Source organism: Boleophthalmus pectinirostris, unplaced genomic scaffold, assembly GCF_026225935.1.
Source record: "Boleophthalmus pectinirostris isolate CB_2022bp ecotype Guang Dong unplaced genomic scaffold, ASM2622593v1 HiC_scaffold_11, whole genome shotgun sequence".
NCBI classification, from domain to species: domain Eukaryota; kingdom Metazoa; phylum Chordata; class Actinopteri; order Gobiiformes; family Gobiidae; genus Boleophthalmus; species Boleophthalmus pectinirostris.
The window spans coordinates 15,280,645-15,352,733 of NW_026570994.1; the positions used below are offsets into that span (position 1 = coordinate 15,280,645).

Sequence of the window (72,089 nt, forward strand, 5' to 3'; positions counted from 1 at the left end):
TGTATGTATGCGACGTAAACGCGTACACGACATGAGCAGATCTGACCAGAGTTTTGCGTCTTGGGCAGTGTGGACGGTAACACTACGTTGGAGCGTATTCAACTTTTTCAACCACTCTGGAGGGTGGTTTCAGATTTTTGCATTTTTAAGCCCCAAAAACGCCGTCATCGTCTAAACAAAAGGCACTTCCGATAAAATATTTTGTCGTTTTTATCTGCAAGTGTTCTCATGCAAACAGGCCCTAAAATGACTTGAATTCAGACGTTTTATCTATTAGATTTATTTGCTTATGTACAGTTGCACGATATAACTTTTCTGATGGTAGGTCCGCTAACAGCTTGTCTCTGAGATGTTTTTGGTTTTCCTGAATGTTCCACAGTGCGGCATTAAACATACAGTATCAACCTTCCATTTCATTAATTAGACATTTAAAAACATAACATTTTAACCGTGAGCAAGTTCGTATCTACACAGAGCTTACCTGCTATCTCCACGGACAAATATAAAATCAATGCCATACTGTGAGCTTTTCTCTCAAACAGAAAACATCCTGTTCCACCTTGAGATGTCATGTGGTAATACTGGGAATGCTCCACTGTGTTTTTAAACTTCGTACACCTTCACTAGAATCATTTGGATCGTTTCAGCCCTGGAACTGGCAATCTCTACTGAACTAAAAAGGGTAAAAAGGGGATAGTAACTTGAAAACTACCACTCAATAACATGTGTGAATGAAACAAAACACAACTCCAGGTCTGTTTTTGAGGAGGTAACAACATTATAACATGGCTTAAAGCTCACAGGAATCCATTCTGTGTAATACTGGACCTTTAAAATAGAAATAAACAAATAAAGTACTACATCCCAACTAGTCAAAACCTCTTAAATTACGATTAATATCCAGAAATCAAGAAACTTTGACTCATTTGTGGGTGACAGTAGCTCAGTTGGTAGAGCGTTTGTCCACGTCCGCGTTTGTTGGCGTTTCGAATCCCGCTCTTGACGTAAAAAAACATCATTGGTTGAGAGGTCAAATCCGCTGACTCACAGGTTGAAGGTGCGATTCCAGCTCCCACAGATGAATGCTGTCATTGTGTCCTTGGGAAAGACATTTAACCCTCCTCGCCCCCAGTGTTTGGTGTATGAATAGGCGAGTGGTTCTTTGTTGTAAAGCGCTTTGAGTCCCTTGAAGATGGAAAAGCGCTATATATAAAAATGTGACGATTTACCATCTGGAAGTTCATATTTTGCAGTGTAGCTCCTTTCCTACCTCCTTTCCTAGCTCCTTTCCTTGCTGCCTGTGCACTCCTCCTCGCCCGGGCCCGGCTCTTAATTCTTCATAAATCACCTCCCATAGGAAAGAGAACTCATCAACACTAAGAGGGTCTCGGCGTAATCATAATTGGGAATGCAGTAAGTATAAAAAATAGAAAGTTGCATTCAGGGAGCGGGGGAAAAGTATGTATGCTCTTGTTGTGTCCTTTGGCAAGACACCAAACACCTTCAACGTACGAATATAGTGGTAATACAGATGTAACTTTGCTTATTTGCCAAACTAAACCTGAAACTAAACCAGGACTAAACCAGGACTAAACCCAAAATAGAAAGTTGGATCCAGGGAGCGGGGAGAAAAGCATGTTTTTTTTGTTTAATTTTTGTTAGTCACGAAATCTTTTGATGCTTTAGAAAAAGAAGGTCGTATCTGATTTTGTGAATACATGTGAATTAGTCATCTTCTTTGAAACTTGCAGTTGTTTTATTTTGCAGGGTGTCAAAAATGTAATGAATTTATGTTGGAGCTTTAGTTATAAGAAACAGAGAAACATAATAATACATTCTGATATACATCCAGCCCATAATAGCCCATAAAACTCAATTTTCTTTTGTGTTATAATGTTGTTTCCTGCTCACAAACAGACCTGGAGTTGTGTTTTGTTTTATTCATACATGTTTAACACACAAATTCTGCATATTTATATTGTTGTATTGAGTATTGAGTGTCATATTGAGTTCTTCTGATGAGGTATTCTAACACGTTTACACTGAAATGAATCACCGTAACGATTTGCATCCAGACACGTCGTATCTGTGTCCGCAAGCCGTCCCTATCCACACAGCTTTGAGCATGTTTGTTTACGTTTTACAGGAAAGAAGACACTTAAAACCACATGGCTAATTTGCATGAACTAAGCACTCAAAAAACAGTTTGCTCCTTGTGCCCTGATGCGGTTCAGCTTCTGTCAGACTAAAGGACACGATTCAGTGGATTATATGTGTTCTTTCTGTGACAGAGGGGTGTCCTGCTCATGGTGAGTCTGTTCTGTGCTTCTATCCCGTTGGAGATGGTTCATGTTAAACTTTTCAGAGATTATACGTCTGCAGGTCGTACGCATAGACCTATAGAAATATACTTCACCTTTTAACTTGAAACCACCTGAAATGCTAGTAAGTTGCAGCAGCTGAATTAGAGCCGAGGAAGATGGCAAGCGTGAAAACAGTCTTTTTGTGGACCGTGTACTAGAAAGCAGTTCTAGCTCCGCTGTTTCCCGTTTGTCTCCGGTTTATTTAACTTGTTTTCCGCAATAGCGCCACATGATTGATGTCACAAACCCAGCGAATTAGGAAGGCACAAGTCACAGTAACGTGGTCCAATAAGGACACAACTAGAGCTCCTTCGTCAGTGTATCAGCGTTTTCAGGTGTCCACACAGTGCCGGATCAGATCTGTACTCAGATGAATTCGTGGGAGTTGGCGGCACCAGATCATTCCATCTCTGGCGTCGTTTTTCATCAGATTAGTGTGAACAAACACTGCATCCACAATGAAAACGACTCAAATGCGTACTAGTGTGGATGGGGCCTTAAAGAGTCAATTTTGTGCGATATAGAACCTTTAACATAGCGATGCTTGTAAATTAATGCTACACAGGAAATGGCCTGTCTACAAAAAGCCATTGGATCACATTGTATTTGTTCAAATCCAATCAGATGAATATTGTAAAGAGCAGAGTAGAACTGCAGCTGCAACCCTGCATCATTTAGAAAGATGGAGACAGGAGGCTGGAGAGCTGGTGCATGAATGAGCTGTTGCTATAGCAGAAAAATATCATAATACTCTTTTTGTAAATGATATTGTATTTTAAACCTGTATTTGACCAAAGTTACTTATAGACCTTTTTCACAGCAGTCGAAGGTTTATGGAACTTCCGGTTAATGGTTTTCTAAATGCCTGTGGAAATGTCTCACAATTTATCTACAACTATGAAGTTATGAAAGACGAAAACTTAAAGGCGAACAAAGACTAGCATTAGTGAACTACGGAACAAAACTAAAGTTATGGTATCCTAGAGATGTCTCGCATTCAAACTGCACAAATCTATCTCTCTGTACTAATATCGACATCATGAAACAAATTTTTTATTTTAATTCTAGAATCAGAGTTACTTATGTTTTATTCATGACCATAACATCAAGAGTTCGCTAATGTTAGTTGTTGTTTGCCTTTAAGTTTTCGTCTTTTTCAAGCTGGGCGTACACTGTGTGATTTTTGACAGTTTTTCAGACGATTTTCACTTGTGCGACTGTTTTGAGACCAGGGCGACTTTGGTTTAATCGTGTGTCGTGCTTCTTGTAGTCAACATGGGGTAACAAGGACCAATTAATACCTCACAACCAGCTCTCTATCAGCAATCATAGATCGCAAGAATATCAAACCTGTTTGAAATCCATTCACCTCTCAGTTTGGGGAAGTAGTTCCACGAGCTGTGAACTTTTAAACCCTGCAATTCGGTCATACAGTTTAAGCTGGGGCTGAGTGAAATGATCGAAAATATAATGACAGTTGTGGATAAATTGTTTGAATGTTTATCCTTTGTTGACTTTGTTGGACGAAAATTTGGTGACAGGTTTATGAAGCTGGGGGAGAATACGCGAGATATTTACGCAGATATTTTGCCACAGAAAACTATTAACCGGAAGTTCTGCAAACCTACAGTGGACCACTTCCAGCCGTTGTGACAAAGGTTTATTTAACTCTACTATTTAAGCAAGACACTTTACCCATTAACAAAGAAAGTAGAGAAACTGGGCAAGTGTTGGTGGTTCAGACCAAGCACTATGTCCTTTGGCAAGAGACTTCAACCTAGAGATTTCACCCACCGCTGATGTATGAATGTAATAATAATATGGATGTAACTTTGTACCGATACATCGCCAAAATTAGAACCAAACTGGGACTAAACCTGAAACTAAACCTAGACTAGATCAGTACTAAACCAGGACTAAACCAAAATCTGCATCAGAACTAAACTGGACTCACACCAGGACCAAATCACCCTTAGACAATACTGACAGTATGAGCAATAATCTACTAATTGTATTAATACTTTTACTTTTACTTTGAATACTTCTCTCCCTTCAAAACAATAACATTTTTTATTTATGGTCCAAATACTGAGCGCATCGATCCTCAAATACTTACAGTAACTTTTTATTTAAGTGTTTGTTTTTAAGGAAAACTGTAACTCCGGTTTCTGCTCCTCAGTCTCCGCCCGGCCGACCAAACCCTGCCCGACTACCATCCACCATCCGTCCTTCATCCAGCCTCGGTCACCATGACAACAGAAAGGCTAATCTCCAGCGGACCAACGAGAGAGAAACAGAGAGAGGGAGGGATGGAGAGAGGGAGAGAAGAAAGAGAAAGAAAGAGAGAGAGACAGGGGGAAGGAGAGAGGAGGGAGAGAAAGAGAAGAAAGAGAAAGAGATGGGGAGAGGGAGGGAGAGAGGAAGCGAGAGAGGGAGAGAAAGAGAAGAAAGAGAAAGCAAGGGAGGGAGAGAAAAAGAAGAAACAGAGAGAGAAAAAGAGAGAGAACAAGGGGGGAAGGAGAGAGGGAGAAGAAAGAGAGAGGGGGAGAGAGGGAGGGAGAGATGGAGAGAAAAAGAAGAAAGAGGGAGAGAGAGAGAGAAAGAAAGAAAGAAAAAAGAGAGGAAGCAAAAGAGAGGGGGAGAGAGAAAGACAGAAAGAAAGACAGAAAGAAAGAAAGATACAGTAAGAGAGAGGGAGGGAGAGGGAGAGCGGGGGGAGGAGAGTGTGAGAGAAAGAGAGAAGGGAGGGAGAAAGAGAAGGGGAGAGGAAGGGAGAAAGATAGAGGGAGAGAGAAGCAAGAGGGGGAGAAAGAGAGAGCAAGAGAGAAAGAGAAAAGGGAAGGAGAGAAAGAGAGAAAAAGAGAGAGTGAGAAAGAATGAGAGAGAGAGAAAGAGAGAGAGAGAGAAGAAAAAGAGAGAGAGAAAAAAAAGTGCAAGCGCTGGCATCAGGAAAACGTGATCGGAGCCGAGCGCACGTGTGAAGGAGGAAAGACGCATAGACCCTTCCACATACGAGGAGAAAAAAAAAAAAAAACGGGGAGAGTTGACGGGGTTCACGAGACCAACACAGGAACATCTCTCCATGTGCAGTACATCATTAAATCTTTGCTTTCCCACTGTCTACTGTTTAAAAATACAACATCATCCTTTCTTTCTCGCGTGGCGTTTCCTCTTCTGTATCTTTTGATCTGCCTCCTCAGTCTCGTTGGCTCGTCATTTGATTGAGCTTAATAATGCAACTGGATGCTAATGTAATGATGTTTTGAAGCAGTGGTTGGAGCAGTCATATCATAATGAATAAATGAACGTACTGCGGTCTATTTTGGAACTTGGAAAAACACAAAACAGAACGAGATCTTATTTAAATGTTCTATATTACACAAAACTGACTCTTGTGAGCTTTAAATCGTGTTATAATGCCGTTACCTCATCAAAAACAGACCCGGAATTGTGTTTTTTTGTCATTCACACATGTTTAAGTAATCATTTATTATTATTATTATCACTCAAAATGCTCTGTTCCACCTTATGATGTCATGAAGTGGTAGTTTTTGCGTTGATAGCTGCCTTTTATTCATTTAGTTCAGTAGAGATCGGCAATTCCAGAGCTGTGAGTCGTCCAAATGATTCAAGTGAAGGTGTACGGAGTTTAAAAACACAGTGGAGCACCTCCTGTGTTACTGCATGACATCACAAAGTGCAACAGGGAAGATTTGTGTGTTAAATGTGAGTGAAATAAAACGTAACTCTGGGTATTTTGATGAAGGAAATAGTGTAATACGAGCTCTTAAATCCCAAATTTACAAATAAAAACATTTCAAAGTTTGGGTTTATAAGAAGAAAAGCTGGTTTTTAGAGTGCGGTTATCTGGAATTTACATCAGATGCCCTCCCGTATGGTTTACGGTTTCATGTACGACTTAACTACCTCACCGCATCTTCTTTTCGTCCATCTTTGACACTTTCTCCTCCTAATGCGCTTCGCTCCACCCGTCCTGTCACTCTATCCTTCACTCCTCTATCAATCCATACAGCTGCTCCCTCTCTCTCTCTCTCTTTCTCGCGCTCCCTCTTTCTCTCTCTATCAATCAATCCATACAGCTTTCTCTCTTTCTCTCCTTCTCTGTATCACCTCCCCACCCCACCTCTCTCTCCTTCTCTTGCTCTCTCTCTCTTCTCTCTCTCCTCTTTCTTTCTCTCCCTCTCTGTCTCACTCACTCCCCCTCTCCTTTTCTCTCACTCTATCAATCTTTCTCTCTCTATCAATCCATACAGCTCTCTCTCTCTCTTCTCTCTCTCCATCTCTTTCTCTCTGTATCTCTCTCTCTCTCCTTCTCTGTCTCACCTCCCTCACTCTCCTTCTCTTGCTCTCCATCTCTCTCCCTCTATCAGTCCATACAGCTTTCACTCCTCTCTCTCCTCTTTCTCTCTCTCTCCCTCTCCTTCTTTCTCGCTCCCTCTCTCTACCAATCCATACAGTCCTCTCCTCTCTCCTCTCACTCTCTCTCCATCTATCTTCCACTCACACTCTGTAGCTTTCTCTTCTTTCTCTCTCTCTCTATTTCTCTCTCCATCTCTCTCTTTCTCTTCTTCTGTCTTCCTCTCTCTCTGTATCTCTCTCCTTTCTCTCTCTCTCTCTTTCTCCCTCTCTGCCCCCCCCCGCTCCCTCTCTCTAACAATCCATACAGCCCTCTCTCTCCCTCTTTCCATCTCTCTCTCTCTCTCTCTCTCTCCCTCTCTCTCTCTGTGTATCTCTCTCTCTCTTTCTCTTTCCCTCGCCCTGCCTCTCTCCCGTTCATCCGGTGCCTAATTCCCAAATCCAGCCGTGGTGTCTCCTCGTGCCCGCAGTTCTTCTTTGTGTAGCGCGTGTACAGAGTGAAACCCCCGCGTGTGTTCGTGCGTCTCTCGGTGGGGATCGCACATATGTTGCAGATGATTAGCCTGGCACAGCACACGGCGGCCGGTCACGAGGAGTAAGAGGAGGAGGAGGAGGAGGAGGAGGAGGAGGAGGGAGGGGGTATACGAGATGAAGACTTATAGCACAGAACGTGATTGATTCAGCAATACAAAGAAGTTAGGCTATAGCTTGAAGGAATAAGTGAGTTTTTACGCCGGTCACATGTGTGAAACCCGTGTCCTCGTGCTTAATTACGTTTACAATATTGTCTTCAGCGCTCAAAATGAATAATTTTCACTCTTCTCACTGACAGTGTGGCTGCAGAGTGATCCATTCTAGCAGATCTCATTTGTGTTCACTGCTGTGCGCGTCCGTGCGCGGGCACGTGGCAGATGTGTTTTGGGGGTGCTCTCCGGCAGAGGGCGGAGTGACGGTGAGAGTCGTGTGAGCGGAGAGGGGAAAGGAGCTGCAGAGGGAGAGGGTGAAGCTGCGGAGAGGAGCTCCGGAGCGGACATGGGGAGTAGTTGAAGCCGGGCACCTGCAGCCTGAGAGCGGGTAGAAGCGGAGGGAAGAGCCGGAGTTCGCGCCGGAGAGAGTTTGGTTGGCAGCTGTTTCAGAGGACTCCGGTGCAGCACATTCACTCACGCCTCGAGGACCACGGGAGATGCATTACGTCATAGCCTGGAGTCGCCCGAGGTGACCGCGCGGCACGGGACGATGCAGGGCCATTCCGCTGCTGCCGCTGGCCGCGGGCGCCCGGTGGCGGGAACCGGACCGGTAAAAGCAGCGGTGCCGCCAGCGCGCGGTCACCGGCTCTGATGGCCGCTCGCGCCCGGGGCGAGAGCGAGATACAGCCGCGGCTTTTCAGGACCAGGGACAGCGGGGCTCGGGGCCCCGCCACACACCAGCACCGTGCGCGTGCCGTGTTTATCCGAGGGCAGGAGCGGGAAGGGGGACATGCCCTCGCAGTCGGACGGGGGGAAGGCGGCGGTGGGCTTCGCGCAGCTGTACGATGTGGACGCTGAAGAGCCGCTGGACTCCGCCGCCATCCACATCTGCCAGTGCTGCCGCACCTCGGCCTGCTACTGGGGCTGCCGCTCCGCGTGCCTCGGTAAGTTGCTGGGCGGGGTCCAGCCTGGCCCCGGAGTGGGCATCCGGGAGACCCACTGCCCCCCGCGGGAGCAGCTGTGGATCGACTGCCTCTGGATCATCCTGGCCCTGCTCGTGTTCTTCTGGGACGTGGGCACAGACCTGTGTCTGGCCGTGGACTACTACCGGCGCCAGGACTACCTGTGGTTCGGACTCACGCTCTTCTTTGTGCTCGTGCCCTCGGTGTTGGTCCAGATCTTGAGCTTCCGCTGGTTCGTGCAGGACTACACCGGGGGAGGGCTGGGGGAGGTGGAGGGGCTCACTAAGAGAGGCGCCGTGTCTCTGGGCTGCCTGTACCCCGGGAAGGACCGTATGCAGCTGGCGTCCATCTGGCTGTGGCAGGCCACCATCCACATCCTGCAGCTGGGGCAGGTCTGGAGGTAAGACCCACTGACCCGTATGTTTACATAACTCACCTTCAAGTTTAGAGTGGACTTAAACAGCACGCGCCTCACTACACCAGCCCCCTGGCTCCACTCCTGTGAGTGATAGAGGTCCACATGAGTAACTGTACTTCCTGTTGTGGTCAGGGTGTGGCTGCGGTCATGTAGTTTCAGAGAATTCGCAGACAACACGACACAAAAGTGTGTGTAATTTTATTATGGACCTCCTATCATGTGTTAGTGGGATATCCCATTTGAGAATAGTGGTAGAAAGTTAAAATTGTGCTACAAGAATAGACGTCTGCCTCTTATTATTAAGTCTCCATCAGTGCTGGAGTACATGTCTGTATTTTGACAGGACAGTCCCTCATTTCCCAGACAGTAGTCCCTGTTTAATAGCTGGAATGGCATGTCTAGACAATGTAACAGGAAGAGAAGAGAGCTTGGATGGTGATGACAGGTTTAAGAGAAGGGGAGGGAGGAGAACACAGAAATAAACTGGGTGACCTCGCAACATTTCAGCTCGTATTTAAGATCTCGCACCTGATATCGAGGTAGACAACTGGGCTTGAAAAGTAGAAAAAAAGTCGGTTCACACTAGCAGAATAACAACATCAAAACAGAGACTGAACTTTACACTTACACTTTACACTTTACACTTCAGTTATTTATGTTAACTTAACTTCCAAATAATTGTGTATTAAAGTAACAAGTTTTATGTAAGAAGAGATATACAGTAGGTAAACTACACCGAGTCCATTTCAGCACCACGGCCAGCTCCTCCTCCAGGAAGCTTTGTTCAGAACTAAATACAAAACAGAGCTGAAAAAATAGACAGGATGTTTTGACAGGAAATCAAATCAGGAAGCGAAAGCGCCTTACACACCTACCACTGCTTTTTCTGTGTCCAGTAAATCAATATTTAGGAGCAAAAGAGCCATTTAAATGTTATAATGGTCAAACTACAACTCTGAGTCATGACTCACAGTAAAATTTCTGACAACATAATGCTTATTACGGCTATCACTACTCAAACTAAAAACAGAAAGTCCTAAGAAAGTACAGCCACAAAAGAAGCTATAGCATTACTACTATTATTACTACTACTACTACTACTACTACTACTACTACTAATACTGCTACTGCTGCTTCTGGAGAACTAACCATCTTGCCATTACTACTCCCCACACATTTATGTAAAGCTAATATTTTCAGTATACATTGTACGCACATTACTTGAAGAAAAGTACTTAGGTAAAACCAAATTATTATAGTTTAGAGCTGTACTGTGTAATGCAGTACTTCTATTACTACTACTACTGCTACCACTAACACTCCTGCTACTATTGCTTCTACTGCTTCTGCAACTACTACTACTACTACTACTACTACTACTACTGCTACTATTGCTGCTACTACTACTGCTACTTCTCCTACTACTGTTACTGCGAATATTCCTTCTACTACTAGTATGACTGCTGCTACTATGAGTAGTAGTACTACTAGTATTTCACCCTCTTTATGCTGTCAGTCCCACTTCAGTCCTGACTTCTGCACCCATGACTCCAAATACTATTACTATTACCACTACTGCCACTACTATCAGTACTATTACTATAACTGTACTGACATAAGCATAGCACTGGTACTACTACTTGTACTACGACTACTATTATTATTACTACTATATGTTTAATTATATTTAACAATTTATATGATATTATTCATTCAGGCAATTCTGAATATGAAATCACTACTACTACTACTACTACTACTACTGCAACTGCCACTGCCACTGCTACTACTACTACTGCTACTGCTACTACTACTCCTACTACTACTACTACTACTACTACTACTACTACTGCCACTACTATCACTACTGCTGTTACAATAACTGTACTGACATAAGCATAGCACTGGTACTACTACTTGTACTACGACTACTATTATTATTACTACTATATATTTAATTATATTTTTTAATATAACTCACAATTTCTATATTATTCATTTAGGCAATCCTGAATATGAAATCACTACTACTACTACTGCTGCTACTTCTACTATTATTACTACTATTACTACTACTACAACCTAATCCTTATAGAGTTACTTCTTGTACCGCTATTGCAACCATGCCTACAACTACTACTACTACTACTACTATTACCACTACTACTACTAATCTATCTGTTTAATTATATTATTCACTCAAGCAATCCTGAATTTGAGATCACTACTACTACTACTGCTACTGCTACTGCTTCCCACTGTCAGTAGTACCCTGTGTTGTGACAGACTGCTTCTTCTTCTTCTCCCTCGGCTCCTCTTCATCCCCCGCGGACATTATCATTTCTTAAACATCGGCAGTCTTAGCGTGAGAATCGTATGCGCTGGATCTTTGCATGTGTGACGAAGCGTGTTACAGTGTGAGACCAGTGGAAAAATGGTGTTGTAACCTCTCTCCCTCTGAGGATGAGATCACTACTGGTACTATGAATACTACTGCTGGTACTGCTACTGCTACTACTGGTACTACTAATACTACTACTGGTACTGCTACTACTAATATTACTACTACTACTAATCTTACTGCTGTTGTAAGGTCTCTCCCTCTGAATATGAGGTCACTGCTGGTACTAGTATTACAACTACTGGTACTACTACTACTACTACCACCACTACTGCTACTGCTACTACTACTACTACTACTACTATTATTGGTACTGGTACTGCTACTACTGGTACGGCTACTGCTACTGCTGCTATTACTACTGCTGCTACTACTTCTGCTACTACTATTACTCGCACTGCTGCTACTACTTCTTACAGGTACTGCTACTGGTAGAGCTGCTACTACTACTGGTACTGGTACTGGTACTGCTATTGTTTCTACTACTAATATTACTGCTGCTACTACTACTACTACTACTACTACTACAACTACTACTCTTACTGCTGTTGTAACCTTTTTCCCTTAGAATATGAGATCACTACTGGTACTTGTACTACTACTACAACTGGTACTACTGCTGCTACTACTGCTACTGCTACTGGTACTGTTGCTACTACTACTGGTACTGCTACTGCTACTACTGGTAGTGCTACTTCTACTACTACTGGTACTTGTAGTGGTACTGGTACTGCTGCTTCTTATACGACTGCTACTACTACTACTACTACTACTACTACTACTACTACTACTCTTAGTGCTGTTGTAACCGCTCTCCCTCCACTACCAGGGCTACTACTACTACTTGAACATGTACTACTACTACTTCTACTTCTACTCAAACTAGACTCATCTGAGCAAGTATCAGTATCATAGTCTGTGTATATAAATGGCCATAGCGAGGCATTTTTCTTCGGATTAAGCACATAACAATTACTTTCCAACAATAAAACTTAAGCCTATTTGAATTCCCTCCAGTCGTTTAAAGCTTGCACAACAAATATTATTTAGAAATTACCATCTGATAAGACAAAACGCCAAGTCCAATACTTTCCAAAATATGAACATTTGTGAGCATTATGTTACAAATGAACTGAGATGAACTGAGGAAAAAATACTTGTTTTCTTAACGGTAATTAGTTTCTTTAAAATGCTCTATCAAGATTAAATGTCCTATAAGTTAGTACACAACATTTACTCTTACCTGGAGTTTGTTTTGTTTCTTTCACTCATGTTTAAGTAACCCTTTATTATTTTATTATTAATCTTACATTTTTTGGCAGCAAATAAAAAAATGTTTGGGATATTTCATATGTAGTAGTAGTAGTAGTAGTAGTAGTAGTAGTAGTAACAGCTCAAAATGCTCTGTTCTACCTTGTGATGTCATGAAGCAGTAGTTTAAGACTTAAGTTTACACTGAAATGAATCCACGTATCACCGTATCTGAAACGATCTGCGTTCAGACACGTCGTTTCTGCGTCTGCAAGCCTTCCCTATCCACACAGCTTTGAGCATATTTGTTTATGTTTTACAGGAACGAAACTTAAAACCACATGGCTAATTTGCATGAACTAAGCGCTCAAAAAACAGCTTGCTCCTTCTTGTGCGGTGATACGGTTCAGTTTCTGGCGGACTAAAGGACAGAATTCAGTGGATTATATGTGTTCTTTCTGTGACAGGGGTGTTCTGCTGATGGTGAGTCTGTTCTGTGCTTCTGTCGCGTTGGAGATGGTTCATGTTAAACTTTTCAGAGATTATACGTCTGCAGGTCGTATGCACAGACCGTATATATGAATGGACATATATTCTAGCCTCTTAGTGTTTTGGCGGTGAATTACTTCGAGGGGCATAAACCTACATCAGCCTATCAGCGTATCACAACGAAAACGACTCGAATACATACTAATGTGGATGGGGCCTAAGTTAACAGATTTAATTCAGTAAAAACTGGCAGTTCCAGGGTAGAAATTATCCAAATGATTCTAGTGAATGTGTATGGAGTTTAAAAACACAGTGGAGCACTTCCTGTATCACGACATGACAGGTGGAACAGAGTGTTTTCCATTTGAGAGAAAAACACAGCTTAAATATGCAGGGTTTGTGTGTTAATTAAACACGTGTGAATGAAACAAAACACAACTCCAGGTCTGTTTGTGATGAGGAAACAACATTATAACATCAGAAAATAGTGTAAAATAGGACCTTTAATGTGTTTTAATCAATCAAATCAATCTTTATTGTCATTTTGCTGTACATAAAATCGTAGTGCAGGCAAGATTACATTGCGTTTCTCTAGGTATCAGTTAAAAGAACATCATTTAAAACACACTCACGACCCCCCGCTTCCTATACAACATTTTGAGGACTTTTCTTTTATAATATGACATTTTTTTCTATAAATTGTTAATCACTATGGCAACAATCTTAATCTCTCATAATTCTGAAACATACTGGATAGTATACTATAGTGTTGGGGAGTAACGGATTACATGTACCGGAGTTTAGGTCAGGTCTAAACCAGGACTAAGACCAGGTCTAAACCAGATCTAACCCAGGTCTAAACCAGGACTAAGACCAGGTCTAAACCAGATCTAAACCAGGTCTAAACCAGGTCTAAACCAGATCTAAACCAGGTCTAAACCAGGTCTAAACCAGGTCTAAACCAGGTCTAAAGTAGGTTTTAACCAAGATTAACAAGGACTAAACCAGGTCCAACCAGGTCTAAACCAGGTCTAAACCAAGACTAAACCAGGACTAAAACCAGGTTTAAACCAGGACTAAACCAGGACTAAAACAGGATTTAACAGGACTAAATCATGCTGTGTGGACCATGTCTCCTCTTCTTCTATCAATAATATTTTTAATACGGTTAAGTAAAGTCTGGGCTTTTTATTTTCTTTTATCAGACAAAACATCTTATGTTACGATTTCCTCATCTTTGCTTCTCTACAGCAAACCAAGTAATCCAAAGTATTCAGATTACGTTACTCACTTTAAGTAACTTAATGGATTCTGTTACAAACTACATTTTGGGGTATGTAATCTGTAATCTGTAGGGGAATACATTTTAAAAGTAACCTTCCCAACACTGAGTATACTGTAATTTAACTATAGTTTTTGAGATTAGGACTCAACCTGAACTCGGACGTGACACACAGGCTGAGACTTGAGCAACGATGATTCATTCAGAAATTTTGTTGGGTTTTTTGTTTTGTTTTTATGAATCACAAAAGCGTTACTGTCATTCAGTCTCCATGGAAACAAGCAGGTGACACCACAGAGCCAAATATGTGCGCTGCTCATCACAAACATACCTGGGGTTGCGTTTTGTTTCCTTCACACAAACACCTGCGTATTTGTTTCGAGGCTAAGGAGTTCTTCCCTCAAACTGGAAACGCTCTGCTCCACCTTGTGATGTCACGCGGCAATACGGGAAGAGCTCCACTGTGTTTTTAAACTCCACACGCGTTCCCTAGAATCATTTGGATAATTTCAACCCTGGCGACTGAACTAAAAGTAAAATGCAAACATACCTCTTCCTGATATCACAAGGTGGAACATTTTGAGCTTTGGAAATGTAGATAAACTAATAATAAAGGAAACAAAACACAACTCCAGGTCTGTTTTTGATTGCTTTTGAACATTATAACATGACTTAAAGCTTAAAGAGTCAATTTTGCATGATATAAGACCTTTAAACTAACTGACTTCTTATACACTCTTGCCATCCACTCTCTCTCTCTTTATTGCATCTATACAAATTTCATTTTCACTCCTGCGTTCAGCGTATAGGGCTTTTTAATGGTCTGTACAGTTGCCCGGGGCCCTCCTCTCCTTCTGTGTTTACAATCTCCACCTCCCTGGTTATAACCCACCCCCCACCCGCCAACCACCGTAAAGCGAAGCGGCGTATACAGCAACATCCGACCGCCTAAACCAAACCACCCCCGCGAGAGGCCAAAGTGGACTCTCCCACCTGAAGACAAGGGGAGGGAAAGAGGGGGGGGTGTACGCGTTTGGATCTTTACGCTTTGGAAAAATGGTACGTTCTGATTGAGACAGATCGCTATAACATGAGGAGAGAGGGAGAATTGGGGGAGGGGATGGCTAGTGAAGGTGGCTGCTGGAAGAAAACAAGCAAAATATTGAGTTGTTTCGCTGTTAATGTATGGCAGTTACACGTGTTATATCTGTTTTAAGATTACAATACAGTAATTATAGTTTTAAATCTATAACTAAAAGGAAAATTCAATGCTTAGATGAAAAAGTATTTTGATGAGATGAGTGAATCCGTGTATCGTTTGTTCATTTGTTTTTCAATGTAAAACCAAAATTAAGAAAATGAAAAAAAAAAATGTATATATATTTTCTTTATTATTTGTCTCCAAAACCAAAATGAAAAAACAGATAATGATTTGTTTTTTCAATTTTCGATTTTATGTTTGAATGAACAATGGAAAAAATGGATAACCGCTGTTTCCCGTTTCTGTGACTTAAACTGTGATGCTGGACTGAACCAGGAATAAACCAGGTGTAAACCAGGTGTAAACCAGGTGTAAACCAGGACTAAACCAGGACTGACCCAGGACTGAATCAGGACTAAAACAAGACTAAACCAGGACTAAACCAGGTCTAAACCAGGAATAAACCAGAACTCAGAGCTTTTCAGTCCTGGTCTGGTCCCAGTCTCAGGCCTGGTCTCAGTCCTGGTCTGGTCCTGGTCTGGTCTTGGTCTCAGTCCTGGTCTGGTCCTGGTCTGGTCCCAGTCTGGTCCTGGTCTGGTCCCAATCTCAGTCAGGGTCTGGTCCTGGTCTCAGTTCCGGTCTGGTCCTGGTTTGGTCCCAGTCTCAGTCCCGGTCTGGTCCCAGTCTCAGTCTCGGTCTCAGTTCTGGTCCTGTTCCTGGTCTCAGTTTTGGTCTGGTCCCGGTCTCAGTCCCAGTCTGGTCCTGGTCTCAGTCCCGGTCTCAGTCCCGGTCTCAGTCCCGGTCTGGTCCCAGTCTCAGCCCCGGTCATGTTCCTCATTTCAGTCCTGGTCTCAGTTCTGGTCTGGTCCCAGTCTCAGTCCTGGTCTGGTCTTGGTCTGGTTCTGGTCTGGTCCCAGACCTGGTTTAGTCCTAGTTTAGACCTGGTTCAGTCCGTATGTGGCATAAAAGTCCAGCATCACAGTTTAAGTCATGGAAACGGGAAATGGCCGTTATATGTTTTTTCCATTATTGATTTCAACACAAAATCGAAAACTGCAAAACCGAATCATTATCTATTTTTTCATTTTGGTTTTGGAGACAAATAATGAAGAAAATTGTTGTTTTTCATTTTCTTATTTTTGGTTTTATTTTGAAAAACAAATGAACAAATGATACATGGATTTGAGTGTAGTCTCCATTTTTGTTTTCATTATGTATAATTTCAAAACTCCCCCCCAAAAACCTGAATGGTCCAATTAGTAAATCCGAAAGCACCATAATTTCCTCTACAAACAACAAAACCTCTTATTCAGCTCTGCACAAACACGTCCTGAAATCTGATTCTTGCATTACTTCGCCTTTCTTCTTTTACAATGTCAAATTTGAACAGAATCTTATCATAAAAACCATGAATCGCAATTAAACATTCCTCCCAAATCCTTGATCCCTCCTTCTTCTATAATTCATGGTATATATTTTCTCCATGTATGTTCAAAACCAGCTGCTCTGTAATAGCTCGAAACAATGAATAATGCAGAAGAGCCCACTAGCATGCTATGGACTGGAGAGAGGAGTGTATACAAGCCCATAGGAAACTCATTAGACTACATTAGCACATATGTTAGTGTACACCCCCAACACAACTGGCTCCAACCGGCATTTTAATTGCAAGCAGCTCACGGCCCACCTACATATACGCCGCATCTGGAGCTTTTGAGGCTTAATTTATTACTACAATGAATGGGGAAGAGGGCAGAGGGTTGACGTGAAGGTGAAGGCTGCTGCGTAGTTAAATTTTAATATGGGGTAACACTGAATTAATATTATGGTTAGTGAGAGAACAAAGACGCTAATTGTCAAAGCAAATCCGCGGCTGTCTGATGCAGAGGTTTGTAGGGATGGGCCAAGATCTCGCGAGACGAAATTGCTACAAGATTCCCATGAATTTAACTCTATCTTAGACCAGACATGTCAAACTCAGGCTCGTGGGCAAAATTTGGCCTGTGATATAATTATATTTGGCCTGTGAGATCAAATCAAATATGTATTAGAGCTGGCCAGCCCACTACAGATAGACTATAGAGACATTATTTATTTAATATGTTGTTATTATTTTATATTATGATTGTTCTGGATTCATTGTTTAAGCAAAACTATTATTAAACATTAAACATCTTATTTTAGAAAGAAAGAAAAGATTTAATATTACATATCTCGAAAAAAGACAAAACATTTAAATATTTAGTTTGGCCAACGACTTAGTCCCAGTTTTTAATTTTGGCCCTCTGTGAATTTGAGTTTGAGACACCCCTGCCTTAGACAAATAAGAGTTAAGAGCTGGCTTAGTTATATAATTTGAGAAGCTGCATTTTGAAAAAGCATATATATATGTTTGTTTGTTTGTTTGTTTGTTTGTTTGTTTTTTATTTAGATCCCCATTAGCTACTGAAAAACAGCAACTATTCTTCCTGGGGTCAGTGACAGTCAATAAATTAATTTTTTCGTACAGGAAAACAGGATGTACATGCACCACATTAGCACAAACAATGACAGATAACAAAAGATAACAAAAATATACAAATAATCATAATAATCGATGCATATAGATGTATATACATACATACACACATACACACACTTGTGCATATACATACATATATATATCCCCATACATGCATACACATACACATATACACACACTATATAAATATACAAATATATATATATATATACACATACATACATATACATGAACAGCTAAATAAACATAGTACAATAATAATAATAATAATGATAATAATAATAGCTCTACTTTTCAGATCAGAGACAACACAATTCCATATACATATACATATACATATATATATACATATACATATATATATATATATATACATATACATATATGTAGCCAGTGGCGGAGTTAGCAATTTGTGGGCCTTCATTATAATGCACCTTTTTTTTTTTTTTTTTTTTTTTTGGTTTAGTTTTTTAATATATTTGTTCTTGAAGTACACACATCTCTTTATTTGAATTATGCTGGATTGGAAACTTGTCTTCTTAGTTTGGTCGCCTACTAGTTAACAAGAACTGAAAGTAGTTTTATTTTTTGCTAGTACAATACATGCATCATGAATTCTGTACTTCCAGCCATTGCGCCGTGCAAACTGGGAAAGATCCTTTGAAAAAGTGAGCATCAAACCGCCATGTTTGATTTCCCAGTGAGTCTATTGTCAAAGCCGATCTTTTCAAGTCTTTTAAACCATATCGCTTTTGTTTCTGCTTCTGATATTGTCATATTTTAGTTGTGGGATTCAGACATCACAACTGTGTGGTTGTTTTTATTTGTGCTTTTTCAAAATTTTAACAAACGCACATAAAAAGAGCAAACAATCTGTGGGGTTCTATGAAAAAAAATTAAAAATAAAATACCTCATACATCGGAGTGAGGTTTGTAACTAGACCAGTTTGACCATCGCTTCTCAGATTGACCAGCTTTCAGTCTCAAATAATAAGTTATTTTCTCCAGCACATAAATTTCCTCCATTATGTCTATCCATTGTTGTAATTTCAAAGAGTCATCCTTCAGCCAATTCCTTGTTATTACTTTCTTACTAGCCAAGAGAGTGAGATGTACATTTATTGTTGTTAATTAACTTGTGATCTCTTATTGTTTTCTTTGTCTTTTAGAAGTTGTATTGTGGCTTTGACTGCGATTGTCCTTGTCTATTCTGTGTTTGTGTAGAGCATTTTGGCCAGCTGTAAAGTTTTTAAAGTGCTTTGTAAATCAAGTTGGTATGGTGTGGTAAATGAGTCCAGAAGAACTGACAAAAAGACTTAAATATAAACGCACAAACTAATACAAGAATCACATTTCAGAACATGTTTGTACCTTAACTACAGCCCGGATATTTTCTCATTTGCGATGGAAATTACTTTACTTTATGATAAGTTTCAAAACCAAGATTCTAACTCCCTCTCTCTTTCTCTCTCTCTGTGTGTTTTTTTTTTTTTTACAGGTACATCCGCACGCTGTACCTGGGCATCATGTCTCGGAGGCAGAAGGAGCACCAGAGGAGGTGGTACTGGGCCATGATGTTCGAGTACGCGGACGTGAACATGCTCCGGCTGCTGGAGACCTTCCTGGAGTCTGCCCCCCAGCTCGTGCTCCAGCTCTGCATCATGATCCAGGAGAACAGGGCAGAGACGCTACAATGTGAGTACAGACTGAAATATGGAGAAAACTAAATTATACATGCACTTTTTTTGTCTTATTACTGGTTCCATATTTCACAGAACTGACTGTTGTGAGGTTCGAATGTTGTTACCTTCTCAAAAACATACCCGGAGTTATGTTTTGTTTCATTTAGACATGCTTTTTAGCCTATTTAGCCTATTTATTATTTGTCTGTCTACATCTCCAAAGCTCAAAATGCTCTGTTCAACCATGTGATGTCATGTAGTGGTAATTTTCAAGTTAACTTTTACCTTTAGTTCAGTAGAGATGAGCAATTCCAGGTCTGAAATAATCCAAATGATTCTTTTGAAGGTGTACGGCAGGGGTGTCCAAATTTTTTTCATCAAGATCCACATATCTAAACACAGACGAAGCAGAGGGCCGTAGACTGGTGCTCAGCACAGTGAAAAATTGAAATATGTGCATGTTTAACGTGTTAGAATGAGCTGTCAGTCTTTATTCATGCTAAGATCCTTAAAACCACACACTAAATATTAGATATATCAGCTTTATCAATGTAGATTTTCAGAAAAGTTAATTTTTAATTGTTGCGAGGTAATTTGGGTCAATTCACCTGGAAATCTGGGGGCCAAGAAAAATAGTTTGGACATCCCTGGTGTGTGGAGTTTAAAAACACAGTGGAGCACTTCCTGTATTACCACATGACATCACAAGTTGGAACATAGTTTTGTTTAGTTTTTTTTTTTTGGTTACTAAATGTTTACTGGTTTTTAATATAACAAATAAACAATACACAAACCAACATACCAGGTCCAGGACAAAATTAAATAAATGAAAGATTAGTGCTATACAGTTATTTGTTTATTATTATTTTTCTTTTTTTATCTATGTATTTATTTGGGGCAAGTAGAGATTTACATTCTTATACAATGGAACATAAGTAAAAATCTGAATAGAAATGAAATCATAATAAGAATGAAAATTATCACAACAGAACATTTATCCAAAAGGAGTGAGAAGAAGAAATATTTTAGTTTTTTTGTTTGTCAGCTTAAATATGCAGGTGTGTTTGTGTGTTAAACATGTGTGAATGAAACAAAACACAACTCCAGGTCTGTTTGTGACGAGAAAACAACATTATAACATATATCCAAAAATTTTTAAATACTAAAAAACAGTTCTTACCATCAGTTCTGGTCCTGGTTTCGTCCTGGTCTAGACTGGTCCAGGTTTAGTCTCAGGTTTGGTCCCAGTTTAGTCCCTGTTTCAGTGCGGCGGTAGCACTGCCTACGAGAGAACACAAGATAACGAACTGGTGCATAAACAACAATTAGCAATTAGCACAGAGTCGACGCTGTAATTAACAAATGGTGGCTGGGATTTTGAATACATTTCCACTGGAAGCTGGAGAAATTACAAAACAAAAAATAATTCTGATTCAGTCGGGTTAAAACTACGACTGTTACTGCCTCTATAGAAATCAAAAAGTGTTATACTGTATTTGCCTAAGTATAGCCCATAGACTGTGTATATAAATGGACATAGTTAACTCGCAAGGAAGTGAGCATGGGCCTGCTTCAGGCTCCATCAACTCTGGCTCCAATTGACTTTACATTGAGCCATTTTTCCTTTTTCTGTGAAGTTTAATACCATATTGTTGAACTTTCCAGGCAAACAATAGCATGTCCAAGCAGAGACAAGCAGTAACTCTGATATTACACCAAATTACTGATGGATATATGGAGAAAACTAAATTAAACATTTTACATTTCTTAATTATATATTTCAATTCGATTTTTTCCCATATTGCACAAAATTGACTCTTGTGAGCTTTAAGCCATGTTTGAATGCTGTTATCTCCTCAAAAACAGACCTGGAGTTGTGTTTTTGTTTTCATTCACACATGTTTGAATAATCCTGGGTTATTACTCTGTACAAAAGCTCAAAATGCCCCTGTTCCACCTTGTGATGTCATGAAGCGGTAGTTCTCAAGTTCACAGCTACATTTTACTTTTAGTCAGAGGCGGCGCTACCATTAGGCAAAAGTAGGCGGCTGCTTAGGGCCCCCAAACCCGGAGGGGCCCCCAAACAATTTGCCCTCAGTGCCACTAATGGGCGAGGCCTTAGAGCAATTTGATTTTCTCTCAATATTCTCGATATTAAATGAGAGCAGTTTTACTTTTAAACAAAAAAACAACATCAAAATAGTATCTGATTGTCAAATTTATTTTAACTGTCAAAGCATCCCGCCTTTCACATAAAATGGACTTGTCGGCTTGACCCTGATTTGAACATAATCATAGCATAATTTTATGTAATGAATGTAAACAAAAATTTAATTGTACTAGCAAAAAAATAAACCTACTTTCCATTCTGATTATCTAATAGGTTACCGAAATAATAAGTCAAGTTTCCAATCCACCCTAATCCAAATAGAGATGTGTATGATGTGTAAGAATGGGGAGAAACAGACAGTAAATATATATTAAAAAAATATAAAAACACCCCAAACAAACAACAAAACAGTGCATTATAGTGAGGGCCCCAATGTCAAGTTCGCCTAGGGCCCCCAAAATTGTTAACTCCGCCACTGCTTTTCACTTTTCTTTCAGTAGAGAATGGCAACTCCAGGGCTGAAATTATCCAAATGATTTTAATAAAGGTGTATGGAGTTTAAAAACACAGTGGAGCACATTCTTTATTGCATGACATCACAAAAACCAAATCAATCAATCCAATCAATCAATCACAAGAGAAAAGAGTCTAAATATTCAGGGTTTGTGTGTTAAACATGTGTGACTGAAACAAAACACTATTCCGGTATGTTTTTTTTTTTTTAATGAGGAATCAACATTATAACATACAGTAGAAATGAAAACAGCGCAATATGGACCCTTTAAATTAATCTTACATAACACACATTACTGTATTATTATTACTCATAAGTGTGGTCATCTTGCCTAAATGAGGGTTAAGACGGGACATTTATATTTAGGCTGTGTTCTGTCATCACCGAAATGTTACAGAAGAATTAGACCAAAACAGTGAGTCAGTGTTTGTATCCAGCTCTTTAAAGCATGACTCACCATCACAAAAATCTACATTTAAAATAAGGCCGGTCGTGATGTTGGGAAGTAGGTGAAGGAAAACATTTTATTTAGCTCACTGCTCTTTATTTATTATTTTAAATATACACTGTGTAACGGTTTTGGTCAACATTCTGCCACGGATGTTATTACGTGGTCCACAGCCAGGCAGGGTATCGATAAGAAGTTGACGATACGATACATCCCTCGATACTGTACACTTTTGGTTCGATACGATATATTTCAAATTGATTCGATACGGCTCAAATAAAACTAATGACTAAATAAAGGCTGTGATTAGGGGATCGATATCATGGGGTGCTCTATCGTATTTTTTGGTGTATTTAACTAAATTATTTTGTTACAGAGCTACAATTTTGTTGCTTGATGAGAGGAAGGAAACTCATTTATGCGACACATTTGACATTTTAACAGTTTTTATGATTAAAATGTTTGTGTTTCATATTAACTTTGCACAAAAAGTGGTTTAACAAAGATTTTTAGTATCACAGACATGATTTAGCCTTTATTTTTATTGAACTGTATCAAATCGATTTGTATCGTATTGAATCGAAAGTGCACTGTATCGAGATATGTATCGTATCGTGGCCTGTGTATCATGGTATGTATCGTATCGGCAACTTCTTAATGATACCCAGCCCTAGATGTGATACTAAAAGTCTTTATTAAACCACTTCTTGTGCAAAGTTCATATGAAACACAAACATTTTAATCATCAAAACAGTGAAAATGTCAAATGTGTCGCATAAATGAGTTTCCTTCCTCTAAACAAGCAACAAAACTAAAATAATTTTGTAAAATATACCAAAAAATACTCTTGGCGATATATTGATACAGCAGCCCCCAACCAGTACTGTATCATCACATTAATCGATACGATATATCAATATTTCAATAATTTTGCACACCCCCAGTCCACAGTTTGATTTAAACATTAAACTTTACGTATCTTTCATGTATTTAATTACAGCTGTAGTGTTTCTGTTGCTTTAAAATACCTCAAACACATGTTGGTACTGTCTGTAATTTGGCCTGAAAGTGTCGCCTCTTTGTCTCCATGGAGATAATTAAGTTTGATGTGATACTGTGGAACTTTCCAGAGAATAACTTTATTTGGGCCACTGCAAACCATTCCAAGGTCCTATTTTACACAAAACTGACTCTTGTGAGCTTGAAGTCATGTTAGAATGTTGTTACCTCCTCAAAAACAGACCTGGAGTTGTGTTTTGTTTCATTCACACACTGCTCTCCATATAAACATCACTGGTTGACTGGTCACATCCACTAACCCACAGGTTGGTGGTGTGATTCTAGCTCCCACAGACGAATGCTGTCGTTATGTCGCTGGGCAAGACACTTAACCCAGCTCATCCCCAGGATTTGTGTATGTACACTGGTGCGTGAATGTGTATGTGATTGTGTGAGTGGTTCCTTGTTGGAAAGCACTTTGAAAAGTGCCTTGAAAATGGAAAAGCTCTGTATAAAAATGTGACCATTTAACATTTATTATTAGTCTGTCTACATCTCTCTTGGTCTCGTTTTAAGACCCGCTTTTATTCTCTGGCTTTTAATACTGCATGAGTTGTGAGGTCCTCTGTGACTTTTATTTATTTATTTTATTTATTGTTTTTATCTATTTTATTTTTTTAGTACTGCTTTTATGTATAGATTGTATTATTATTATTATTATTATTATTATTAATAATAATAATGGTTTTTTTTGTTTTTGTTTTTTTAGTTTTCTCATGGTTGAAACATAATTCTGCAGATTTTTATTTTTTATTTTTTATATTTTACATTGGTATGTGAAACTGTCTTGTTTATAAAATGTACAATAGAAATAAAGTTGAACTGGATCAGATTGGGTCTCCAAATATCAAAATGTTCTGTTCCACCTTGTGATGTCATGAAACAGCAGTTTTCAAGTTAACAGCTCCTTTTACCTTTTGTTCAGTAGAGATTAGCAATTTCAGGTCTGAAATCAATGAAATGATTCTAGTGAAGGTGTGTGGAGTTTAAAAACACATTGGAGCACTTCCTGTATGACATCACAAGGTGGAACAGAGTGTTTTCTGTTCAACAGAAGTCTAAATATGCAGGGTTTCTGTATTAAACACAACAAAAACAAAACACAGATTCAGGTCTGTTTGTGATGAGGAAATATTATAACATGGATCTGAAAATAGTGTAAGATAGCCCTTTTAAAATGAAAAGAAAACCAACAAACTAGCAAAAATAACTAAATATAACTGCACCTTTTTGTGTCTTTGTCTGCAGGCATCTCCTCTCTGGCCTCTCTGCTCTCTCTCGCCTGGGTCCTCGCCTCGTACCACAAACTCCTCCGCGATTCCCGTGACGACCAGCGGAGCATGAGTTACCGCGGCGCCCTGCTTCACCTCTTCTGGCGTCTCTTCACCATCTCCTCCCGCGTCCTCTCTCTTGCCCTCTTCGCCTCGCTGTTCCACATTTATTTTGGCATTTTCGTGGTGATCCACTGGTGCGCCATGGCCTTCTGGGTGGTTCACGGAGGGACAGATTTCTGCATGTCCAAATGGGAGGAGGTGCTCTTTAACATGGTGGTTGGGATTGTCTATATCTTCTGCTGGTTTAATGTGAAAGAAGGCAGGACTAGACACAGAATGGTGGCGTACTACACTGTGGTGCTGGCCGAGAACACCTTTCTCACTGGGCTGTGGTGAGTAAGTTTAGTCCTGGTTTAGACTTGATTTGGTTTTGGTTTAGTCCTGGTTTAATACTTGTTTAGTCCTGGTTTAGTCCTGATTTAGTCTTGGTTTAATTCTGGTTTAATACTAGTTTAGTCCTGGTTTAGTCTTGATTTGGTCTTGGTTTAATCCTGGTTTGGTTTACACAAATTACAGAATGCCAGATCTTTGGCATTTTTTATCCTAACAACATGAAAATTGGCACTGCACACACCTGTACCACTAGGATGACACCCTCCAAATTTGAGATCGGTCGGATGAGCGGTTCCGAGAGTTATGCGTGGATCAGATAAACAAACAAACAAACAAACAGACACAAGTTCCTTGAATTTATAGATTGATGTTCTAATTAGACAAATGACAACACATTTATTTTATGAATGAATTAATGTTTAATCGGACAGTAATGCATAACAAATTTTAATACATAGATATAATACAAAAAATAAATACCTCTTACATATAACAATAAACAAAAGTAAATGTCATGCAGAGTTTACTTGTGTCTGAAAAGGAGTGGGAAGTAAATACTTATTTAACCCCAGCCCTTTTCTACTGTCCCAAAATAACAAAGAACATATAGATTCCTCATTTCCTGTACATTATAAGCTATAAATGCACAATACACACATTTCTTCATTATTCATTCTTTATTAAATCAATGTTTAAACAATCAGAAATGCCTTCCAAGTGTGTAAATCGTCTCTGCATTTTGGATTAAATTGGTGACAGCTGATGAAATAGGTAGAGAGATTCAGCTTTTGTTCTTTTCTTTTCAACCTTTCTTCCACAAACTGATGTAAAACTATGATAAATATTTGTCACAGGCACTATACCACCAAACAAAGTCAGAATGAGAAAAATACTAGTATATGAATCTGCCAAATACACTTTAAAGTTCTGTATTCTTAAGTGCCCTAGGGTAGATTGGTGCGTATCCATGGCTGCCAATCTGCGTCAAACAAACCAACACAATGTACCCAATCCTTTGCATTAAACCCTGAACTTTTTATTTCAGGTACGCCTATAGGGACCCTGTTCAGACGGACTCCTACGCAGTCCCGGTGCTGTGTGGGGTCTATCTCACGTTCGCGGGGGGAGTCCTGGTCATGCTCCTGTATTACGGTTTCCTCCACCCGGCAACCGCCCACCTGCAGCCCAGCCCCGCCTCTTCCTGTTGTGCTCAGCTTCTGTGGGGCCTCCCCTTACCTCCCTCGGCCCCGCCCACTGCCCCGCCCACTCCAGCTCACATGACCAAATCACAGACAGAGGAAGACGTGGCGGAGTCCTGTCTCCCTGTGTTTCAGGTGAGAGGAAATACTGGTTTAGATACTGCTGACCTAGTTTAGTTATGAAAATAAAAGTGTCCTGGTTTAGAATTGGTTCAGACCTGGTTCAGACCTGGTTTAACCCCAATTTACTGTGTCAGTTTATTTACTGGTCTGATCTTGGGTCTGTTAATCAGGGCCCCAGGGTTTTAGGGGCCCCTTCATCCTATTAATTTATATTGGGGGGGGGTCCATGTGATGTTTCTTGCGCTGGGCCCAAAATGATCTGTTGACGGGCCTGTTTTTGACTTGCATGCCCCCTTTTTAGTCAGCCAATCACTCGTCAACCAGTAATTTGTTTAGTTTGAAAATTGGACTTCCCCAACATGTTTAAAGAGCCTATGACAGGTTGAACTACTCATTTGACTAGAACACAGTTAAGTTTTTACCACAAGAAATAGCAAACATTTTCCTGTTTGGCAATTATTATTATTATACAAAATGATTTAATTAGAAAACACCTTTATTTAATTGTTTAGTATCTGAAAAAATGTGTTTCTTGTGTGAAACTTGTGCATAGTTTTTAGATAGAATTCTCTCTCATGCAAAGTCATCATCTACTTCCTGTAATTTTCAACATATTTTTTCACTTTTCTTCACAAATTGCTTTTTGATTGCTGTAAAACAAATTTATACATACAACAGTTATCCCTGCAGATTACATCCAAATTTGAGTCATAATCAATCCAATCCACTGTATTTATATAGCAGATTTTATAAACATGACCGTTTCCAAAGTGCTAGATAAGCAAATTAATACGATAAAAGACAGTAAATCATGAATAGAAACAATAAATAAAAAGTGTTAAAATGCTTAAACCTAAAAATTATTAAAATAATAATAATAAAATAAATACAGTTAAACATAAGACACAGAGGACCACACAACTCACGCGGTGCTAAAAGCCAGAGAGTAAAAGTGCGTCTTAAAACGACACTTAAAACACTCCACTGTGGGGGCTGTTCGGACTTGTCGTACGCACTTTAATCATTCATCTCCATTCCGTCTTCCAGGTGAGGTCTACTCCCCCCACGTCCAAACCCGAGGGCCCTCTCATCAAGATCGACATGCCGAGGAAGAGGTACCCGGCCTGGGACGCTCACTACGTGGACCGGCGTCTGCGGAGGACTATAAACATACTGCAGTACATCACGCCGGCCGCTGTGGGGATACGCTACCGGGACGGGCCCCTCCTGTACGAACTGCTGCAGTACGAGTCCTCCCTTTGACACGGGAACACGCGCTCACACTCACTAGCACTGATGCACCATGGGATACGTGTAAATGACAACGCAACGTGACATCACAAACCGCCTTGTAGCAGACAGTAGAAAGAGATGGACTGATTAATCAAAGCTTAATAACGTTTTCTAAATCCTACTCGAAGCTGTAAGTGATTTCAAAACGAAAACGAAAATCAAAACTTAAAATCTTGTTACAGAACAGTTTATAAAAAATATAGTAAGTCTTTATTAAGCTTTGGTTTGTAGGCTTCAATTAAACATTCAAAGAAACTATCCATGGTTTTCAGAATGATAAAACCGTTGTCATAGCAATAAACTATGTAAAGCAAAATGTTCTAACACGCAGCTGAAATCCATGACTTCCAAGTGTTAATTCCAAACATAATCGTATCTTTAAACGGTCCAAAAGTCCTCAAAATGGCGCCTACAAACAGGAAATTAATCGTATCGGTAACTCTGATTCTGTCGTGAAAATACCGCATCTATAAATCACAAATTTAAAGGTGCATTGCGTAAATTTCTAGACGGAGGGTCCGACGGATGCTGCTTGTCTCCGTGGAAATGTTATTGCTTTGTATAGATCAGCACTACGCTACATTACAGTTCAGATCTGTGGAGAGTCGGCGCTATTCGCGGAAGGAATTACTGTATTTTTGAGCAATAGAAACACCCGTAATTCATAAATGTTAGATGGATGCTTATAGAACCTTCCAGATAAAGCAATAACATCTCCATGGAGACAAGAAGATACCAGAAAACCATGAATGCACCTTTAAATTATGCAAATTAGAGTATATATTGGTCCATTTCTTCTACTGTCTCCAGCTTCTTGTCTGCATATCTAATTTCATCTCCCCCCCAGCATATATTGTCGTCAGTTTCTTTCCCATTTGCTGCTGTGTCAAAATCTAAAAACTTAAAAAAACACCATGCATGCTGTCGAACATTGCACCAGACCTCCAACCACAAAAAAATGGTGACGCTGAAGTCCAGTGTGTCACTTAAAACGTCAGGATTTCGTGAGCGTTTCGGTGTAAGTCCAGTCAAAAGATTGTGTATATATTTTCTATGTACATAAGAGGTGTTTTTATTGTTTTATTATCGTCAAAAAGGGAACAAAAAGTTGGTAGAATAAGACAGAAAACAAAGAACTTAAACAAATTCAATGACCAACTACGATTGGATTATTCTAAACTTTTGAGGCGAAATATTGTGTGAGTACAATTCATAGAGGAATTCTGCTTACGTCTCCTTGTTATAATGTCATAAGTCTGCGCCTCCCACATTTGATCGTTTATCACAAAAACATAATTTCATCATTTGTTATTTCTATAGAACAATGCTTTTCTATTTGAGTTTTAGTCTTGGTTTAATCCTGGTTTAGTTTTAGTTCAGCCCTCTTTTAGTCCTGTTTTAGTCCTGGTTTAGTCTTGGTTCAGTCCTGGTTTAGTCTTTGTTTAGTCTTGGTTTTAGTCCTGGTTCAGTCCCAGTTTGGTCCTGGTTTAGTCCTGGTTTAGTCTTAGTTCAGTCCTGCTTTAGTCTTGATTCAGTTCTGTTTTAGTCCTGGTTCAGTCCTAGTTTGGTCCTGGTTTAGTCTTAGTTCAGTCCTGGTTCAGTTCTGCTTTAGTCCTGGTTTAGTCTTGGGTCAGTCCTGGTTTAGTCCTGGTTTTGTCTTGGGTCAGTCCTGGTTTAGTCCTGGTTTTGTCTTGGGTCAGTCCTGGTTTAGTCCTGGTTTAGTCTTGGGTCAGTCCTGGTTTAATCCTGGTTTAGTCCTGGTTCGGTCCTGTTTTAGTCCTGCTTTAGTCCTGGTTTGGTTTAGTCAAGGTTTAGTTTTGTTTTGGTCCTGGTTTAGTCCTGGTTCAGTCCTGCTTTAGTCCTGGTCCAGTCCTAGTTCAGTCCTGGTTTAGCCCTGCTTTAGTCTTAGCTCAAGTCCTGTTTTAGTCCTGATTTAGTATTGGGTCAGTCCTGGTTTAGTCCTGGTTCAGTCCTGTTTTAGTCCTGGCTTAGAAATTTTCAGAGTTATAACTGCCCTGGGGCATCCTGACTGAGAAGTGGCTGGCAATCCATGTTAACTAATCACAGCAAATCATATAGACTTTTTGTTGAAGTGTTTTGCCCAAGGACACAACAACAGCACACAGGAAATTAATACATTAATAAGAAAACTTTGACTTTAAAACCATATCTTACAGCGCTCACTTATGACATTGTAAAAAGGCGACTCTGGGTGCATCTCATTTCTGTTTTCTTGGCTCTTCAAAACTTCATTTTTACATAGAGATAAACAGCGGCCGCGTCCCATTTACAACAACTCGCCTTCTTGACTCCTTGATTCCTACAAGCTGTCAATCAAGCCAACTGGAAGTACACAGTGGGCGGGATTTACGACAAAGGAATCTGAGGAGTCAAGAAGAAACGGGACGCAGCCGCAGAACCATAACGACAAAGTGTAAAGTTGTTTCCTATTGGCTGTTTCTCTTCAGTGGGCGGGATTTACAGCTAAGAAAGCAGCAAGTAGAAGTGAACAGAAATGAGACTCACCCAATTTCTCGCTGGGATAATCTTGGAACTACAACTAAAACAATTACGGTAGCAAGTTCGCAAATTGGTCCAGTCCAGAAATCTCTCAAAGTCTCTTGGCAATACCGCAACTGAAAACAAAAAAAGCGATAACAAAAGCCCAAAGGAAAAGCTAATTATTTTGATCTAGTTTTTCTGGCGTGTTTTGTCAGTTCATAATCCAACGCTAACAGTGTGGGGCTAGTCATTCAGAGACATTTGGGGCTTTTCTCTCCGTCGCCCCCCGGTGGCTGGTAGCTGTAACGTGTCCAAAGCCCTCCCGGACCACCCACGGATGAGCTGGGAGGTGTAGTTTATTATTTATATATATTTTTTGTTTGTTTTTCTGACTGTGATGCAAGCTGTTACGCTGGCACATGACGGGCGAACGGGCAGAGAAAGCAGTCATCAGTGGTGGTCACACGCGCCACCGGGGGGCTGGGAAAGCACGGAGAGAGGGAGAAGAGAGGAGAGAAAGAGAGGAGAGATAGGGAGGGAAAAGAGGAGACGAGAAGAGAAGAAAAGAGGAGAGGAGAGAGAAGAGCAGGAGAGAAGGAGCAAAGACAAGACAGAAAAAGAGGAGGGAGAAGAGAGAGAGAAGAGAGGGAACGAGAGAGAGAGGGAGAAAGAAGAAGGAAAGAAAGAGATGGGGAGAAAGAGAGAGTCAAAGATGTGAGAAAAAGTGTAGGACAATAAGAGAGAAGAAAGGGAGAGAGAAGAGAGAATGGAGGAAGGGAGGGAGAAAGAAGAAGAAAGAAAGAGAGGGAGAAAAACAGACAAAGGAGAGAAAGAGTGACAGAGAGAGATAGAAGAGAGAGGGGGAAGAGGGACAAAGAGAGAGAGCGAGGGAAGAAAAGGGGGAGAGAAGAGGAAGAGAAGAGAGAGAGACTGACAGACAGCGTGAGAACAAGGGAGGGAGGGACAGAGAAAGGTAGAGACAGAGAGAGGGAGAAAGAAGAAGAAGAACGTAAGAAAGAAAGAACCAGAGAGAAAGAGATAGAAGAGAGGGAGGGAGAGAGAAAGAGAGAGCCAGAGAGAGAAGAGAAAAGGTGAAATAGAGAGATAGAAGAGAGGGAGACAGAGAGAGAGGAACAAAGAGACAGAAAAAGCAAAGAAAGGCAGAGACAAGAGGGAGAGAAGAGAGAGACAAACAGAGAGAGAGAGAAACTGACAGAGACAGATACCGAGAATAGAGGGGGAGAGAGAAAGACAGAGAAAGAAAGAGACAGAGAGAAGTAGAGAGAGAAAAAGAAGGAGGCTGATAAATTTTCGTGATAACAATAAACAGAACAGAGCACTATGTCATGTGACCATCTATGACAGTAACAGAGAGGTAAAAAGCACTACTGAATAAGAATAAGAGATACTTTAACATGAAATACTGCATATGAGACTACTACTACTACTACTACATCTGAAATATCCAAAACATTTTCTTTATTTGTTGCCAAAAAATTAAAACACAACAGTTAAGTCTAGTGTACAATTTATAATATTTTTGATGGCCTATTGGGAGTAGATAAAATGAGTGTAGTAGTAGAATTGACTAAATATTGTTGCAAATAAATAATAATAATAATCTGAAGGTCTTCATATACACACAATGTTAAAGTACCCCTTAAACTTTAAAGTAATTTTCGTGTTTTTGGTGCTAGACAATTCAAAACACCAAAAAACCTTACCTCTGATCTCTCCGCGTTGGATCCAGTCCTCTGAAATAGCATTACAAACTCAAATTGGCTGCTACCCCTCCTCTTATGGTGCAAACATGTTAAGACAGACATGTGCTTATATGGTGCAAATAAAGAGGGGCAGGTTTCTCTTTAAAAACCTATGGTGCATCTTGAGTACTGCCTTTGAAAACCATTTGCCAAGGCTGTGCCAAAGTCTCCATACAAAACTGGCTCTTCCTGGTCCTGCTATAGCTATGCAAGTCTCCACAACGTGAGATGTGCTAACGCTAGCTACACAACACATAGGTACATAAACTGCAACATACACAAACGCTGCGGTGACCAGATTTTCACGTTTCAGAACTGGGACAAACCCGGGTTGGGACAGAACCACACTTTATAAAGACGAGTGGATCTGGAGCTGTGTCCTGTCTCCCTGATTTCAAAAGATGTGATTGACGGGTGGATTAACCAATCAGAGACGTCCCAGGTTCAGCAGTGGAATTTCACAAAGTAAAAGTATTAAAGTACTGCACTCAAGTATAAATTTTAGCTATCTGTACATGGATACTTTTTACTTTTACTTCATTACATCTGAGAGGAGATATCTGTACTTTCTACTTCACTACATTTTTGAACTGGACTGAAAAGTTAAAGTATTTTTTATTATACAGATGAAAAAAAAGAGGTAGAGCGCTTCACTGGGTCTTAAATGAGTAAAAAGTAGTCTAGAAATAGAAAATTACCCTTACTGGAAAATGTAAGAATGGGCAAGGTACAAACTCGAGGCACTCTGACTGAATATATCAAAAGTCCTTTACTGCATGAAGGGACGCCAACGTGTTTACATTTCTTACTTTTTCCAGTAAGGGTAATTTTCTGTTTCTAGACTACTATTTTTTATTATAGTCTGAAACATTCTGAAAAGCCCGAAGGTTTATTTTTCACACATTAGTAGTTTGAGCAAACAAAAAAATCAAATAAGAACTGCGAAAAAACTCCAAAAACAATCGATTCAGCTGTTTCTACTGATCAAAATTCAGCACAAATCTTTATTAAAATCACATTTGAAACTTTATTAGACCCCCTGCACTAAAAACGTTTAATTTTGACTAGGGATGTAACAATAACTGAAATATTGTGATATCGTATCGGCAGAAGTCTCACAGTAATATTGAGAGCTGTCACAATGTATTGAATTATAAGTTCCTTTGCTTAAGTGCGCTATTCTTTAGTAGGAACAGCTAATAAACATCAGGAACTACATATCCCATGATTCATTTCAGCACAGACAACATGAAGATATGTTTTTAACTTAAATTCTTGGGATTATGATGGAAAAAAGTGTCCCATCTACAATTATATCAGCCTCTTGAAAATATCACAATAAATATCGTACCGTGAGATGCATATCGTGATAATATCGTACCGAGAGATTTGGATTTCGTTACATCCCTAGTTTTTATTGATCAAAATTCAGCACAAATCTTAAAAATCTTATCTTGTTTAAATCACTACATTTGAAGCTTTATTAGACCTCAAAATCTGCGCTAAATACTTTCACTTTTTACTCTTAAGTATAGTATTTTTTGGCTCTAGTATCTGCACACTGAGTGAAAAAAACTTCTTCCACTACTATATAAAATTGTGAAAAGAGCACGTAACACTTGTGAGTCAGTATTTAACCAAATTTTTTGCCTTATAGTCCAAATTTCAAGTACGGTTTTGTGTATTTTACCTCAACAAATGACAACATATTCCCCTCTTTCGTGTTGGTGGGATCAAAAATAATAAGAATTTCTTGTATAAAACTGGGACAAATCGTTGGTTATGGATAAATTTGCTGGGAGAAGAGACACGGGGCTGAAAACTGGGGCTGTCCCGGGTAAAATAAGAACGTCTGGTCACCCTAACAAAAGCCCAATAGTCCTTTCCCCCTTTACAATGTGGGAACAATATTCAAAATGGTGCTACGGTTTTGTACAGTCGTGGAGATATTAGCCAAATTGTATGTTTAGGGAAGTTAATTATTGGTTTTAGTGGGATGAGAGTGAACAAAAACAGCTATTTATTATTTTTGTTGTTTTGTCGGTGTAAGATTTCACTTGCCTTATCAAGTCGATGTAAGTGTAAAAACGTCAACAGTGTATGCCATGGCGTTAGCTCGCTTTTGTTCACTCTTGGCGATGTGGCCTGGCGAGCCGTCCGAAACATTTGGGTTTGTTTTGTTCGCAAGAGGCGGGAGTAACTGAGCTAGACTGAACGTGATTGGATAAAACAGTTGCCAATCAGGAAGTAGGTTTGATATAAATGCATAGACTGTATATATAAATGGACATAGCTAACCTGCTAGCCGCTACGTTACAAATAGACGGCTCCCTCGACTCTGGCTCTAATTTACGTTATATTTAAAAACGTCAGAGTCCTCATTTTGGTCTTAAAATGTTCATATCAACCCACTCTACATGATTCTGGTGTTTTTATTTAGCTATATTTTGTCCGTAAGTCAAGATATGAACATTAATAACAGCTAAATAAGATGTTTTCACACCCTTGCTAGTGTTATGCTGCCTTCACGTGGTGTGGGAAAAATTAACTTCTTGTGGAAAGTGGAAATTACGAGTGTGTTGTGTTCACGTGCTTTTGTTGTCGTAGTGAAGTGAAACATGGCAGACCCTGACCCAGACTTGGGTTTTACTATTTAATTACATTTTTATTTATTTTAATAACAAGTGTAAATGTTCGATGTTATTAATTAGATAATTATTATTAGAGGACGTTTAACAGAATGCAGTGCTTAGAGTGAGGACTAATTAGTTAGTTAGTTAGTTAGTTCTTACCAAAATTGACGACCGTTTCGCTGCTTTCCGCCACGTTGAAAGGTCAAATTTTATCTCATCTCGGCAGCTCGTGTATCATAAAAATCTTCCAGCTTTCCAGTGAAAATTATGACGTGAGTGTGGGTGTTCATGTGCAATTTTTATGTCGTTTTTTGGTATTTATGATAATCACCATACGATGTGAAGGCACCATTAGCAACAAAAAGCAGCAGTGCGAGCAGGAAGGGGCGTTACCTCCAACAGGCTCTCTCCGGATTGGCTCTTTCATTGGTTGCTATGGTACTCGTGGTCGGATTTCCAAATGTGGAACTCTGCTCCAAATGTGCCTCTATAACTGCAAGCCTCAATGAGCTTCATTTGACTGGAGCAGAACACTACAGGTGACGTCAGATGAACCCAAGCCCCGGGGTCACAAAATGGTCGCCTATTCAAGTCAAAGGGCCGAGCTCAATGGCGCATGACTCCAGATTCGCCTTTAGCCCGGCGAGGTACTTCCAGTGGGTCTGGGCCAATTGAGTATGCGCAGTAGTGCTGTTTTTTCCTGCGGGCACACGGAGCACGGTTTTGTGTATCACGTGATTGCTTTGACCAATCAGAGTGAGAGGAGCTAACGATTATAAAGCGTTTTTTAAGACAACTGAAAGATTTTAAGATGAGAAAAAGCGTATGATTTAAAAGTAGGTAAAAATCACCACAGAATCCAACATTTTTGAAAGTTGTAGGTCCCTGTCAGCTGAACATGAGCAGTTTGTGATTATATTGTGCTCTATGAGAAAAATCCTTTCTTGGCCCAGGGGATTTTTTCAGCTGAAGTACCAGCGAGTAGCTCCTACGTCAACTGGACGCAGGTACAAGCAGCAAGACCCTATCCAGTTATTTTAATAGATCCATGGAGCGAACTTCCTATTTGTAGCGCAGCGGCTTGTGGGTTTGCTATGTCCAAGTTTATATATACAATTCATGGTCCACGTCTTTATACAGTCTATGCATAATTGTCAATTATCCATCTTGAAAACCAGTAGGCTCAATTCACGCGTACTTGAAGATGTTTGCAAACATGTGGATGACGACTTCCGGTGTAGTTCCCAACACTGAGCATGCGATAAAACCGTGGATTCATCAGCAACCGTCTTCACAACCTGACAAAGATTAATTGCGTCTCCCAAATCAAATTGTAACACACAAATTAATCGGCAATTTATAAAAGGAAAAAGAAAGAATACAATGACATGTACATGAAGAAAACCGGGACATTTTCTCAGTTTTCCCACAGTTACTTTCGTCAACATAGCCCAAAGAAAGTCATCATCCGCGTGTTTCCAAACTTCTTCCGGTCAATCAGAGACAGAATCAATTACATAAACCCCGCCCTCTTTTGAACAAGCGATCCTGATTGGTCGGTTGACTGGCCAGGCTCTTTGCGTTAAAAACAAACAGGCATCGACCGCATTGTACATTGAAAGAAAAACAGAAAAATCCAACCTACATGTACTGTGATAGGACATGTGCCATCTAGAAACACTATTGTGAATACTTTGCATGAATGTTGTAGACTCAAGGGCACGTCTGCTCCCGTAGGAAATGCTTTGCTTCTAGATTGTTTGTTAAAAATATAAATAAATAAAATAAAGGGAGGTTGTTTTTAGCTTAGCATAGCAGCAGCCCCGCTAGCTTCTGTAGGCTATGTGTCAGTTTTGACTTTTGATCTTTGAAACAATCATTCCTCACATTATAGTCTATCAGGTTAAACAAATCAGGTGTTACACAACCAAATAAGTTTATGTGCAATTTTAAGTGTTATTTTTGTATTTTGTTTTAACTTAAAGTCGCACTGCGTAATTTTTTCATCTTCTGCGTGTCTCTCTGGAAATTATTTGTATTTCTTTGCTTGAAATGTTCCCAAGTATGGCATTAAACGTATCTATTTAGCGTTTAATTTGGGTACGTCTTGTGTTTGTACTGCTCAGAAATACGCGAAACGACTTGTATTTTCACTGTGAGTATCGTCGCCTCTTCACAGATCTGACTCGTGACCTGTTAACCGGCTTAGATACATGTAATGCCATACTGCGGAACATTTTTGGCCAAGAAATAACCACAGAGACAAGCAGATAGTGGACTCCGATATCAGAAAGGAAGGTTACGCAGTGCAGCTTTGATATAAACTGTCGATCTTGTCATCAAACCAGAGCCTTTATTACAATATTTACGTCAGTGTTGTTGTTTTTTTTAAGTTTCGTTTGATTTATTTTTGGCTTGTCTAACTTAGTCGGGATGGAAAAACAGGGTAACAATGAATGGATGCAACTTCTCGACTACGCAATGTCTGAAAAATTATCATCTTTTCGTGTTTTCTGTGGTTTAACGACTCAAAAATCGATGTCAGTTTCACATTGTCCACTGTCCAGTTTTTCCTCACCCAAATCTGAATCTTTGCCGCTAGAATCCACTTGAAATTTGTGGATTTTTAGCAACTTGGCTCAGGTCTGGAAAACTTTAAGCACAGGTCAAACAAGTCATGGATGTTATCTTTCTCTAGCAAAAGCTTTTATTTTGAAACGCAAGAAGTAGCTATAGAGATTCTACGTGCTGAACTTTAATTTCCTGTGGTTTTTGTACATACGTTTTTGTATATTTGTTGGCTTATAGGTGCTTTTTTGGGTAAACTGTGCCACTTGTAACTGTTGATAATTAATATGAGAATGTATGACCAGAGAAGTGACTATGTTGTCTGTAGGAGTCTGTGCCACTGTGTTGTCATTGAGTAGAACCACTCAAATAGATGTGTAGAGACAACAGCAAGTCTACGGAGAGGAAATTCACCAAACGGCCATTTTGAACTGTGATCCGAGTTTGTTTATATCTGCAAAAAGCGTTTTCGCAAAATTTTCAGGCTAGCTCAACTCAAATATAAGAGTTATAACGAAACGCAACAAAAACCCAACAAAAACTAAAGAAAACCCATGTACGCTTTGTTTTTAAAGACGCAAACTGTGTAACTTCTCTAGAGGAGGGTCCGCCACCTGCTCGTCTCCATGGAGATGTTTAAACCTAGCCTGGAATATTTCAAAGTACCGCATTCAACTTTTTTGCGTTTATTCACTTACATGTGCTTGTAATGTTAAAAAATATCTTGAAAAAAATGTGTGATTCTTACTGTGAGCAGGGTCCCCTCTCCACAGATCTGACCTGGAACTTGGTCCGGTGCTGGTTTCCATGGATATAAGTAAGGAAGTGGAACCCCCATCCAGAGAAGTTACACAGTGCAACTTTAAAATTTATACTGATTTGAGCAGATCGGGAAAGAAATTTGAAATAATATTAATAATAAACCAACATTTTCTGTTCACTTTCTCCCTTTAAGAATCTTATATTGATCCAAAGTATTTTTTTTTATTTTGTGAAAATTTTAGATAATTATTTCCATGATAAACAAAGTCGTAATAAGAAAAAAAAAATCATTTAATATTTTTACAATTCATATTTTTGAGTTGAAAAGACCCAAATTTCTAACATAACATTTCTAAATTTGCAACTATAATATTTAACCTACAATTTTTAAACAGCAATTAAAAATATATTAATAACAAGAGAAACAGGCAAAGCTGGAAAAGAAGAATTACAGATTAGAGTAAATGAAACAACTAATGATTCGATTTGAAAACAAAAATTAAATGTTGTCAAATTTTCTAATACAGTTCCAATATGGCCGCCTGGTTTTTCTTCTTCTATGACTTTTTCAGTCTTGACAATGGCTACTGTCATCATTTAAACTACTCCTGCATAAACTCATCAAAAACACAACCGGGAATCTACACGAAATTCCCAAGTCACTCAGAATGTTCCCAAACTCAATTTTCCGACCACACAAGGCAAGAAATATCTCAAGTTTGTCTGTACAATATATATATGTTTAGGAAAGATGATATTTTTAAAAAGGTGTTTTGTTCGGGGCCAGTGTTAGCAAATGTACGTATTATTTTTGTTACCTCCAGAAATCTATTTATCTGTGAAGAAATTTACAATATTACAAATACAAAAGCTATGACAGATTTTGAACACGGTAGAGAGATGTACTATAAGCGTCAGTATTGAGTTTTCTATATTTAATACATTGTAACGTGACTGCTATGAGATAAAATAATATATAAATTAATTTTTCAAAATGTGTGTCTGTGTGGAGTTGCCATTCACTTTTAAATATTTTGATTTAATAAAACACAGAAATTCTCAATGGTTATTTCTATTTATTTATTTATTTATTATTTATTTAAAATCTCAAATGTGGCAAAAAATCTTCCATTGGCCATAATTTGCATAGTAACAAAATGCAAGGAGTGCAATATCAGCAGCAACATTCAAGACAAAGTACAAACAATGCAGCATACGAGATTTAAAGGAGCATCGGGGGTCAAACCGTGTGTCATTTGTTCATTTGTTTTTCAAAATAAAACCAAAAATAAAGAAAAGGAAAAAAACAGCGATTTTCTTCATTATCTGTCTCCAAAACCAAAATGAAAAAACTTATAATGATTTGAATTTTTAGTTTCTGATTTTGTGTTTAAATGAATAATGGAAAAAAACAGATAACGGCTGTTCCTCGTTTTCGTGACTTAAACTGCGATGCCAGACTGAACCAGGACTAAATCAGGTCCGGGACTAGACCGGGACTTACACCGGGACCAGACTGGGACCAGACCAGGACAGAGACTGGGACAGAGACACAGACCGGACCAGGACTGAAACTGGGGTCAGACCGTGACCAGACCGCAACCAGACCGGGACTGAGAGCAGGGCTGAGGCTGAGACCGGACCGGGACTGAGACCGGGACCAGACTGTGACGAGACCGGGACTGAGACCGGGACCAGACTGTGACCAGACCGGGACTAGGACCGAGACCGCGACCAGACCGGGAGAGACTGAGACTGAAAATGGTTTAGTCCTTGCTTAGTCCAGGTTCAGTCCTGGTTCAGTCCTGGTTCAGTCCTGGTTCAGTCCTGGTTCAGTCCTGGTTCAGTCCTGGTTCAGTCCTGGTTCAGTCCTGGTTCAGTCCTGGTTCAGTCCTGGTTCAGTCCGGCATCGCAGTTTAAGTCTGGAAAAGGGAAACGGCCGTTATCCGTTTTTTTCCATTATTCATTTAAACACAAAATCGAAAACTGAAAAAAAAACAAATCGTTATCTGTTTTTTCATTTTGGTTTTGGAGACAAATATTGAAGAAAATTGTTGTTTTTCAGTTTTCTTATTTTTGGTTTTATATTGAAAAACAAATAAAAGAATGACACACAGATTGGGGCTTGTCATCTGCTTGTTTCTATGAATGTGTCATTTCTCTGCCTGGAATGTTCCACAGTATGACATTAAACAGCTCTGCTTTACATTTATTTTTACAATTACAGGTGGTTTTATAGCTCAAAATTTCACAGATCACCACGGAGATAGAAAGGTTTAATGCCATACTGTCAAACATTCCAGACAAAGCAATAACCTCTCCATGGAGAAAAACATCTGATAGACGCTCCACCAGAAATGTTACACAGGAGGGTCCGTCGCATGCTTCTCTCCACGGAGATATAGTCTAGAATGTTCCACAGTATGGCATTAAACTTACTTATCTCTACGGAGACGGCGGGTGACACCACAGGGCCAAGTTACATGTCAGATATGTGGAGAGGCGAGCCCAAACACGGAATAATGAAAGTTTTTAGGACAGTAAAAAAACATACCGGGACATTCCAGACAAAACACTAACATCTCCATAGAAACAAGCAGGTGGCAGACCCTCCACTAGAAAAGTTACACAGTGCACAGTCAAAACAGTTATATTTTCATCATCATTTTTTTGTTTCAGTAACAAATATCTATGATTGTCAAGGCAAAATTCACCAGTAACACCGAAAATTGTTAGTTTCGTGCAGTTAAAGCCACTAAAGAAGTGTAGAAAGTTGCACAATTTGTGAACAATATATAAAAAATAATATTACAAACATTTAAAACATGATTCAATATAAATGAAGGAAGGAATAACCTTGAATCGTCATATTACTAATACTTAAATTTGGGTGATTGCCATGGCAACCCAGTAACATGGATGTAAAATTTAAATGGTCAAAACAAAAAAATTGCAAAGTATTTTGATCTATGACCTTGTTTTAAGAATTTCAGTTGAAAAAAAAAATTATAAAAATGCTAGAGCTGGAACAGAAAAAAATATTTACACAAGCAGAAATTATTACTTTTCAACCCAGCAACACAAAACATGCAAGTAACATCAGAACTACAATATAGACCAGAGTTTAGGGAACAGACCAGGACTAGACCAGGATTTAAGACGACTAGATCAGGATTAGACCAGGGCTAGACCAGGACTAGACCAGGACTAGATCAGGGCTAGACCAGGGCTAGACCAGGGCTAGACCAGGACTAGACCAGGGCTAGACCAGGACTAGACCAGGACTAGACCAGGACTAGACCAGGACTAGACCAGGACTAGACCAGGACTAGACCAGGACTGGAACAGGACTGGAACAGGACTGGAACAGGGCTGGAACAGGGCTGGAACAGGGCTGGAACAGGGCTAGACCAGGGCTAGACCAAGGCTAGACCAAGAGTAGATCAGGACTAGAAGAGGACTAGAATGGGACCAGGACTAGCTCGGGATTAGACCAGGACTAGACCAAAGACTAGACCTAGAACTAGGCCAAGAACTAGACCAAGAGTGAACCAGAACTAGAACAGGACTAGAACAGGACTAGACCAGAACTAGAACAGGACTAGACCAGAACTAGACCAGGACTAGACCAGGACTAGACCAGGACTAGACCTAGAACTAGGCCAAGACTAGACCAAGACTAGATCAGGATTAGACAAAGAATAGACCAAGACTAGACCAGTACTAGACCAGGACTAGAACAGGACTAGAACAGGACTAGCTCAGGACTAGACCAGGACTAGACCAAAGACTAGACCTAGAACTAAGCCAAGAGTAGACCAGGACTAGACCAGGACTAAACCAGAGACTAGACCAGGGACAGGACCAGAACAAAACCAAAATCAGGACTAAACTGGACTCAAACCAGAACCAAGCTACACAAAAACATACATTATTCACGAGTAACATTATTAAGAGATTGTCAACATCAGCAATTTGACTTTTTCCATTTAGTTGCATATTTAAGAAACATTTTAAAAACAACAGGATTTTAAATATGGCTTTTTCCTATGTTTCTTATGTGTGTCAGCGTGACCTTGAAAAGCAACGCCTGGAGCATCAACACGAAATCCCAGTGCAAACGTAACTGTGGATAAATAATATATGTACATACATTTAAATCACATAATTTCTATCAAACTCCCTTCAGATTTTTTTTACTCTTGTGTCTTTGGTGTGAAATTAAGAGCAAAATAATTAAAAACAAACTAAACATTTGGCAAAACATACAGCAACACAATTGATAAAATGAAAAATTATTATTGCATACATTTTCCATTCTTAAAATTCTTGAAATGGACGTTTTTTCACGTTTCACTACGGTAATAATTATCCCTACGTTTTCAGATAGCGCAATACTTAGATATACAGCGCCCTCCTCTGGCATAATAAGAAACAACAAGTAACAAAGAAGTTAATTATGAGAAATTATTTTTGCTCCCTTACACAAAACTGACTCTTTAAATCATTTTTAATGTTGTTATTGCATCAAAAACATACGTGGAGTTGTGTTTTGTTTCATTCACACAGTTTGAGTAACACTTTTTTCAGTTTGAGAGAAGAACTCACCCTAAATTTGCAGAGTTTGTGTGTTAATTAAACATGTGTGAATGAAACAAAACACAACTCCAGGTCTGTTTGTGATGAGGAAACAACATTATAACATAAATCAGAAAATAGCGTAACATGGGCTCTTTAAAATTACGGTAACACTTTATTTTAGGGTACACTTAATAACATCTAACTACCTCCTAATTAGCATTGTTGTAGATGATTAAATTGTCACTAATTAGTATTTATTCAGCTCTTATTAATGTGTAATTACCCCATAAGATTATTCTGCTATTAGTTACACATTTACAAACACTTTCCAATTAATACACTCCTTATATATGATATTAAGCCATTTTTGTCCATGAATTATGCTTCTAATAAGCGTTTGGTAATAAGTGTGTTGTTAAGGACTAGTTACACAAGAAATGTAGCTTTTACTTATTTACACTTAATACATTTATCTTACTCTTATGTAATAAAACACTCCCTATTAGGGTCATTCCACCTCAATTCACCCCCAAAAAATTGCAATTTGAACACTCACATTGTCCAATTGCAAAGAAAATTGGTGTATGGGTAAGTCATAGAAAGCCAAGAAAGCCAAAATCTAAAATTTTTGCATGATCGGACCAATGGTTGCTGAGATATCGCAATTTCATTTTTATATTTATTTTTTTTTCTCATTTCATTTATATTTAGCATGTCTTAAGATGGGGGTAAGTCAACTTCTAGGTAAATTTGTGTGAGAATAAAAAAGAAAGCCCCTCCAGATTTTTTATATGTTGTAGTAAACATATAGGGCTACATTTTTTTCTACTGGTGTCACTGAGGTCGGGTGAGTCCCTTACCATCAATTTCAAGGTCAAACTATAGGTCAAAAGGTAATTCATCTCAAAAGTACTCAAATGCAAAAATAAACGCCAGAATAGGATTCCCTATGATGTAACCTTTCCAGAAATACCTTGTTATTGCTGCGTAAATGCAATTTGAAATTCGGCGACCATGCAAAAAGTGAAAAAATTAAATTGTGATATCTCGAAAACCATTGAAATTGTGGGGAATTACACATTAAAAAGCTCAATAAATAGTAATTAATGACAAATTAATCATTTACAGCTACTTTAATTAGCAGGTAGTTAGATGTTAATAAGTGTACCATAAAATAAAGTGTTACCAGAATTACAAACTAGCTTTTATGAAATTTCTCAAACCTTTTTTTCCTTATAATTCTTCACTATAAATTTTGGAATACCTCCAAACTTGGATGTACAGCGCCCTCTTCTGGCAACATAAGAAACAACAAACAGAAACAAAAAATTAAATCATTAACTCCCTTAGCTGGACTTAAAATTCCAAACTAGCTTTTCCTTATATTCCTAATAGATATTAAGATCCTCTATGATCTTCCCTCAAATTGAAAATAAATATCAGAAACATGTGGAGCAGCAGATCCTCAAAACTCAGTAGTCAAAAAGGCATTTCAAATAGTTGTATCCAGTGTCAGAACCTTGAAGTTGTTGACAGTAAAGTGCAGCTTGCTTCATACCGCAGACGGTTCACTCAAAGTTATTCCAGCAGTGGATCGTCGTCGTCGTCGTCTTCGTTTAGTCGCTGAAAGTCTCGAATGGTACGAGGTCGTCTCCAGCCGAGGAATCTGAACAGCACTGGGAAAAAAAATAGAAAGATTGATTAATGGTGCACTGTGTAACTTTTCTGGAGGAGGGTTCACCATCTGTTTGTCTCCATGGAAATGCTGTTGCTTTGCCTGGATTGTTCATATCTAAAAAAAGTCAATCCCACTTGTATTGTAATGTTATTTGTGAGCAGCGTTGGGAGTAGCGTGTTATAAAAGTAATGAATTACTGTAATGCGTTGCTTTTTGCTGTAACGCAGTAATGTAAGGCATTACAGGGAAAAAAATGGTAATATTTTACTTGGTACAAATGTGAGTAACGCGTGTCACAGTGCTTTTTTAGCCTGGATTGAAGTGGTGGGTCATACAAATTCTCTAAAGTCACCGCGATATCAGCTGTGGTGAAACGCCAGAGTTATGGTTCAGAGTATCTGGATTATCTGGAGTATCTGGCCGTGTAGACCGTCGGGTGACCGCGGGCGAAAGGACCGGCGCAGAGGGGCTAAGCGCAGCCGACGCCCGATCGCACTTTGCGGACACCCTGCTCCACGGGCTCAAGGTTCTGTCAGGGGCGGTTCTAGATTCCAAGTCATAGTCCTAGTTTAGACCTGGTTCAGTTCTTTTTTAGTCCTGGTTCAGTCCTGGTTCAGTTCTGGTTCAGTTCTTTTTAGTCCTGGTTCAGTTCTTTTTTAGTCCTGGTTCAGTTCTGGTTCAGTTCTTTTTTAATCCTGGTTCAGTCCTGGTTCAGATCTGGTTCAGTTCTTTTTTAGTCCTGGTTCAGTTCTTTTTTAGTCCTGGTTCTGTCCTGGTACAGTTCCGGTTCAATTCTTTTTTAGTCCTGGTTCAGTCCTGGTTCAGATCTGGTTCAGGTCTTTTTTAGTCCTGGTTCAGTTCTGGTTCAGTTCTTTTTTAGTCCTGGTTCAGTTCTGGTTCAGATCTGGTTTAATCCTAGTTTAGTCCTAGTTTAGCTCTAGTTTATCCTGGTACAGTCCTCCTGGTTTAGTCCTGGTTCAGTCCTGGTTTAGTCCTGGTTCAGTCCTGGTTCAGTCCTGGTTCAGTCCTGGTTTAGTCCTGGTTCGTCCTGGTCCTGGTTCAGTCCTGGTTCAGTCCTGGTTTAGTCCTGGTTCAGTCCTGGTTTAGTCCTGGTTCAGTCCTGGTTCAGTCCTGGTTCAGTCCATATACATCGCAAAAGTTCTGCATCTTCACACAGTTATTTTGGTGAGAGTAACTGAAAGTTCTGCAATAGTCGTGTAATGTTTTACATTTTAAATACAGTAATATTGTAATGTAACAAATTACTTTAAAATGACAGTAACAAGACATAAATAACACATTACAGTTTTGAAGTAACTTGCCTAACAGTGTTTGTGAGTCATAAAAACACGTAATTCTATAAATGCAAGATGGATTAATTAAATGTTACACTGTGGGACATTCCAGGCAAAGAAATAGCATCTCCATGGAGACAACCAGGTGACAGAACCTCGACCAGAAAACATTCACAGTGCATCTTTAATATAAAATATATCACACCAAACCCCAGGAAATGTTTGGGTTTTAAAGTATCACCTTAAATTGATCAAAAAAGACCAACGATGGAAAAAAGCAGGTGGCGTATCTTCGACGAGAAAAGCAGCATAGCAAACCTTTAACCATATTTCAATGTTATGATCAGACTATTCATGTTGTTGATTTATGTTATTAGGTTCCGTTTTCAGACCAAGTTTGTTGCTGTGACGTGTCTGGACAGCTGATTTAAACAGATTTTGGCACTGTCTTCCTACCAGTGGAGGCAGGATGACAGCGCCACCTGCAGTCCGACTTCCTCAGGACAGTATCCCAGGTGTGTGAGAGTAAAAAAGCCCTCTCGTCCCGGTTAATCGTCCTGTAGGCACGTTTCTGTATGTCGATTGCCTCTTTAATCCAGCGACGGTGTTTGTTTTCCTCTGTCCCAATGATGTTTGCTCCGTCCCAGTCCATAATGTGGTTCTCTCTTTTGAAACGGCCAATTTGAGTTGTTCCTGTTCTGCTTTGTGTTTTGTTTTACTCGAGTGCACACCTTCGTTGTTTCCTTCTCGCATTCTGTCCTATGTTCCTTTTTTCGTGTACTGAACGCCCTCCCAGTTTCCTCGATGTATGTTTTATTGAGAGACATGCAGGTTATTTCATAAATGACATTACATTAATGCTCCGGTTCTATTTTATCTTTTGGGTGGATGAGTAATTGCTCGTTTTCTGTACAGTTTCACTGATGTGTTGATATTGTGTTTTTTCATTGCTCTGCCCCTGATATACAGTAATCTTACAATGCCTGTGCTCAAAAACAAACTGTTGGTCTGAAAAAAGAACCTAAAAACATCAATTATTGGAAGACAAAATGAACTTCATTGGACTATAGGGCTGGTATCATTAAGAAGTTGCCAATACGACACATACCTCGATACACAGGCCACGATATGATACATGTCTCGATACAGTGCACTTTCAATTCGATATGATATATTTCACAGCGATTCGATGTGGTTCAATAAAAAAACAATGGCTAAATCATGGCTGTGATACTAAAAGTCTTTGTTAAATGACTTCTTGCGCAAAGTTAACAAAGTTAAAATGAAACACAAACATTTTAGTCATCAAAACTGTGAAAATGACAAATGTGTCGCATAAACGAGTTTGCTTCCAATAAACAACAAAATTGTAGCACTGTAGCAAAATAATTTTGTAAAATAAACCAAAAAATACTCTCGGCAATATATCGATACAGAGCCCATGATATTGATACTGTATCATCACATTAAATGATATGATATATTGATATTTCGATATTTTTGCACACCCCTATTGGACTATGTGTTGATTTAGGTTCAAGCATTGCATAAAAGTCACTGAAAAATAACATCCACTTACAACCTTTTTTATAAGATTACATAGCAACGTTTAAACAGCCCATTTTAATTTCTAAATGCAGATAAAATTAAAATGGGCTTGTTGTAAAGCGCTATAGAAAAACGTGACTATAAATATTCAAAATCACCAACTTTGCCATGAATATCGACAGCTCTAACTCACCAGTAACAGTACTCAGCACGATCAGCACGCCCACCACCAGCCCGACCACCAGGGGCACGTCCCAGCACGTCTCCCCGGACAGCATGCACTGTGTGTGGGCCAGAGAGCCGTTGTTGGGCCTCCCGGTCATGGAGAGGAGGCGACACATGAGCGGATACACGTCTACGGTCTCGATGGAGCTGATCCGATATCCCTTACGAAAACTGGGGCCCACCGCCACCAGGAAGGGGTGCATGCTGGGTAAGGAGTTGTCGTAACCATGGTCACCAACTAAAAACAGAGAAAAGTTGCTGATTTTTATTGTTTATTAAAGTAGGCATTTAGTACTTGTCATATTTTTGGAACATTTTCTGGGGAAATTTATATGTTTTATGCCATACTGTTGAATATTCTAGCCAACAGAACACAATTTCCATGGAAACAAGCAAGAAAAGCCCCTCCTTCAGACCAAATAAGAGACAGGTTTATGGAGAGGCAAGCCCGTTTAGACTGAGGAAGCATGTTTTTCTACTGTTCCAGTGCAATAAACACACAAAAAAGAACTTTTAACTGATTATTTGTGGCCAAAAGTTACATACTGTGGCTTTTTCAGTCAGTTTTGGCTAAAAACTTACATACTGTAGCTTTTTTCAATCGTTTTTTGTCTTAAAAAGTTACATACTGTGGCTTTTTCAGTCTATTTATGGCTAAAAAAGTTACATACTGTAGCTTTTTTTTGGTCTGTTTCTGGCTAAAAGTTACATAATGTGGCTTTTTTCAGTTAGTTTTTGGCAAAAAAGCTACATACTGTGGTTTACTTAAAAGTGGTTAGACTAAATATGAGTTTTTCAATGTATTTCTATTTATCTGTGGCCATTTTATGATTTTAATTGTATTTTATTTCAGTGGTTTTATTTAGTTTATATGAATTTAGACTTAATTTTGAGAAGAGAAGAAGCCCAAGGAGCCACACGCCACAATAGTTCCAGTCAAACGTTATAAACCGTACGTCTGGGCAGCACATTCCCGCTCTTCACGATGGTCCAGCCTTCGTCAGCGATGAGGAGAATGGGCTGAACGCGGTGATTGTTCCGATAATGGAGGCGCTCGGGGATGTCCTCCTTCAGATACGCGGTCATGTGTTGGTGACAGTTTTTCAGCAAATTGAAGACTGTGGTTTTGTCTGAGAAAAAGAAAAACAGTTTTATTAAGAGTTGGAGGAGCGACTTTAAGTGTGGAACGTGTGCATCTGATTTACAAACTTTGGACAATAGTAATTTTTCTTTCAGGCAAACAAAGTAAGTGCTGGTGTCTCAGGACTAAACCAGGATAAAACTAGGACTAAAGCAGGTCTAAAACAGGTCTAAACCAAGACTAAACCAGCTCTAAACCAGGTCCAAATCAGGACTAAACCAGGGCTAAACTAGGACTAAACTAGGAATAAACCAGGGCTAAACCAGGACAAAACCAGGCCTAAACTAGGAAAAAAACAGGGCTAAACTAGGGCTAAACCAGGGCTAAACTAGGTCTAAACCAGGACAAAACCAAGTCTAAAACAGGGCTAAACCAAGATGAATCCAGGACTAAACTAGAACAAAACCAAGACAAAACCAGGACAAAACCAAGACAAAACCAGGACAAAATCAGGGCTAAACCAGGACAAAACTAGGACCGAACCAGGACTAAACTAGGACAAAACTAGGGTTAAACCAGGACTAAACTAGGACTGAACCAGACTAAACTAGGACAAAACTAGGACTGAACCAGGACTAATCTAGGACAAAACTAGAGCTAAACCAGGTTTAAACCAGGTCTGTACGAGGTCTAAAAAAGCATAGGTACTTTGTTTTGGTATGATCGCTGCCACAGGCGTGACGTCCACCACTGTGTAGTTGTCTGGCCCCAGACACTGGTCGAGTCTGATGAGGCGATCGGGGGAGCACTGGGTCATGCCGTGGTCACTGGTGATGATCACATTTATCTGACCCCAAAGACCGGCCTGTTTCAGCTCGGACACCACCAGGCCAATGTCATCATCCACCTAAACGCACACAAGAATGAATAATGAGATTTACTTTATAGCACAACAGAAAGGAAACCCAAATTATCAAATCAAAATACAAGTTAAATGCATACAAATTTGTTAGTATGATAATATAATAATAAGAGTAATATGTATTTTATATCACAACAAAAAATCTTAAGAAAGAAATTAAGGAACTATCAAAATTAAAAGATCAACTGAATAATAATAAGAGATAAATAAGGGAAAATATAACAAAATATAACAAACAAACATAACAAAAGAAACGTACCATTGAAAAAAAACTACAAATGTTGAAATCATTCAGTTTTATTATTGACAAGATAAAGTACCACTAGTAGTAGTAGTTTAAATAGTGGCTTATAGTATTAGTTTTAGTAATATGGAAGCTTTGGAAAGGATATTGGCCATAAATTGAGTAGCCAAAGTGGTAGTTCTCATAGTAGTCGGGGTCAATAACTATAAGTACTTGATATTTTTTGCGTACTCCCACACACAAATGTTAAATACGATCCTGCAGTCTGCTGTGGTCAGTACCTGTTTGAGAATTTCTCCCAATATCGTGGTGTTGTCAGGCCCATATTTGTGTCCAGCGGCGTCCGGCTGCTCCCAGTACAAAGCTGCGAATTTCACTCCTTCTTCCTGAGAGAATAAAGCAAATAACAAAGCTTTTCAAATGCACCAATTATAATTATCATTTATAAATGCAACAACATACTTATTTCTAGGGATGTAACCATAATCGAAATATCGTGATATCGTATCGTCAGAGTTCTCACAATAAAATCGAATTACAAGTCTCTTTGCTTAAATTAAGAGTTATGGTGCAGCTATGAATAAAAAAAAAAGAAAGACAGTGGGAACTACATAGACCATGATCCTTTGCTCCATTTCAGCGTAGACTACAAGAAGAAATAACAGTTCTAAGCACTTTTAAGTCTTAGTTCTTTGGATTAAGTATTGTCAAGGTATTTTAAAAGGAAAAAGTAGCATATTAACAGAAAATATCGCAATAACTATAGTACCTTGAGATGTATATTGTGAAAATATCGTACCGAGAGATTTGGATATTCTTACATCCCTAATCGTGAGCCTCTCCACCATATCGCGAGCTTTGCTATGATATTACAATAAATATCGTACTATGTGTTCCATACCGTGACAACATCGTATCGTGAGACTTGGAAATCGTTACACCCCTATTTATTTCCATTTCATACATTATAAGTGTAAGTGTAACGTAACAAGCTGTGGTTATAAGCAGGTAAATCATTTATTAAACAACTTTTCTTTAAAGCAACTGCCATATTGGAAAGTCCTGATGTGAACGCGTGATTGAAAGAGATAAAGAAGATAAAAAATAAAAGATGAAAAGAAGATGAAGATAAAGAATCAGCAATTTACACACAAAGGAAAGAAAATAAATATATAAATACATACATTAAAACTGTTCAAATAAATGTGTAGGGCTAGAGAGTTTGAGAGAAAACCGCTGAGATATAAAGTGACAGAGATGATAGACAAATAAATAAATACATAAATATTATTTCACATTTTACTGTGGACCATACCTGGATGACAAACGGATTATACAGGCAAGAGATTTCTATTCCAGAAAAAAAATAAAATAAAAAATGTGTAGTATGCATCTAAAAAGTTCTTAAATCCTCTTACATTTCCATCTCCAGTTAACCACTTGGTGACGTTGCCCATCCTCTCGCTGAAGCTCATGTTGGCGTTGTACGGGAGGAAGTGCGTTGCGGTGTGGTTGTGGATCACAACCTCGGACCCGGGCCACATCATGGCCGCCGTCTTGTACTTGTCCAGAGCTGTGATCCAGAGGGGCTCCGCCTCGCTCCACCAGGAGGGGTCAGTGTTGTTGGCAACGGTGAAGACCTTTTTGGTGTCGGGGTCGTACATATTACTGGCAATGATGCCGTGGGACTCTGCATAAAGCCCTGTGACCTGAAAACATACGGAGATTAGACATAACATTGTAAACACATGTACGTCTGTTACAATATTTACTGTGTCGACTTGAATAAATAAATAAAAGATAAATAAATAATATTTATATTTAATAAACGTGAAGGTGCATTATGTGACTTTTTCGTTGGGGGTCTGGCACCTGCTTGTTTCTGTGGATATGTAACTGCTCTGCCTGGAATGTTCCACAATATGACTTTAAACAGCTCTACTTTACATTTATAGCTCAAAAAAATACAAAGAAAAACAGACATTCTGGTTCTCCACAGATCTGACCTGTAACTTGGTCTGGTTTGGTCTCCATGAAGGTAGAAAGGTTTAATGCCATACTGCGAAACATTCCAGGCAAAGCAATAACATCTCCATGGAGACAAGCATTTGACGGACCCTCGGACCAGGAAAGTTACACAATGCACCTTTAACAATAAAATTCGACTTTTTCTATAACAAATATCCAAATTAATAATGAACTTGCTTTAAACTGATCCATTTTGCGTTAGGCCTGGAAATAAAACAGCTTTGACCTTGTGATAAAAAAGCATATGACCAGTGATAAAGCTGCATTACTCTACTTCAAAGCTCTAATATAAGTGATTAGTTCAGTGGCTGAGGACATTTTTTTCCTGTTTCATGCTCACTTTGTGCCTTATGCATCTAGATCTGCATCAATTATTCATGTTTTGATCATTGTAATCGTTATATGGATGATACAAAAGCATGAATAAATCAAAATGTCAAAAAAGAACAAGAGCGTTACCTTATTTTGCTTAAAAACACACTTTATTTGGAAGCGTTCTCTTTGCATTTAGCCTTAAGTCGCCATGTTTCAACCTTTATTTGCTTAAAAATATATGAAAAATTCCAATGTACAATATGAATAATCATTTGACTAACCACTGTAATCACAATAATCACTCCATGCCTAGTTGATTACTAAAATAATCATTAGTTGCAGTCTTATAAACATCCTAACCACCAGTGCCACACCCTGTTTAAAGATGCACTGTGTAACTTTTCTAGTGTGGGGTCCGTCAGATTCTTTTCTCTGTGCAGATGTTATGGCTTTCTCTGAAAAGTTTCACAGAGGAAACCTCGCTCACAGTCAGAATATCAGTTTTTCTAGGTATTTTTGAAAAGGAAACCCCCTGTAATTGAGTAAACAAAAACTAGAGCTGTTTAAAAGAAATAATTAGATGATGAAACCTCAATCGAAAAGTTAAGTGCACATTATCATTCCAAAAGAGCATAGCATTACCAGACTGTAGTGGTTTGGGAAAGTTTTGGTGACAAACACATTGGTCATCTGCTCCACCAGGACCCCTTGGCTGTACAGGTTCTTCAGATTGGGCATGGGGAACCTTTTGAGGTAATCCGCTCGAAAACCATCAAAAGACACGAGCAGCAGAGGAGGAGGACCGGTCGAACCTGCTCCATCCGTGCCTGCGGCTACAGCTGTTACCGCGCACAGAAAACCCAACAGTGATTGAGCAAGCAACATCCTGAAAAAACAAAACAACAACACAGGTTTGTAATTGATATTTTGCAGTGACATCATGCTGGGAGAGTTCTACATGTATCGCTAATGGTGGAATCTTCAGCAGTTGTGGAATAAAGTGTCTCTGTCTCTGTCTTTTTCTTTCTCTTTCTGTAACCACGTGACACTAAGCACATTAGCAAACACTGTCAAAAAGTGTCAAGATAGTCAGCAAACCCCAGTGAAAAACACAAAATGGATTCAAACAGCACATTTTCAGGAGCCTGTGATCAATACGAGTGTTCATGATACTGTTTACGAGTTTGATTTCTAAAAAAACTGAGAGAGTAACTTAAAAAGTGTTGGCTTGTGACTGTAATTTCATATCTGACAGGCTTGTTTACCAGCACGAATCGGGTGACCTGTCGTAGTTCCAGCTAAATCAGGTCTTTATGGTCACATTGTGTTAAAATAAACCACGGATTAAATTCTAACAAAGCAGACAGAGTAGAGCCCACAGTTAGCATCACATCCCCAGCGAATGTTAATGACCTATTTAAAGAATATCCAATATATATAAAAGGTTATATTTCTTTTACTTTCAATTTTCATGCCAACCTCAGCACAAATATTCACAGGCATATGTCTTGGGAAAGTTAAAAAATAAATAATGACATTTTCATTTTTGTCAGCATCACCTAAAGTTTGCAATTTTAACTTTTACAGTCTCTTCTGAAATTTATCCAAAACATAGTGTAGTAAAGTGGGTAAATTGTATCTGTGGACTAACAAAAATTAAAATACTGTTTGAATAACTGGGGCAAAGAGGTAAAGTTTAGCGCACAGGTATGTAAAATATCTATAAATAATGGATGAATATAATAAATTAACTTTTATTTGATTTATGTAAATTGCAATACGATTGAAATTCTCACCCATGCAGAACTGAATATGAAGATGGACAGAAAACACCAGGTTTCCCCTGAAGAAGTCCGTTGTGGTTTTGAATGGTACAAAAATGGGTTATTTCCGCTGTAATTTTTTGGGTTACCAGTTATGAAAGCTGTGTGGTCCTATAGTCTATAACTAAATGACTTTCAAATATAATAAATTCAATGTAGTACTAATACAACTACACAAATACTAGTAGTGTATTTACCAGTTTTGGCAATACTGCAATGGCTAAAAATCACAAAATATGTTGCAACAGACAACAGTCCTACTGTGTTATAATACCATTAGTCTTAATCATACCTAAATCATGGGTTAGATTAGATTAGAAAGAATGGAAAACACACAAAAACTGGTCTGACACATAGTAGTAATAATAATATAACTCATTCATCTTAACCTAATAATAATTATCCTGAGATACTGAGAATACTGTTGCCAAATTACTGGTTCCCATGTTACTGGAAACAAGCATATCCAGTTTCATAAATTTTAATTTGTAATAGCAGATTTGCATGTATATACATATTTATAATTACATGAACTGGATCTGCTTCTCTTATTACTCTTTCACAACTATTAGTACTTTGTTTGATCGTTTCAATTGTACAAAAAACCTCCCCCACTATAACAAAGGCATGACGCAGATTGTTTGCGGGTTCAACAAGGTAAAAAAAACACCAAGACATTGAAATGCAAGCAGGAAGTCATGAAAATCAGACTTATTATTTAGGAATTCGCATTGCTTAACTTTGATCATACGTGCAAAAATATCGATTTCATACGCAGGACTGTTCATACCTTGAGGATTTTTGATTTTTGTAAAGAAAGTGATGTAAACAAACTGGTTAGCACCTGCTGCAAGTGGACACTTTTGGCACGTCTAGCTAATGTTAGTAGCATAAAGCAACATTCGCGCTGATTTTCTCACCTTGTAATGGGATCGGGATTGAAAGTCCTCCAAACAAATGCTCTTCAACAATTGTCCGGTTTCACTATCGCTTTTTTCACGACATTATCAATGAACTTCCTCGACAAGAAGCCAGAATGGAGCGCTGTCAAGTTAACTAAACACCTAATATTGACTTCCGGTTTGTATTTTATGATTTCCGGTTTATAAAAAAGAAACGCACCAAAGTTTAATTTTGGCTTATAAAACAAACTTTACACTATAAAATTAAATATCATTCATTTTAGTATTTTAATATCGTAAATGCATCAAATAAAACAATAAAATATGTACTGCTGTTTGCATTGTCTTTTATTTTGAAACAACATTTGTTCTCGTTGACGTAACTTGACTAAACCGACGCTTGCCAAGCAAATATGATTGATATCTCTGACAGCCAATCAGCGTCTAGAAAACCATTTAGAGGCGGGTCTAATAACAATATTGAATAATTTAGTAGCTTTTAATGCAGAAATCAATGTTTTATGCTCTCTCAGTGCGATGCATTTGAAATCGATCTTCTGTGAGGGTGATTTGACGCTAAAACCGCACAAAATAAATATGCAATTATAGTTTTTGGAGTATTTCAGTCGCACAGTCTTCAAAGGAGTCAAGAACACTACCACTGGCACTAACACGCGACATTTTTTTGCCAATCCTCCCAAACCAGCCGCATAAAATTAGGTGAGTTCATTTTTTATTATATTTGTCGCAAATTATAATAACTTGCAATGTGTTTTTTAATGTAAATTGTTAAATTTGCCCGTATACTCATTCAACTACTTCCCAATTATTTCTGAACGATCAACTAGAGATGCTTTAGTCTACAGATTTGTAACATAATTGAATGCACTTTTCGAAGATAAATATAGTCTAACTTCAAATTATTATTACATTATATTATCATCAAGATATTCATATGCGTAATTTTGGCTTTTGTGCGCAACGTTTGGTTAATTGGCCAGACTCCATACTGCAATTAGAAAGAGACACGACCTTATCAACTATTAATTACTGTCTGGTTTCCTCTTTCCTTGTCTAATTTTCATGTTTTATATTTTTTTAAACGTTGGGTAGCTTTATAACACATAGCCTACCTTCAACACATTTTAATTAACCTATTTTCACTGTTGTCAGGGCAGGATTTGGTCTTTTTTTGTTTGTTTTGCTCCTCTTAGCATTCAATTACCCCAGGATGTGAAGAGGGAACTTGGTTGTGATTGAAGCCAGGTTTTAATAAAGGCTCCCAACTGAAGGGCTCTGATTTGGGGGCTAATCCAGCTCTTGAGGTCCTGGTTTAGACTCTGGTTCAAAGGTAATCTCACTTTTCTACAGTAGAACCATGCACCAACCCCAGCCACTGTAAGGAGATTAATTAACACAAGTATCAGACTGGATTTGCAAGGCCACGGTTTTATTATAAATTTTATTCAGTCGCAAAATACACTGGAATTTTAGCTTAGTTTTTCAATAAATCCATGCTGATATACCACCAAAAAATCTAAAATAAACGTCCAATTAACAAAACAATATGTTAGAATAAGGAATAGACTTGATACTCCAATTTCAATACCACAATGAGAATAAAAATCTTTCTTTAGACAATAGAATGTGATTTTCAACATTAAATTCGTAGCACTTTCTTTATATATTTATATCTGTGTAATCCCTCAGTGGTCCAGGAAGGTCACATAGTGCTCTTATACTTGTTCTGATACAGCTCAAGATTCTAAAATTATTCAGAAAACGATCATTTCTGTCCTTTAAATGTGCTTTTTTTAGCATTGATACCTGCTCAAATGAGTATCTAGCTTTGATAATAGTTCTAGTTTCGTTTAGTATCTTATTTTTGATACTTTTGACAACCCTATTATAATTTATTTTTAGAAACAGTCTGTTAGTGTGGTAGTAGGTTTTTATAGCTCAGACCTGGGCATTTTACAGCTTCCAGGCCACATACGTCCCTTTTGTTGACTCTGACCGGCCCGTTTAAGCTCATTTGGAATTACAAACTACATATATTTTATCAATTTATTTCATGCATGGACTAAAGCTGCATTGATTTTAATTTTGAGGCATTTTTTGTTAGCAAACCTCACTTTTTTATTGCTTAATCCTAACATTTACTCTTCTTACCAGCTCATCAAAACAGTGCTATTTACTGCTTTTTATAAAGAAATACAATTAATATTATGCAGAATTGAGTTAAGCATTTTAGCCCAGCCCTCCACAATATCTTTTGTTTCTCATGTGGCCCTGTGGAAAAAATAATTGCCCACCCCTGCTGTGGCTGAGCTGACAGAGATGTATGGAGTTAATAAGGGCCAAACCCAGTGACCTGGTTTGTGTCTGAACTGGGACCAGTACAGATCTCGTGCATTGACTCCTGGAGATGCTTCATTTCTTCATATTATGTGGCATGTCCTGGGGGGGCTCCGTGTCAATGCAGTGTGCTCCTAAATGCTTGTTTTCTTTGCATTATCCACGCCCCAATAACGTGCTTCTCTATCCGTGTGTGTGCAATCTGGTCCTGCAGTTTAACATGTAGTCTTTGCTGCCACCTATTGGTAATGTAAAGAATCTGGATTGTTTCTTGAGCAGAAAAGGAAATTAGATATTTTCATTAAATGCCAAGTCCATTTCCTACCGTTGATAATGCGCACTGGTGTTGTATATGTGGTTAGTCCGATATATCAGGCCGATATTTGGACTTTTTAACATACCAGCTCAGGCCAATATTTTGTTTTGGGCGATCTGATGCCTAAAAAATATACACAAACAGAGGCATAGGACTGGGGGGGTAAAAGGCACTGTTTACCCTGGGTCCAGTGCAACGAAAGGTCCCTCACAAAGTCTGTAGTGTGCATTTTTCTCTAAATTAACATGTAGTGTGAGCCAACTAAGATGATTTGCTTCCAGGGTCCATAATTTGGTAGTTTGTTTCATCACCAGGTTTCACTTTGTGGAAACCGTCTGACCTCGCAGCATTAGGATAGGCAGGTTCCTTTTTTATATTTAACCAATCGCTGCTATTTGGTCGTGACTGTATGTAATGCGCCGCTAACGGGGCTAATTGGTATATTAAGCTTTTCCCAAATCCCGTAGGAAGAAGGGCAATAACATCTTTCCCTTTGATAAAATTCACCAAACATTCTCTTTGTTCCATCTTTAAATCCTTGATCTCGGGAATCGTTGCCAACACAGAATGTATTGCTCTTTGCTGATTGGCTGGTGCCTGAACTCGCACTTCTGGGGTCATTGCAAACCATCTAGTTTATTCTGATTCCTGACCTAGTCGCTGGAGAGAAATGAAATTGAGCAGCCTGGGTAAGAATTTAGTGCTACACCCCAGCACACAAAGCTTGTTTTAGCACTTTAACACGAGATAACTGTACAAAATGTTACTAAAGAGCTCTGTTATAGGTTTGTGGTTAAAAAAAGGGCCCAGGGTGAGTTTGTAGTACATTTAAATTACTTAGTTTGAGAAAAATAATTCTAATCGTCCCAAAATTTCAGCTAAAAATATTGGCAGATCTTATTGTTTATCCCAAAAATTGTATTATTGCATATTCATAATCATTTCTCTTTTCTTTATGTTATTTCTTTTTTATCATGTGGATGCTACTGCACATAGTCCAACAAATTACAGATATTATTGTGCTTTCCCTTAGTGTTTGAAGTCCCAGGATGCATCAGTGTTGGCCGATGGCTTGTGTCCTGCTGCTGTCCACCGTGTCCAAAATGATCGAGGAAACTGAAGCCCGAGACTTCACTGCCAACGACATCGTCCACTTACATCCCTCAAGTGCGCATTAAACTTGTCTAACTGGGGTTTACTCTGGTGTTTTTATTGCACAATGATCTTTAAAGACGTGAATTCTTAGTGAGGTTTAGTTTTTGTTGTTTTCAGCTACTCCCCATCCCGGCGGCTTTAAGTGCTTCACATGTCAAGAAGCAAAAGACAACTACGAGTGCAACCGCTGGGCTCCTGATCTCTACTGCCCCAAAGGTCAAACAAACATCTACTTTATTCTGCCTTTTGTTAATCTTGTATTTAAACTGATAAGGTTGAATTTATGTTTACAGAGACCAGATACTGCTACACTCTTCATGTTATGGACTCTGCGGGGAACAGTGTGTCCGTGTCCAAACGCTGTGCCAGTCTGGACGAGTGCCGCTTCACTGGATGTGCTCCCCTCGCTCATAACGGACAGCAGGTCAGTCCAGCTCTAATACCAGCTCAAACCGTACTTTATTTTTCTGAAATTCAATGCTAATTTGTTCAGTAATTACAACACTGGAACATATACCAAATAAAATGTGACTATTATTTTAAGGAATACAATGTCCTTAGAAGTATTGTGTTATTACTACACTTACTGTCATTACCAGAATTAATAAAGTAATTTTTATTAAATTTTTTACTCTGTGTTATTGTAATATAAAGTGATCTGTGAGTAATTTCCCTTGTGGATCAATAAATCTAAGTCTAACTAACAAAATGTACCTTCAGTTACCGACGTAAACAATTGAAATCTATTGAAAATTAATATTAAGCTCTTATGTACTGCATATAAAAACAGTATACTATAAAAGTTATTAACTGCTTCCATTTTTCCTACAGTAAATGTTTTATTAAATCGTATCATACAAAATTATGTTAAACTCTCTGTACCTGACTTTTTTTTATTAAATTTTGTTATACTTAATTATATAAAAGTTTCTGTAGCTGATTTTAGTGTCTTAAAAACTTGAAAAAATTAAAATTTGTCCATTTTAAATGGTTTGTAGTGGTCCAAAGTTATTTCTCTCTTACCTTATGCATTCAGAGCATCCTAAATGGAGTTTTGCCATGATGATAAACCTAACAACAACTAGCATGCTAACACACACTTCCTGATTATCTGACAATAAAACATTTACAATAAGAAAGGACACAGCAGATTTATTTTATCAAGTGCTGCTTATACCAAATATTGTTCAAAAATTAGGTTAAGTTTATTTATATCTATAATTTTCAAACAAATCAGGACACAAAATCTGGAATTAAAATGTAAATAATTTGAATTTAATTTTTCAGGTTTGCTCTTCATGCTGTGAAGGAAACATCTGTAACCTCTGGGTCCCACGAAACGAGAGCAACGCCATTTTCTCCTCCATGTCTCCTCTGCGCGGCGCCGGATCCAAACTAACTACTACAATCTTAACCAACAGTATTATCATTTTTATTTTTATCAACATTTGGACATTTGCAAGAGACTGAAGAGCACAAAAATATACAGATTTACAATTTAAAAAAAAGGTGCACTATGTAACTTTCCTTGTGCGCGGTCTGCCACAATGGAGATGCTGTAACTTTGCCTGGAAAGTTCCGCAGTATGGCATTAAACATATCTAAAGTGCATTTATTTAATTACAAGTTTTATATAGCTCAAAAATACTTCTAATAACAAACATTCTTACTGTAAGCAGGGTCGAACTCTCCGCAGATATGACCTGTAACTGCTTGGTAGCATCTCCCGTTTGTCTCCATGGAGATAAACAAGTTCATTTTCATACTGTGGAACATTCCAGGCGAAGAAAATCCCAATAGCATTTAATATTTATGCGTTAATGCAATTTTAATATGTCTCAGTACGTAGCAGCAATTATTCTTATTGAACTATCCGTATACAAGTTTCTCGCAATTCTGCAGTAATTTTTAAAAATCCCAAGCCTTTATGTATTTTTTATTACTTTTCTAGCACGAAATGAAAAGTAAACGTATTTTAAATCCTTAATCCAATGTTGTATTTGATGATATTAGAGCGGTTTCAGTTTTCGCAATTCCAGTTTTCACCTCTAGAGGGCAGTAAGACAACATTTATAGTCAATATGGTTTCTTCTATGCAGGATCTTACTCAATATTTTGCGATTTCCTTGAAGTATTATTGAAATTTTGCTGTGTATTTATTTTCAAAATGATAGTAAATGTCCTTGATACACTACACCTACTATTAGTTTACTTTTCAGATGAAGTTTTATAGTTGCTTCAGTCTTGTTATCTCTAAATCTCAGCCTTGTTCACTCTCTGACTTTTATGAGAGCCACTCCTCTTTTACAGCTTCTACATTCAATACAAGGTTAATCAGATACGGCCATTAAATCTTATGTGTTATGATCCACTCTGCTGTGAGGAGTCGGGGAAGATTCAGAGTTTAATCTAATTGTGTTAGTTTTTGGAGTCTTGGAAACAGGAAATGTAATTCTTATATGATATTTGATTTTGTAGGTCGGTTTGCTGGAGCTTTTTCACTCCTGGAATTATCCAAACAAATTCAATTATTATTTTAAGACAAGAAACTTTTAATTCATTATACAATAACCAAAATCTGCAACTGCTACTACTACTACTACTATTACTACTACTAGTACTACTACTACTGTAACTACTACTACTATTACTACTACTACTTCTACTACTAGTACTACTACTACTACTAATGTAACTACTACTACTACTACTGTAACAACTACTACTACTACTGTAACTACTACTACTACTACTGTAACTAGTACTACTACTGATACTACTACTAGAACTTGTACTACTACTATTACCACTACTACTACTAGTACTGTTATTGTTACCTTTACTACTACTGCAACTGCTACTACTACTACTACTATTACTACTACCGCTTCTACTACTATTACTACTACTGCTACTACTACTACTGTCACTACTACTACTACTGCTACTACGACTACTACTACTACTACTACTATCATTACTACTGCAGCTGCAACTACTACTACTACTACTGTAACTACTACTGCTACTACTATAGCTACTACTACTAGTACTAGTACTACTACTACTACTACTACCACTACTACTACTACTAGTACTGTTATTGTTACCTTTACTACTACTACAACTGCTGCTGCTGCTGCTGCTACTACTACTACTACTACTACTACTGCAACTACTACTACTATTATTACTACTACTACTACTACTACTACTACAACTACAATTGCTTCTACTACTACTACTATAATTACTACTACCGCTACCACCACCACTACTACTACTACTACTACTATGACTATCACTACTAATACTAGTACTACAACTACTACTACTAACAACACAAGCTCCTTATGTTATTACTGTTATGAATTTTCCACAATGGTCAAATAAATTTTCTTTTATTAATGAATTCACAAAAACCTGAACGTGCTCTTGCCCTGCACTATCTGCCCATGTACTTTTACCCTGCATTCTCCTTTAAGAACCCCCTTGTATCTTTGGTCGATCCCTGTTCAAAGTCCTTCTGGAGTCCTCTTTGATAAGGTAGGCACAGCGGGCACTACCATCACTCCGCTTTGGCACTGCCACTCCTCACTGTCTGCACCTCTACCTTCTCCGGTTTGACCTTCCCAACATGGCTGACAACACGTACGAGAACCCCGACGGGGCGATTTACGAAGAGGTCACTTCTGACACCTCTGAAGTCGTCTACGAGGAACCGAGTGATATGGAAGTACATTATGAGAATACAGGACGTCGTATTGATATACCGGAGCCCCCGTCATCGCCCCCGCCCGAGCCACCAACAGGTCTGTGGCAAAAACCCTATTAAACTCTTTATTTATTTTACTGAATCTCTGTAGTTTCAAATTTTATGGTTGAATTTGCCATTAAAGGGTCCATTTTACGTTATTTTCTGATCTGTGTTATAACGTTTCCTCATCAAAAACACACCTGGAGTTGTGTTTTGTTTCATTCATGCATGTTTAATGACACAAATCCTGCATATTTAGGCTGAGTTCTTCTCCCTGTTCCACCTTGTGATTTCATGTGATGATACAGGAAGTGCTTCTCTGCGCTGTTTTTAAACTTCGCACAACTTCATTAGAATAATTTCAATAATTTCAGAGCTGGAATTGCCCATTTCTGTTGAACTAAAAGTAAAATGCAGCTATTAATGTGAAAACTACAGCTTCATGACATCACAAGGTGGAACAGAGCATTCCACCTTGTCATATCATGTAGTATTTTTAAACTCCATGCACCGTCACTAGAATTATTTGGACGATTTCAGCCCTCGAATTGCCTATTTCTGTTGAACTAAAAGTAAAAAGTGGCTGTTAACTTGAAAACTACAACTTCATGACATCACAAGGTGGAACAGAACATTCCACCTTGTCATATCAGGTGGTGTTTTTAAACTCCACGCACCTTCACGAGAATTATTTGGATAATTTCAGCCCTCGAATTGCATATTTCTATTGAACTAAAAGTAAAATGCAGCTATTAACGTGAAAACTACAGCTTCATGACATCACAAAGTGGAACAGAACATTTCACCTTGTCATATCGTGTGGTGTTTTTAAACGCCATGCACCTTCACTGGAATCATTTGGATAATTTCAACCCTGGAAATGCATATTTCTGTTGAACTAAAAGTAAAATGCAGCTTTTAACTTGAAAACTACTATAACTGCATGACATCACAAGGTGGAACAGAGCATTTTGAGAGTCGGAGAGAATAACTTGAGTGTCAAACGTGTGTGAATGAAACAAAAACACTACTCCAGGTGTGTTTCCGATGAGGTAACCACATTTGAGCCTGGCATAAAGCTCACAAGAGTGCATTTAGTGTTATATATAGGACCTTTAAACTGTCAGATTGCAGATTTGTTGACCTTGTTTATGGTTAATATATCTCTGTAATTACCTTGCCTATCCACATGAAACAAAAACTGGCACAAAGTTCAAAAGGGAATTGAGCTTCAGGAAGTGGTGTCCTTGTTCAACCCCAAAGACTTTAAATGACTTTAAGATGTAATTTTTCAGTTTTTCAGTGCAATAAACACAACCAGAATGAAAATAAACATGCTTTTATTTGAGTCTTATTTGGCCAAAAAGTTACATCCTGTGGCTTTAATGCACTTATTTGACATATTTTACTCAATTTCATTTTTTTTTTGGTCCAATTTTGTTTACTCAATGATTTTTTTTGGATATATGTAATTGTTGAATTCATTTCATTCATTCATTTTACAGTCGAGTCATTTAATAAAGATGCATTGTGTAACTTTTCTGGAGGACGGTCCGCCATCTGCTTGTTTCCATGGATATGTCAGTGCTCTGGAATGTTCCGCAGTGTGACATTAAACAGTACCAACTTAAATTTATTCAGTTACAGATGGTTTTATTGCTCAAAAATACCCTTAAAAACAGGCGTTCTGACTGTGAGCGGGGTCGCCTCTCCACAGATCTGACCTGTAACTTGGTCTGGTTTGGTCAGGAAGATTTAATGCCATAGTGTGAAACATTCCAGACAAAGTAGTAACATCTCCACGGAGAAAAGTGACATAACGCACCTGTAAAAAAAAAAACAAAAAAAACATCAAGTAAGTAAAAAATAACTGAATTTACCGTTTTCTTTAGATCAGAGACGGGACAGTGCCTCCTCTTCTTCTTCATCTTCTTCTTCTTCATCTTCTTCATCCAAGTCGTCTTCCAAGTCTGAGAAAGGAGAAGAAGAGCGAGAAGAAGAAGAAGAAGTGAAGGACCATGGGATAGAGGAGTGGACGAAGGAGGAGGAGGAGGAGCTGGAGAGCCAAGCCGTCACCATGGACCTGGCCTGGGAGCACAAGGAGATTGACGAGGTGGATAATAGGGCGAACTCCCGCAGATCGTCATCCTCCTCCTCTTCCTCTTCATCGGCCTCAGAGAACGAAGAAGAGACCACGAAGGAGCTAGACCCCGACCAGCCCCAGGTCACACTGTACACTAAGGTAAGATCTGAACCACACACTGCTTCAAGCCACTTTCTCTTCTATGTTATAATGTTTCCTCATCACAAACAGACCTGGACTTGTGTTTGTTTCATTTACACATAAACTACACATCCTGCATATTTAGATTGAGTTCTTTTCTCAAGCAAAAACACTCTGTCCCACCTTGTGATGTCATGTGGTAATACAGGAAGTGCTCCAGTGTGTTTTAAAAGTCCACACGCCTTTACTAGAATCATTTTGATGAATTCTACCCTGGAGTTGCCAATATTCTTCTAGCCACAGCCTACAGTTGTGCCTCCACTCAATTTCATTTCTCTCCAGCGCCCAGGTCAGGAATCAGAATACACTAGGTGGTTTTCAAGAATCCTGGAAGTTGTACCGAAGAGCTGTGAAGCCATGACGTCAAACTCAAGCGCCTGTCTGGGTCTCTTTTGTGGTACAGCACAACAGTAAACAAGGAGGTCGAGATGGATGTAGACGAAGACAAACATTCTGTGTTGGCAAAGATTCCTGAGATCAAGGATTTAAAGCCAGAATAAAGAGAATGTTTGGTGAATTTTATCAACGGGAAAGACATTATTGCCCTTCTTCCTACGGGATTTGGCGCATTATATACGTCACGACCAAATAGCAGCGATTGGTTTAATAAAAAAAAGTACCTGCCTACAGTCGAGCAAATGAATCCTAATGCTGCGAGGTCAGACGGTTTCCACGAAGTGAAACCGGCTGATGGATCAGACTAAATATCTGCTGAACTAAATGTAAAAGATTTCTGTTAACTTTGTTCCAAGTTTATTTTCATTCATAAAATATAAAAAGACATCAACAGTGGCACAACATTAAACATACAAAAAATGAATGAAAAGGAGCAGAAAAAAATCATCTCATATTATCTGCCTAGTTTTCTCTTTTCCAGACAATAGATGAACACTGAGAGTTACTTTAAAACATTTCATATCAGTGCATTTCATTTCAGTCGCAATTATTAATCAATTGCAAACAGAGATCATCACTTTAACGCACAACAACTTACCGTCGTTTTCTTTTTCATACATGCTCATTGCACTGGATTTTATGTATTTTTTTAACGCCATCATTGTATAAAATTCCATAAGTTAACTCCTTTCACAGTGACGCTTCGCCCCATAACTTTGGTTCTGAATCTGGGTCTTTGAATATTTACAGGTAAAACATGGCACTTTGCTTTGTACATGACTTTGAGGAGACTTCAGTCGACAGTATCATACATTTTCAACACTTTAAATTGAACAAATAATGGGTTTGATGGCTCTCTGTGATGGCTGTTTGTTGCCTTTTATGTAGTGTTGTAAATTAAATACAAAGTCATTTTATTTTATTTGTTTCTATTAATAGTCTTTTAATTACTCATTAAGTTCTGATAACTTTCCATGTTGACCGGACTATCACACAAGGGCCCTGCCTGTTGGAGATAAGACTTCACAGCCGTAAACCTGGGGCAGATTCTCCACTGAACTAAACTCGCAAACCTCCCGCTGTCTGTAAAATAATGTTTAGTTTGTACCGCCATAAACTATCAGTATTATTGTTCTAAATCATTTCTTTTCATAAAAATAAATCAGAAACATCATTAAAAGAACTAAACTTAAAAGATGAGGATAAAAGATAAAACATGTTGCTTTAACCAGGTCTAATATGAATCGAATAAACCAGGACTAAACCAGGACTAAACCAGGGCTAAACCAGGACTAAACCAGGGCTAAATCAGGACTAAACCAGGACTAAACCAGGGCTAAATCAGGACTAAATCAGGACTAAATCAGGACTAAACCATGACTAAACCAGGACTAAACCAGGGCTAAATCAGGACTAAATCAGGACTAAACCAGGGCTAAACCAGGACTAAATCAGGACTAAACCAGGACTAAACCAGAGGTAAACCGTGGCTAAACTAGGACTAATCTAGGACTAAAGAAGTGCTAAGCCAGGACTAAACCATGGCTAAACCAGGGCTAAACCAGGACTAAACCAAGTCTGACAAAAGTCTCAACTAGGACTAAACCAGAACCACACCTAGACTTGACAAAACCTGAATTATTCAAAACCAAGTCTGACAAAGGTCTAAATCAGGACTAAACCAGGGCTAGACCAGGACTAAACCAGGGCTAAACCAAGTCTGACAGTGTCTAGCCCTGGACTAAACCAGAACTGAATCAGGACTAAACCAGGTCTAAATTAGGACTAAACTAACCAAAGTCTAACAAAGGTCTAAACCAAACTAAATCAGGACTAAACCAGGGCTAGACCAGGGCTAGACCAGGACTAAACCAGGGCTAAACCAAGTCTGACAATGTCTAGCCCTGGACTAAACCAGAACTGAATCAGGACTAAACCAGGTCTAAATTAGGACTAAACCCGGACTAAACCAAGTCTGACAAAGGTCTAAACCAAGACTAAATCAGGACTAAATCAGGGCGAAACTAAGTCTGACAATGTCTAGACCGGGACTCAGCCAGGACTAAACCAGGACTAAACCAGGACTAAACCAAGATTAAACCATTACTAAACCAAGTCTGACAAAAGTCTCAACTAGGTCTAAACCAGAACCACACCTAGACTTAACAAAACCTGAATTACTCAAAACTAAGACTAAACCAGGACTAAATTAGAACACAGAAGACCTTGGTTAAATCCTTTGCATCATTAGCTGTACTTGCACCACAGTTTGAGGTCCCCTGGTCTATTTCAGTCCGGGCTTCACACGGGGGCGGGTCTCACGTGACGGGGAGGGGGCTTAGTTCCTCTCTAAATATAAATAGACATCTCGCTGGTCAGAGATGAGGCAGCTCCTTTTGCGTGTCCTTGTGACTGACTTCCATGTGTTTATTACAGTGCACATACTCACAGCCTGTCACAATAACAAACGCTGAAACTCGATATATCGCTGAAGTAAATATAGACGATAAACGATAAGTGATTTATGCCACTGACACAAAAAAACAAAAAAAAAGAGCAGATTTAAGCCACAAAAACGTTTCTAAATCTGTAATATTGTTAAAAAATCATACAAAATTTAGCATGTGTAATGAGTTGTAGAAGTTACTAAAGCTGCACTGTGTAACTTTTCTGACTGAGGCCTCGCCAGTTGCTTGTCAGTCTCCATAGAAACAAGCAGGAGACTCCACCGTGACAATTTACAGGTGAGATCTGTGAAGAGGTGACCAAACTCACGGTAAGAACGCATGTTTTTAAAAAGTACTGAGGAATACCCCTATCTGTAATAATCCTGAGTTTTTACCTGGAATAATTGACAGTAGATTTCAGATTTGGGCACAGAAAGGCCTATCCAAATTGCACAATTTCTTAGAGGGGCGTAACCTAATGTCATTTAACCAATTGACTGAGAGATATGATATTCCAAGGAAAGACTTTTACCAATATCTACAGGTGAGGGATTTTGTTAGGAAAGATACTGCACATCCAATCTTTGGAGAAATATCGGACATGGAAAGACAGATCTTCCTTACAAAGTCAACTGCTTCCATTAAAATATTTTACAATATCCTTAAGGGGTAATCTACTGTGGACTCTCACCTGAAAGGGCTCTGGGAGAGCGAACTTGGTTGTACGATTACTGATGACAAGTGGGAAAATGTCTGGAACAATGCAAAAACTCTGTGTGTTTGTAATAGGGTTAAAGCAACTCAGCTTATGATTCTCCACAGAGCTCACATTTCTCCTGATCGATATAATAAATTAAAACCTAGCTCCTCGCCATTGTGTTTGAAGTGCAAAAATGAGATTGGTACCCTTACACACTGTTTTTGGTCCTGTCCAAAAGTGCAACAATTCTGGGACATGATTGGACAAGAAATAGAAAAGATTCTGTCTGTAAATTTAACCAACGATCCTCTATTTCTGTTGCTTGGTGTAATTGACCCCGTTGTAAAAGATAAATATAATAGAAAATTGTATGGGATGCTGACATTTTGTGCCAGAAAAAGTCGACTAGTGAATTGGATATGTGACAAGACCCCCACTAAAACTCAGTGGCAGAGGACGGTTCTTGGTTTTGTTTCTCTTGATTACCTGACGTGTCGGCTTCATCATAAGGACAATGTCTTTAAGAAGACTTGGGAACCATTTTTGATATATACTGGACTTGAGATCTCAGCTATCATGAATAGGGTATTTACATTTTGAAATGGCTGTATCTGTATCTGTATTTGTTTAAACTAAAAAGCAATAAATATATATGCAAAAAAAAAAAAAAGTACTGAGGAATAAAAACACCCACAATTTAATATAAATAATGTAATAATTATAAGTTTAATACCATATTGTGGAACATTACTGACAAGGCTACAGTATCTCCCAACCTGAAAAGTTACGCAGTGCACCTTTAATTTAACCTTTTACGACTTAAATCTTATCATAACATTTTCCAGTTGTGTAAAGAAAAAGTACACAAGCAGAATGAAAAAAGAAACATTTATTTCAGTCTTATTTGCCTCAAAAGTTACACAATGTTACACAACTTTACTCCATCCATCCATTTTCTTCCGCTTATCCGGGGCCGGGTCTCGGGGGCAGTAGTCTAAGCAGGGACTCTCAGACTTCCTTCACCCCGGACACTTCCCGAGGGAGACGTTCATAAAAATAAAACAGAAACACACGTTAAAAGAACTAAACTTAAAAAAGAAAAAAGATCAAACATGTTGCTTTAACCAGGTCTAACAAGAATCAAACAAACCAGGATTAAACCAAGTCTGACAAAGGTCTAAACCGGGACAAAACCAGGACTAAACTATGGCTAAACCAAGACTATACCAGTACTAAACCAGGACTAAACCAGGGCTAAATGAGGACTAAACCAGGGCTAAACAAGGACTAAACCAGGGCTAAACGAGGACTAAACCAGGGCTAAACCAGGGCTAAACAAGAACTAAACAAGGACTAAACCAGGGCCAAACCAAGACTAAACCAGGATTAAATTAGGACTAAACCAGGACTAAACCAGGGCTAAACCAGGACTAAACCAGGGCTAAACCAGGACTAAACCAGGACTAAACCAGGACTAAACCAGGGCTAAACCAGGACTAAACCAGGACTAAACCAGGACTAAACCAGGACTAAACCAGGACTAAACAAGGACTAAACCAGGGCTAAACCAGGACTAAACCAGGACTAAACCAGGGCTAAACAAGGACTAAACAAGGACTAAACCAGGACTAAACCAGGGCCAAACCAAGACTAAACCAGGATTAAATTAGGACTAAACCAGGACTAAACCAGGACTAAACCAGGGCTAAACCAGGACTAAACCAGGACTAAACCAGGGCTAAACCAGGGCTAAACCAGGACTAAACCAGGACTAAACCAGGACTTTTACACCTCAACTGGCTCCTCTCGACCTGTAGGAGCAGCAACTCTACTCCGAGCTCCTCCCGGTTCACTGAGCTCCTCACCCTGTCTCTAAGGGAGCGCCCATACTTTACTCATACTTTTGCAGTGTTATTTACGCAATGAATGATTTTTTTTAATATATATATTTAATTTAACTCAACTTCTCAAATTCTTGTGGACAAGTTGTGAAGAATACTGTCGTTTTATAGTTGAGTTATTTAAAGATGCAGTGTGTAACCTTTCTGGAATGCATGGAATGTTGTACAGTACGACATTAAACCACTGCAAAGAAAAAGTACACGTGATAAATCTTGTTTGAGCTTTCATACATTGAACGATGAGCTGATATAGTAATTATAGTAGAAACAGTCACACACCGTCCATTATACTGATGCATGACAGAATCCAAGGTCCATGAGTTATAAAGTAAAGTCATAAATTTCACTCTTTGATTCGAGATTGTTAGTGATTTCATGTGGGCGTAAAAAGGATACAGCTTATGATAGGAATTGTTGCATCATTCTTCACTTCTCCAACCATTTTATTTGTGATGTCTTTATAATACGTGAAGAAAGTTATTGGTTATAATTAGTTCTGAATAGACCAATATAAAAGTCAAGGAACTGTATTATGTTTCATGTCTTAGTTTTATATATTCTGTGATATAATAATGCTTTTCTAGTTCCAAAATGTTCTAAAATTCTAATTTAAAAAGCTGATCCAGTTGAAAATTACTCCTTACACAAAAATATATGAATGTAACTATGGGATAACCAGTTGCTAAATTATAATTACTGTTAAATTTGTTGCGTTTTAATGACTTCATACAACAAATCTTGGTTAAGACTCCAAATTATATTAAGTGTGCATGTTATTTTTGTTTATTTTTAATTTTGTTTATTTTGGCCAAACCTCCTCATCAAAAACTGATGTCGTCAAATCTCAGAAAACTGTTGTTGTGTTTGAGTGAGGGGCTGATGGATCAGATTGGCAGCCTCTCTTCTGTCAGTCTGTCCCAGGGCAGCTGTGGCTACAATATTATCTTACACCACTGGGTCTGGAGTGAATGAATAATGCAACAAATTGAGTTTTGAGCTGAGGTCAAAACTAAATCTGTTTCTAGTCTTTGACCTGAAGTCCGAGTCGAGTCCCAAGTCAAATACAGACAAGTCCGAGTCAAGTCCCAAGTCGAGTCTCAAGTCAAATACAGACAAGTCTGAGTCAAGTCTCAAGTCAAATACAGACAAGTCCGAGTCGAGTCCCAAGTCAAATACAGACAAGTCTGAGTCGAGTCTCATGTCAAATACAGACAAGTCCAAGTCGAGTCCCAAGTCAAATACAGGCAAGTCCGAGTCAAGTCCCAAGTCAAATACAGACAAGTCCGAGTCGACTCCCAAGTCAAATACAGACAAGTCCGAGTCGAGTCCCAACTCAAATACAGACAAGTCCAAGTCGAGTCTCAAGTCAAATACAGACAAGTCCGAGTCGAGTCCCAAGTCAAATACAGACAAGTCTGAGTCGAGTCCCAAGTCAAATACAGACAAGTCCGAGTCGAGTCCCAAGTCAAATACAGACAAGTCTGAGTCGAGTCCCAAGTCAAATACAGACAAGTCCAAGTCGAGTCTCATGTCAAATACAGACAAGTCCAAGTCGAGTCCCAAGTCAAATACAGACAAGTCCAAGTCGAGTCCCAAGTCAAATACAGACAAGTCCGAGTCGAGTCCCAAGTCAAATACAGACAAGTCCGAGTCGTGTCCCAAGTCAAATACAGACAAGTCCAAGTCGAGTCTCAAATCAAATACAGACAAGTCTGAGTCGAGTCCCAAGTCAAATACAGACAAGTCCGAGTCGAGTCCCAAGTCAAATACAGACAAGTCCGAGTCGAGTCCCAAGTCAAATACAGACAAGTCCGAGTCGAGTCCCAAGTCAAATACAGACAAGTTCGAGTCGAGTCCCA

The 72,089-nt window shown here is 38.9% G+C and overlaps 4 protein-coding genes across 4 annotated transcripts in view; 3 read left to right on the forward strand and 1 right to left on the reverse strand.

Moving 5' to 3' along the window:
- Positions 1–8,216: 8,216 nt before the first annotated feature.
- Positions 8,217–28,095, forward strand: LOC110153308 (XK-related protein 6-like). The gene is made up of 5 exons (XM_020917193.2): positions 8,217–8,788; positions 19,450–19,646; positions 25,013–25,430; positions 26,477–26,765; positions 27,801–28,095. The coding sequence occupies exons 1-5, from the start codon at positions 8,217–8,219 to the stop codon at positions 28,014–28,016; spliced, it is 1,692 nt and encodes a 563-aa protein (XP_020772852.1). The 3' UTR covers positions 28,017–28,095.
- An 11,242-nt stretch (positions 28,096–39,337) lies between these two features.
- Positions 39,338–55,071, reverse strand: enpp4 (ectonucleotide pyrophosphatase/phosphodiesterase 4). Its single transcript, XM_020917115.2, has 8 exons — positions 54,935–55,071; positions 52,834–53,077; positions 51,267–51,557; positions 50,130–50,234; positions 49,391–49,589; positions 48,558–48,731; positions 47,570–47,839; positions 39,338–44,531 (listed from the first exon to the last, which is right to left on the reverse strand). Exons 2-8 carry the CDS (start codon positions 53,074–53,076, stop codon positions 44,434–44,436), a joined length of 1,380 nt encoding a protein of 459 aa, XP_020772774.2. The 5' UTR covers position 53,077; positions 54,935–55,071; the 3' UTR covers positions 39,338–44,433.
- A 3,552-nt stretch (positions 55,072–58,623) lies between these two features.
- Positions 58,624–60,254, forward strand: LOC110153304 (ly6/PLAUR domain-containing protein 6-like). Its single transcript, XM_020917188.2, has 4 exons — positions 58,624–58,757; positions 58,863–58,961; positions 59,039–59,169; positions 60,033–60,254. Exons 1-4 carry the CDS (start codon positions 58,640–58,642, stop codon positions 60,213–60,215), a joined length of 531 nt encoding a protein of 176 aa, XP_020772847.2. The 5' UTR covers positions 58,624–58,639; the 3' UTR covers positions 60,216–60,254.
- A 4,379-nt stretch (positions 60,255–64,633) lies between these two features.
- The window catches only part of clic5a (chloride intracellular channel 5a), a 20,968-nt gene continuing 13,512 nt past the window's right edge, over positions 64,634–72,089 (forward strand). Inside the window, exon 1 of the mRNA XM_055163454.1 lies at positions 64,634–64,744. The gene's annotated coding sequence lies outside the window, so the exon portion shown is untranslated. The remainder of the gene's footprint in view (positions 64,745–72,089) is intronic.

What these genes read in the sequence shown, in the direction of transcription:
- LOC110153308 (XM_020917193.2), top strand. Translation starts at nt 8,217, where the DNA reads ATGCCCTCGCAGTCGGACGGGGGGAAGGCGGCGGTGGGCTTCGCGCAG. An exon ending in CAGCTGGGGCAGGTCTGGAG is followed by an intron (nt 8,789 to 19,449) that starts GTAAGACCCACT and finishes TTTTTTTTACAG; the next exon opens with GTACATCCGCACGCTGTACC. An exon ending in CAGGGCAGAGACGCTACAAT is followed by an intron (nt 19,647 to 25,012) that starts GTGAGTACAGAC and finishes CTTTGTCTGCAG; the next exon opens with GCATCTCCTCTCTGGCCTCT.
- enpp4 (XM_020917115.2), bottom strand. Translation starts at nt 53,076, where the DNA reads ATGTTGCTTGCTCAATCACTGTTGGGTTTTCTGTGCGCGGTAACAGCT. An exon ending in AGCGATCATACCAAAACAAA is followed by an intron (nt 48,732 to 49,390) that starts GTACCTATGCTT and finishes TCTTTTTCTCAG; the next exon opens with ACAAAACCACAGTCTTCAAT. An exon ending in CGTGCTGAGTACTGTTACTG is followed by an intron (nt 44,532 to 47,569) that starts GTGAGTTAGAGC and finishes TTTTTTTCCCAG; the next exon opens with TGCTGTTCAGATTCCTCGGC.
- LOC110153304 (XM_020917188.2), top strand. Translation starts at nt 58,640, where the DNA reads ATGCATCAGTGTTGGCCGATGGCTTGTGTCCTGCTGCTGTCCACCGTG. An exon ending in TGATCTCTACTGCCCCAAAG is followed by an intron (nt 58,962 to 59,038) that starts GTCAAACAAACA and finishes TTATGTTTACAG; the next exon opens with AGACCAGATACTGCTACACT. An exon ending in TCGCTCATAACGGACAGCAG is followed by an intron (nt 59,170 to 60,032) that starts GTCAGTCCAGCT and finishes TTAATTTTTCAG; the next exon opens with GTTTGCTCTTCATGCTGTGA.